The sequence below is a fragment of the Salmo salar genome, chromosome 05 (assembly GCF_965601325.2).
Source record: "Salmo salar chromosome 05, fSalSal1, whole genome shotgun sequence".
NCBI lineage: Eukaryota > Metazoa > Chordata > Actinopteri > Salmoniformes > Salmonidae > Salmo > Salmo salar.
In genome coordinates, this window is record NC_138295.1 from 76,741,316 (window position 1) to 76,813,404 (window position 72,089).

The 72,089-nt window shown below is 44.5% G+C and overlaps 2 protein-coding genes across 2 annotated transcripts; both read right to left on the minus strand.

Moving 5' to 3' along the window:
- Nucleotides 1–35,492: 35,492 nt before the first annotated feature.
- Nucleotides 35,493–37,592, minus strand: s10a5 (S100-A5). Its single transcript, NM_001141600.1, is given in 3 exon segments — nt 35,493–35,771; nt 36,289–36,433; nt 37,249–37,592. Coding segments are annotated over 2 exon segments (312 nt in total). The 5' UTR covers nt 36,427–36,433; nt 37,249–37,592; the 3' UTR covers nt 35,493–35,597.
- A 15,635-nt stretch (nt 37,593–53,227) lies between these two features.
- LOC106606009 (protein S100-A1) lies at nt 53,228–55,382 on the minus strand. The gene is made up of 3 exons (XM_045718911.2): nt 55,250–55,382; nt 54,169–54,330; nt 53,228–53,499 (listed from the first exon to the last, which is right to left on the minus strand). Exons 2-3 carry the CDS (start codon nt 54,307–54,309, stop codon nt 53,335–53,337), a joined length of 306 nt encoding a protein of 101 aa, XP_045574867.1. The 5' UTR covers nt 54,310–54,330; nt 55,250–55,382; the 3' UTR covers nt 53,228–53,334.
- Nucleotides 55,383–72,089: the final 16,707 nt, after the last annotated feature.

Consider the following 72,089-nt stretch of genomic DNA (forward strand, 5'->3'; position numbering starts at 1 on the left):
GATGAGGTAGTTGGGTGTGCTATTTACAAATTGGCTGTGCACAGGTACAGTGATCGGTAAGCTGCTCTGACAGCTGATGCTTAAAGTTAGAGAGGGAGATATTAGTCTCCAGCTTCAGTGATTTTTTCAATTCGTTCCAGTCATTGGCAGCAGAGAACTGGAAAGAAATGAGGCTAAAGAAAGTGTTGGCTTTGGGGATGACCAGTGAAATATACCTGCTGGAGCGCGGGCTACGGGTGGGTGTTGCTATGTTGACCAGTGAGCTGAGAAAAGGCGGGGCTTTACCTAGCAAAGACTTATAGATAACCTGGAGCCAGTGGGTTTGGCGACAAATATGTAGCGTGGGCCAGCCAACGACAGCATACAGGTCGCAGTGGTGGGTAGTATATGGGGCTTTGGTGACAAAACGGATGGCACTGTGACAGACTACATCCAGTTTGCTGAGTAGAGTGTTGGAGGCTATTTTGTAAATGACATCGCCAAAGTTGAGGATGGGTAGGATAGTCAGTTTTACGAGGGTATGTTTGGCAGCATGAGTGAAGGAGGCTTTGTTGCGAAATAGGATGCCGATTCTAGATTTAATTTTGGATTGGAGATGCTTAATGTGAGTCTGGAAGGAGAGTTTACAGTCTAACCAGACACCTAGGTATTTGTAGTTGTCCACATATTCTAAGTCAGAACCGAGTAGTGATGTTAGTCAGGCGGGCGGGTGCAGGTAGCAATCGGTTGAAGAACATGCATTTAGTTTTACTAGCATTTGAAAGCAGTTGTCCAAAGAAGTGTCCAAAGAAGGGCCAGATGTATACAGAATGGTGTCGTCTGCGTAGAGGTGGATCAGAGAATCACCAGCAGCAAGAGCGACATCATTGTTATATACAGAGAAAAGAGTCGGCCTGAGAATTGAACCCTGTGGCACCCCCATAGAGACTGCCAGAGGTCCGGACAACAGGCCCTCCAATTTGACAAACTGAACTCTATCAGAGAAGTAGTTGGTGAACCAGGCGAGACAGTCATTTGAGAAACCAAGGCAATTGAGTCTGCCGATAAAAATGCAGTGATTGACAGAGTCGAAAGCCTTGGCCAGGTCGATGAAGACGGCTGCACGGTACTGTCTTTTATCGATGGCGGTTATGATATCGTTTAGGACCTTGAGCGTGGCTGAGGTGCACCCATGACCAGCTCGGAAACCAGATTGCATAGTGGAGAAGGTACGGTGGGATTCGAAATGGTCGGTGATCTGTTTATTAACTTGACTTTTGAAGATTTTAGAAACGCAGGGCAGGATCGATGTAGGTCTGTAACAGTTTGGGTCTAGAGTGTCTCCCCCTTTGAAGAGGGGGATGACCGTGGCAGCTTTCCAATCTTTAGGGATCTCAGACGATACGAAAGAGAGGTTGAACAGGCTAGCAATAGGGGTTGCAACAATTTTGCCGGATCATTTTAGAAAGAGAGGGTCCAGATTGTCTAGCCCAGCTGATTTGTAGGGATCCAGATTTTGCAGCTCTTTCAGAACATCAGCTATCTGGATTTGGGTGAAGGAGAAGCGGGGGGGACTTTTGTAAGTTGCTGCAGGGGGTGCAGAGCTGTTGGCCGGGGTAGCGGTAGCCAGGTGGAAAGCATGGCCAGCCGTATAAAAATGCTTATTGAAATGATCGATTATAGTGGATTTATCGGTGGTGACAGAGTTTCCTATCCTCAGTGCAGTGGGCAGCTGGGAGGAGGTGCTCTTATTCTCCATGGACTTTACAGTGTCCCAGAACTTTTTTGAGTTTGTGTTGCGGGAAGCAAATTTCTGCTTGAAAAAGCTAACCTTGGCTTTTCTAACTGCCTGTGTATATTGGTTTCTAACTTCCCTGAGAAGTTGAATATCACAGGGGCTGTTCGATGCTAATGCAGAACGCCACAGGATGTTTTTGTGTTGGTTAAAGGCAGTCAGTTCTGGAGAGAACCAAGGGCTATATCGGTTCCTGGTTCTAAATTTCTTGAATGGGGCATGCTTTTTTAAGATGGTGAGGAAGGCATTTAAAAAAATAACCAGGCATCCTCTACTGACGGGATGAGGTCAATATCCTTCCGAGATACACGGGCCAGGTCGATTAGAAAGGCCTGCTCGCTGAAGTGTTTCAGGGAGCGTTTGACAGTGATGAGTGGAGGTCGTTTGACCGCTGACCCATTACGGATGCAGGCAATGGGGCAGTGATCGCTGAGATCTTGGTTGAAAACAGCAGAGGTGTATTTAGAGGGCAAGTTGTTTCGGATGATATCTATGAGGGTGCCCGTGTTTACGGCTTTGGGGTTGTACCTGGTAGGTTCATTGATAATTTGTGTGAGATTGAGGGCATCAAGCTTGTCACAGTTTAGGTCACCTAGCAGCACGAGCTCTGAAGATAGATGGGGGGCAATCAGTTCACATATGGTGTCCAGAGCACAGCTGGGGGCAGAGGGTGGTCTATAGCAAGCGGCAACGGTGAGAGACTTGTTTTTAGAGAGGTGGATTTTTAAAAGTAGAAATTGGATACAGCCCTGGATAGTAAGACAGAACTCTGCAGGCTATCTCTGCAGTAGATTGCAACACCGCCCCCTTTGGCCATTCTATCTTGTCTGAAAATGTTGTAGTTAGGGATGGAGATTTCAGAGTTTTTGGTGGTCTTCCTAAGCCAGGATTCAGACATGGCTAGGACATCCGGGTTGGCAGAGTGTGCTAAAGCAGTGAATAAAACAAACTTAGGGAGGAGGCTTCTAATGTTAACATGCATGAAACCAAGGCTATTACGGTTACAGAAGTCATCAAAAGAGAGCGCCTGGGGAATAGGAGTGGAGCTAGGCACTGCAGGGCCTGGATTAACCTCTACATCGCCAGAGGAACAGAGGAGGAGTAGGATAAGGGTACGGCTAAAAGCTATGAGAATTGGTTGTCTAGGACGTCCGGAACAGAGAGTAAAAGGAGCAGGTTTCTGGGGGCGATAAAATAGCGTCAAGGTATAATGTACAGACAAAGGTATGGTAGGATGTGAATACAGTGGAGGTAAACCTAGGCATTGAGTGATGATGAGAGAGATATTGTCTGTAGAAACATCATTGAAACCAGGTGATGTCATCGCAATCGTGGGTGGTGGAACTGAAAGGTTGGATAAGGTATAATGAGCAGGGCAAGAGGCTCTACAGTGAAATAAGCCAATAAACACTAACCAGAACAGCAATGGACAAGGCATATTGACATTAAGGAGAGGCATGCTTAGCCGAGTGATCATAAGGGTCCAGTGAGTAGTGAGGTTGGTTGGGGTCACAGCGATTCAGACAGCTAGCCGGGCCATGGGTAGCAAGCTGGCAGAAGATGGAGATCTGTTTTTAGCCATGTCGTGCGTTTCCGTCGGTAGATTAGTGGGGTTCCGTGTGGTAGAGGGGACCAATCCAATTGGCAAAATAGTTATAGTTATAGTGGCCCAAGAAAGTTGGCCAATAGACCTATTCAGATAGCAGCCGATATGCTCAAGACAGCTAACAATTAGTGGGCCGCAGTTAACAGATGGGCGTTCAGGTTACGTCACGATGGAGGGGCCAGTTGAACAATTCCCTCGGGCAGACAACGTCAGTAGTCCAGTCGTGAAGGCCCGGTGGGGCTCCGCATCGTCAGCAAAACGGGTCCAGCCTTCCCTGTAGCTCACTTGGTAGAGCATGGTGTTTGCAACGCCAGGGTTGTGGGTTCGATTCCCACGGGGGGCCAGCACAGAAAAAACAAAATGTATGAAATGAAATGTATGCATTCACTACTGTAAGTCGCTCTGGATAAGAGCGTCTGCTAAATGACTAAAATGTAAAAAATGTAATGTAATGGGTCCGGATAGGCTATTGCAGCCCAGTAGTGGCTGATGGAACTCTTTAGCTGGCTAGCTTCGGAATAATTGGTGTTAGCTCCGGGACCGACGTTAGCCAATAGTCACTCGGATCGCAGCTAGCTAGCTGCAAGATCCAGGTGTAAATGTCCAGATTTTGCGGTAGAAATCCGGGAATATGGAGAGAAAAAAAGTCCGGTATGCTCTGGTCTGAGTCACGTTGTACAAAACTGGTGATAGCTTTTCGAGCTAAAGGATAGCTGATGACCGCTAGCCGTGGTTAGCTGAATACTAACGTTAGCCAGTTCTGGCTAGCTTCTGTTGTGGATTTCAGATTTGAGGTGAATAATACTTAAAAAAAAAAAAGATTCGCACCACAAATTGGTGAGGCGGGTTGCAGGAGAATGTATTGAAGTAGAGTTTTTAGAAAGAAAAAAATAATATATATATATATACTGCTCAAAAAAATGAAGGGAACACTTAAACAACACATCCTAGATCTGAATGAAAGAAATAATCTTATTAAATACTTTTTTCTTTACATAGTTGAATGTGCTGACAACAAAATCACACCAAAAAAATCTATGGAAATCCAATTTATCAACCCATGGAGGTCTGGTTTTGGAGTCACACTCAAAATTAAAGTGGAAAACCACACTACAGGCGGATCCAACTTTGATGTAATGTCCTTAAAACAAGTCAAAATGAGGCTCAGTAGTGTGTGTGGCCTCCACGTGCCTGTATGACCTCCCTACAACGCCTGGGCATGCTCCTGATGAGGTGGTGGATGGTCTCCTGAGGGATCTCCTCCCAGACCTGGACTAAAGCATCCGCCAACTCCTGGACAGTCTGTGGTGCAACGTGGCGTTGGTGGATGGAGCGAGACATGATGTCCCAGATGTGCTCAATTGGATTCAGGTCTGGGGAACGGGCGGGCCAGTCCATAGCATCAATGCCTTCCTCTTGCAGGAACTGCTGACACACTCCAGCCACATGAGGTCTAGCATTGTATTGCATTAGGAGGAACCCAGGGCCAACCGCACCAGCATATGGTCTCACAAGGGGTCTGAGGATCTCATCTCGGTACCTAATGGCAGTCAGGCTACCTCTGTCGAGCACATGGAGGGCTGTGCGGCCCCCCAAAGAAATGCCACCCCACTCCATGACTGACCCACCGCCAAACCGGTCATGCTGGAGGATGATGCAGGCAGCAGAACGTTCTCCACGGCGTCTCCAGACTCTGTCATGTCTGTCACGTGCTCAGTGTGAACCTGCTTTCATCTGTGAAGAGCACAGGGCGCCAGTCGCAAATTTGCCAATCTTGGTGTTCTCTGGCAAATGCCAAACGTCCTGCACGGTGTTTGGCTGTAAGCACAACCCCCACCTGTGGACGTCGGGCCCTCATACCACCCTCATGGAGTCTGTTTCTGACCGTTTGAGCAGACACATGCACATTTGTGGCCTGCTGGAGGTCATTTTGCAGGGCTCTGGCAGTGCTTCTCCTGCTCCTCCTTGCACAAAGGTGGAGGTAGCGGTCCTGCTGCTGGGTTGTTGCCCTTCTACGGCCTCCTCCACATCTCCTGATGTACTGGCCTGTCTCCTGGTAGCGCCTCCATGATCTGGACACTACGCTGATAGACACAGCAAACCTTCTTGCCACAGCTCGCATTGATGTGCCATCCTGGATGAGCTGCACTACCTGAGCCACTTGTGTGGGTTGTAGACTCCGTCTCATGCTACCACTAGAGTGAAAGCACCGCCAGCATTCAAAAGTGACCAAAACATCAGCCAGGAAGCATAGGAACTGAGAAGTGGTCTTTGGTCCCCACCTGCAGAACCACTCCTTTATTGGGGGTGTCTTGCTAATTGCCTATAATTTCCACCTGTTGTCTATTCCATTTGCACAACAGCATGTGAAATTTATTGTCAATCAGTGTTGCTTCCTAAGTGGACAGTTTGATTTCACAGAAGTGTGATTGACTTGGAGTTACATTGTGTTGTTTAAGTGTTCCCTTTCTTTTTTTGAGCAGTGTATATATATATATATATATATATATATATATATATATATATATATATATAAATATATATATAAAAAAGATATATAAATATATATATGAAAAAGATATGCGAAGAAAATATGTAAATATATATACACGGGACACGACAAGACGAGGACAAAGGACGTCTGACTGTAACACCATCTTGGAAAAAATAAAAATGTGAATAAAATTTAAATAAATATTGGACAAGGAACACAAGCCAATGGTATCAAGACAGGGCAGGAACTGTATCTCCACAAACAACAGGGAGACTTGATGGTCAGGGAGTCAGGGCAGCCTATTTGAATGTGAACTACTAAACAATTGAATCATAGGGAAAGTAGCACACTGCTATAGACACACTCACACACACACACACGCACACACACACACGCACACAGACCATGGGATTCAGGGTGTGTGAGTCAGTGACTGTATAGCTGCATAGTCTTAATAGTGTGACAACTGCAGTGATTATAGTGTTTATTGTGGTAAAGTGACATTTCCGTAGACCTAGCACTGAAGGATTGTCCAACCTGGTATAACAGTAACCTGTAGGGCTGCCTTGCAGACTGACCTGTAGGGCTACCTTGTTGACTGACCTGTAGGGCTACCTTGTTGACTGACCTGTAGGGCTACCTTGCTGACTGACCTGTGGGGCTACCTTGCTGACTGACCTGTAGGGCTGCCTTGCAGACTGACCTGTAGGGCTACCTTGTTGACTGACCTGTAGGGCTACCTTGTTGACTGACCTGTAGGGCTACCTTGTTGACTGACCTGTAGGGCTACCTTGCTGACTGACCTGTGGGGCTACCTTGTTGACTGACCTGTAGGGCTACTGTGTTGACTGACCTGTAGGGATACCTTGTTGACTGACCTGTAGGGCTACCTTGCTGACTGACCCGTAGGGCTACCGTGTTGACTGACCTGTAGGGCTACCTTGTTGACTGACCTGTAGTGCTACCTTGCTGACTGACAGGTTCTCTAGACCCCTCTGGGAAATGGTGACATTTGCAAACATAAATACAGTCATTGACACAGCAGTAAACAATTGATTTCAGTTTATGTAAAAACAGACAGAGGCCTGTAGTAAAATATGAAAATATGAAAATATGATGTAGCAACTCCACAAAATGAAAGAAAATTAGGTCACTTTTTTTGTCTTTATGAGCGTGAAATGGGTGCTCATTAGATAATGGCGATGGGATATATACACTGCTCAACGAAATAAAGGGAACACTTAAACAACACAATGTAACTCCAAGTCAATCACACTTCTGTGAAATCAAACTGTCCACTTAGGAAGCAACACTGATTGACAATAAATTTCACATGCTGTTGTGCAAATGGAATAGACAACAGGTGGAAATTATAGGCAATTAGCAAGACACCCCCAATAAAGGAGTGGTTCTGCAGGTGGGGACCAAAGACCACTTCTCAGTTCCTATGCTTCCTGGCTGATGTTTTGGTCACTTTTGAATGCTGGCGGTGCTTTCACTCTAGTGGTAGCATGAGACGGAGTCTACAACCCACACAAGTGGCTCAGGTAGTGCAGCTCATCCAGCATGGCACATCAATGCGAGCTGTGGCAAGAAGGTTTGCAGAGACTGTCAGCATAGTGTCCAGATCATGGAGGCGCTACCAGGAGACAGGCCAGTACATCAGGAGACGTGGAGGAGGCCGTAGGAGGGCAACAACCCAGCAGCAGGACCGCTACCTCTGCCTTTGTGCAAGGAGGAGCAGGAGGAGCACTGCCAGAGCCCTGCAAAATGACCTCCAGCAGGCCACAAATGTGCATGTTTCTGCTCAAACGGTCAGAAACAGGCTCCATGAGGGTGGTATGAGGGGCCGCCGTCCACAGGTGGGGGTTGTGCTTACAGCCCAACACCGTGCAGGACGTTTGGCATTTGCCAGAGAACACCAAGATTGGCAAATTCGCCACTGGCGCCCTGTGCTCTTCACAGATGAAAGCAGGTTCACACTGAGCACATGTGACAGACGTGACAGAGTCTGGAGACGCTGTGGAGAACGTTCTGCTGCCTGCAACATCCTCCAGCATGACCGGTTTGGCGGTGGGTCAGTCATGGTGTGGGGTGGCATTTCTTTGGGGGGCCGCACAGCCCTCCATGTGCTCGACAGAGGTAGCCTGACTGCCATTAGGTACCGAGATGAGCTCCTCAGACCCCTTGTGAGACCATATGCTGGTGCGCTTGGCCCTGGGTATCTCCTAATGCAAGACAATGCTAGACCTCATGTGGCTGGAGTGTGTCAGCAGTTCCTGCAAGAGGAAGGCATTGATGCTATGGACTGGCCCGCCCGTTCCCCAGACCTGAATCCAATTGAGCACATCTGGGACATCATGTCTCGCTCCATCCACCAACTCCACAGACTGTCCAGGAGTTGGCGGATGCTTTAGTCCAGGTCTGGGAGGAGATCCCTCAGGAGACAATCCGCCACCTCATCAGTAGCATGCCCAGGCGTTGTAGGGAGGTCATACAGGCACGTGGAGGCCACACACACTACTGAGCCTCATTTTGACTTGTTTTAAGGACATTACATCAAAGGTGGATCAGCCTGTAGTGTGGTTTTCCACTTTAATTTTGAGTGTGACTCCAAATCCAGACCTCCATGGGTTGATAAATTGGATTTCCATTGATTATTTTTGTGTGATTTTGTTGTCAGCACATTCAACTATGTAAAGAAAAAAGTATTTAATAAGATTATTTCATTCATTCAGATCTAGGATGTGTTATTTTAGTGTTCCCTTTATTTTTTTCAGCAGTGTATATCTTGAATTTAATAGAACATTCAACCATCCTTTTGGAATAACCCTTACTGGCTTGGTTTACCAGTCTTAACTTCACATGTTATGGTATAGACAATGCAAGCTGCAGCATGTTTGTGTCATGTAGACCTAGTAGCTGTAAAGGTCTGTCTCTGTTCTGTTGATCTGACACCCTGACATGAAGACAGACTGGTGTGTTGAAACAAAGACACTGATCACAGGGGTTGTGTCACTTTCATACTGTGGCTTGGAGCTGGGCTTGGGTCGCTTGGATTTCACACACACACGCACTCCCACACATGCACACACCCACACACCAGGAGCAAGAACCACACCTAGTGATTCAAACCTAATAAACTTTATTGGCATGGTCATTTTTTAAATGAAGCGTGAAATTGGTGCTCATTAGATAACGGCGATGGGATGCATATATATCTTGAATTTAGTAGAATGTCCAACCATGGGACAATCACACAAAACAAATGAATGATTTCTCTACCAGTTCGGTGAGGTATGAGGTCCTGTAGCCTAGCTCTAAGGCCTGCAGGCAGCACTAGGAGCAGGTTAGATTAGCTCGGGTTACATAGCTCCTACAGCGGCTTGCTAGTTTTGCATGGCACTACAGAGGTCCCTCCCTAACAGCTCAACAGACTATCCTAGGCATATATTTGACAAGGAACACAGGCCAATGCTGTCAAGACAGGGCAGGGACTGTATCTCCACAAACAACAGGGAGACTTGATGGTCAGGGAGTCAGGGCAGCCTATTTGAATGTGAACTACTAAACAATTGAATCATAGGGAAAGTAGCACACTGCTATAGACACACACGCACACACACACACGCACACACACACACGCACACAGACCATGGGATTCAGGGTGTGTGAATCAGTGACTGTATAGCTGCATAGTCTTAATAGTGTGACAACTGCAGTGATTATAGTGTTTATTGTGGTAAAGTGACATTTCCGTAGACCTAGCACTGAAGGATTGTCCAACCTGGTATAACAGTAACCTGTAGGGCTGCCTTGCAGACTGACCTGTAGGGCTACCTTGCTGACTGACCTGTAGGGCTACCTTGTTGACTGACCTGTAGGGCTACCTTGTTGACTGACCTGTAGGGCTACCTTGTTGACTGACCTGTACGGCTACCTTGTTGACTGACCTGTAAGGCTACCTTGCTGACTGACCTGTAGGGCTACCTTGCTGACTGACCAGTAGGGCTACCTTGTTGACTGACCTGTAGGGCTAACTTGTTGACTGACCTTTAGGGCTACCTTGCTGACTGACCTGTATGGCTACCTTGTTGACTGACCTGTAGGGATACCTTGTTGACTGACCTGTAGGGATACTTTGTTGACTGACCTGTAGGGCTACCTTGTTGACTGACCTTTAGGGCTACCTTGCTGACTGACCTGTATGGCTACCTTGTTGATTGACCTGTAGGGATACCTTGTTGACTGACCTGTAGGGATACTTTGTTGACTGACCTGTAGGGCTACCTTGTTGACTGACCTGTAGGGCTACCTTGCTGACTGACCTGTAGGGCTACTGTGTTGACTAACCTGTAGGGCTGCCTTGCTGACTGACCTGTAGGGCTACCTTGCTGACTGACCTGTAGGGCTACCTTGTTGACTGACCTGTAGGGCTACCTTGCTGACTGACCTGTAGGGCTACTGTGTTGACTGACCTGTAGGGCTGCCTTGCTGACTGACCTGTAGGGCTACCTTGCTGACTGACCTGTAGGGCTACCTTGCTGACTGACCTGTAGGGCTACTGTGTTGACTGACCTGTAGGGATACCTTGTTGACTGACCTGTAGGGCTGCCTTGCTGACTGACCTGTAGGGCTGCCTTGCTGACTGACCTGTAGGGCTACCTTGTTGACTGACCTGTATGGCTACCTTGCTGACTGACCTGTGGGGCTACCTTGTTGACTGACCTGTAGGGCTACCTTGCTGACTGACCCGTATGGCTACCTTGTTGACTGACCTGTGGGGCTACCTTGCAGACTGACCTGTGGGGCTACCTTGCTGACTGACCTGTAGGGCTACCTTGCTGACTGACCTGTAGGGCTACCTGTTGACTGACCTGTAGGGCTACCTTGCTGACTGACCTGTAGGGCTACCTTGCTGACTGACCTGTGGGGCTACCTTGTTGACTGACCTGTAGGGCTACCTTGCTGACTGACCTGTGGGGCTACCTTGCTGACTGACCTGTGGGGCTACCTTGCTGACTGACCTGTGGGGCTACCTTCCTGACTGACCTGTACGGCTACCATGCTGACTGACCTGTGGGGCTACCTTGCTGACTGACCTGTACGGCTACCTTGCTGACTGACCTGTAGGGCTACCTTGTTGACTGACCTGTAGTGCTACCTTGCTGACTGACAGGTTCTCTAGACCCCTCTGGGAAATGGTGACATTTGCAAACATAAATACAGTCATTGACACAGCAGTAAACAATTGATTTCAGTTTATGCAAAAAGAGACAGAGGCCTGTAGTAAAATATGATAGAGAATTGTAGCAACTCCACAAAATGAAAGAAAATTTGGTCACTTTTTTTGTCTTCATGAGCGTGAAATGGGTGCTCATTAGATAATGGCGATGGGATATATATATCTTGAATTTAATAGAACATTCAACCATCCTTTTGGAATAACCCTTACTGGCTTGGTTTACCAGTCTTAACTTCACATGTTATGGTATAGACAATGCAAGCTGCAGCATGTTTGTGTCATGTAGACCTAGTAGCTGTAAAGGTCTGTCTCTGTTCTGTTGATCTGACACCCTGACATGAAGACAGACTGGTGTGTTGAAACAAAGACACTGATCACAGGGGTTGTGTCACTTTCATACTGTGGCTTGGAGCTGGGCTTGGGTCGCTTGGATTTCACACACACACGCACTCCCACACATGCACACACCCACACACCAGGAGCAAGAACCACACCTAGTGATTCAAACCTAATAAACTTTATTGGCATGGTCATTTTTTAAATGAAGCGTGAAATGGGTGCTCATTAGATAACGGCGATGGGATGCATATATATCTTGAATTTAGTAGAATGTCCAACCATGGGACAATCACACAAAACAAATAAATGATTTCTCTACCAGTTCGGTGAGGTATGAGGTCCTGTAGCCTAGCTCTAAGGCCTGCAGGCAGCACTAGGAGCAGGTTAGATTAGCTCGGGTTACATAGCTCCTACAGCGGCTTGCTAGTTTTGCATGGCACTACAGAGGTCCCTCCCTAACAGCTCAACAGACTATCCTAGGCATATATTTGACAAGGAACACAGGCCAATGCTGTCAAGACAGGGCAGGGACTGTATCTCCACAAACAACAGGGAGACTTGATGGTCAGGGAGTCAGGGCAGCCTATTTGAATGTGAACTACTAAACAATTGAATCATAGGGAAAGTAGCACACTGCTATAGACACACACGCACACACACACACGCACACACACACACGCACACAGACCATGGGATTCAGGGTGTGTGAATCAGTGACTGTATAGCTGCATAGTCTTAATAGTGTGACAACTGCAGTGATTATAGTGTTTATTGTGGTAAAGTGACATTTCCGTAGACCTAGCACTGAAGGATTGTCCAACCTGGTATAACAGTAACCTGTAGGGCTGCCTTGCAGACTGACCTGTAGGGCTACCTTGCTGACTGACCTGTAGGGCTACCTTGTTGACTGACCTGTAGGGCTACCTTGTTGACTGACCTGTAGGGCTACCTTGTTGACTGACCTGTAGGGCTACCTTGTTGACTGACCTGTAGGGCTACCTTGTTGACTGACCTGTAGGGCTACCTTGTTGACTGACCTGTATGGCTACCTTGCTGACTGACCAGTAGGGCTACCTTGTTGACTGACCTTTAGGGCTACCTTGCTGACTGACCTGTATGGCTACCTTGTTGACTGACCTGTAGGGCTACCTTGCTGACTGACCTGTAGGGCTACCTTGTTGACTGACCTGTAGGGCTACTGTGTTGACTGACCTGTAGGGCTGCCTTGCTGACTGACCTGTAGGGCTACCTTGCTGACTGACCTGTAGGGCTACTGTGTTGACTGACCTGTAGGGCTACCTTGTTGACTGACCTGTAGGGCTACTGTGTTGACTAACCTGTAGGGCTGCCTTGCTGACTGACCTGTAGGGCTACCTTGCTGACTGACCTGTAGGGCTACTGTGTTGACTGACCTGTAGGGCTGCCTTGCTGACTGACCTGTAGGGCTACCTTGCTGACTGACCTGTAGGGCTACCTTGCTGACTGACCTGTAGGGCTACTGTGTTGACTGACCTGTAGGGATACCTTGTTGACTGACCTGTAGGGCTGCCTTGCTGACTGACCTGTAGGGCTACCTTGTTGACTGACCTGTATGGCTACCTTGCTGACTGACCTGTGGGGCTACCTTGTTGACTGCCCTGTAGGGCTACCTTGCTGACTGACCCGTATGGCTACCTTGTTGACTGACCTGTGGGGCTACCTTGCAGACTGACCTGTGGGGCTACCTTGCTGACTGACCTGTAGGGCTACCTTGCTGACTGACCTGTAGGGCTACCTTGTTGACTGACCTGTAGGGCTACCTTGCTGACTGACCTGTAGGGCTACCTTGCTGACTGACCTGTGGGGCTACCTTGTTGACTGACCTGTAGGGCTACCTTGCTGACTGACCTGTGGGGCTACCTTGCTGACTGACCTGTGGGGCTACCTTGTTGACTGACCTGTGGGGCTACCTTGTTGACTGACCTGTAGGGCTACCTTGCTGACTGACCTGTAGGGCTACCTTGCTGACTGACCTGTGGGGCTACCTTGTTGACTGACCTGTAGGGCTACCTTGCTGACTGACCTGTGGGGCTACCTTGCTGACTGACCTGTGGGGCTACCTTCCTGACTGACCTGTACGGCTACCTTGCTGACTGACCTGTAGGGCTACCTTGTTGACTGACCTGTAGTGCTACCTTGCTGACTGACAGGTTCTCTAGACCCCTCTGGGAAATGGTGACATTTGCAAACATAAATACAGTCATTGACACAGCAGTAAACAATTGATTTCAGTTTATGCAAAAAGAGACAGAGGCCTGTAGTAAAATATGATAGAGAATTGTAGCAACTCCACAAAATGAAAGAAAATTTGGTCACTTTTTTTGTCTTCATGAGCGTGAAATGGGTGCTCATTAGATAATGGCGATGGGATATATATATCTTGAATTTAATAGAACATTCAACCATCCTTTTGGAATAACCCTTACTGGCTTGGTTTACCAGTCTTAACTTCACATGTTATGGTATAGACAATGCAAGCTGCAGCATGTTTGTGTCATGTAGACCTAGTAGCTGTAAAGGTCTGTCTCTGTTCTGTTGATCTGACACCCTGACATGAAGACAGACTGGTGTGTTGAAACAAAGACACTGATCACAGGGGTTGTGTCACTTTCATACTGTGGCTTGGAGCTGGGCTTGGGTCGCTTGGATTTCACACACACACGCACTCCCACACATGCACACACCCACACACCAGGAGCAAGAACCACACCTAGTGATTCAAACCTAATAAACTTTATTGGCATGGTCATTTTTTAAATTAAGCGTGAAATGGGTGCTCATTAGATAACGGCGATGGGATGCATATATATCTTGAATTTAGTAGAATGTCCAACCATGGGACAATCACACAAAACAAATTAATGATTTCTCTACCAGTTCGGTGAGGTATGAGGTCCTGTAGCCTAGCTCTAAGGCCTGCAGGCAGCACTAGGAGCAGGTTAGATTAGCTCGGGTTACATAGCTCCTACAGCGGCTTGCTAGTTTTGCATGGCACTACAGAGGTCCCTCCCTAACAGCTCAACAGACTATCCTAGGCATATATTTGACAAGGAACACAGGCCAATGCTGTCAAGACAGGGCAGGGACTGTATCTCCACAAACAACAGGGAGACTTGATGGTCAGGGAGTCAGGGCAGCCTATTTGAATGTGAACTACTAAACAATTGAATCATAGGGAAAGTAGCACACTGCTATAGACACACACGCACACACACACACGCACACACACACACGCACACAGACCATGGGATTCAGGGTGTGTGAATCAGTGACTGTATAGCTGCATGGTCTTAATAGTGTGACAACTGCAGTGATTATAGTGTTTATTGTGGTAAAGTGACATTTCCGTAGACCAAGCACTGAAGGATTGTCCAACCTGGTATAACAGTAACCTGTAGGGCTGCCTTGCAGACTGACCTGTAGGGCTACCTTGTTGACTGACCTGTAGGGCTACCTTGTTGACTGACCTGTAGGGCTACCTTGTTGACTGACCTGTACGGCTACCTTGTTGACTGACCTGTAGGGCTACCTTGTTGACTGACCTGTAGGGCTACCTTGTTGACTGACCTGTACGGCTACCTTGCTGACTGACCTGTAGGGCTACCTTGCTGACTGACCAGTAGGGCTACCTTGTTGACTGACCTGTAGGGCTACCTTGTTGACTGACCTTTAGGGCTACCTTGCTGACTGACCTGTATGGCTACCTTGTTGACTGACCTGTATGGATACCTTGTTGACTGACCTGTAGGGATACCTTGTTGACTGACCTGTAGGGCTACCTTGTTGACTGACCTTTAGGGCTACCTTGCTGACTGACCTGTATGGCTACCTTGTTGACTGACCTGTAGGGCTACCTTGCTGACTGACCTGTAGGGCTACTGTGTTGACTAACCTGTAGGGCTGCCTTGCTGACTGACCTGTAGGGCTACCTTGCTGACTGACCTGTAGGGCTACTGTGTTGACTGACCTGTAGGGCTGCCTTGCTGACTGACCTGTAGGGCTGCCTTGCTGACTGACCTGTAGGGCTACCTTGTTGACTGACCTGTATGGCTACCTTGCTGACTGACCTGTGGGGCTACCTTGTTGACTGACCTGTAGGGCTACCTTGCTGACTGACCCATATGGCTACCTTGTTGACTGACCTGTTGGGCTACCTTGCAGACTGACCTGTGGGGCTACCTTGCTGACTGACCTGTAGGGCTACCTTGCTGACTGACCTGTAGGGCTACCTTGCTGACTGACCTGTAGGGCTACTGTGTTGACTGACCTGTAGGGCTGCCTTGCTGACTGACCTGTAGGGCTACCTTGCTGACTGACCTGTAGGGCTACCTTGCTGACTGACCTGTAGGGCTACTGTGTTGACTGACCTGTAGGGCTGCCTTGCTGACTGACCTGTAGGGCTACCTTGCTGACTGACCTGTAGGGCTACCTTGCTGACTGACCTGTAGGGCTACTGTGTTGACTGACCTGTAGGGCTACCTTGTTGACTGACCTGTAGGGCTGCCTTGCTGACTGACCTGTGGGGCTACCTTGCTGACTGACCTGTAGGGCTACCTTGCTGACTGACCTGTAGGGCTACCTTGCTGACTGACCCGTAGGGCTACCTTGCTGACTGACCCATATGGCTACCTTGTTGACTGACCTGTGGGGCTACCTTGCAGACTGACCTGTGGGGCTACCTTGCTGACTGACCTGTAGGGCTACCTTGCTGACTGACCTGTAGGGCTACCTTGTTGACTGACCTGTAGGGCTACCTTGCTGACTGACCTGTAGGGCTACCTTGCTGACTGACCTGTGGGGCTACCTTGTTGACTGACCTGTAGGGCTACCTTGCTGACTGACCTGTGGGGCTACCTTGCTGACTGACCTGTGGGGCTACCTTCCTGACTGACCTGTACGGCTACCTTGCTGACTGACCTGTAGGGCTACCTTGCTGACTGACCTGTAGTGCTACCTTGCTGACTGACAGGTTCTCTAGACCCCTCTGGGAAATGGTGACATTTGCAAACATAAATACAGTCATTGACACAGCAGTAAACAATTGATTTCAGTTTATGCAAAAAGAGACAGAGGCCTGTAGTAAAATATGATAGAGAATTGTAGCAACTCCACAAAATGAAAGAAAATTTGGTCACTTTTTTTGTCTTCATGAGCGTGAAATGGGTGCTCATTAGATAATGGCGATGGGATATATATATCTTGAATTTAATAGAACATTCAACCATCCTTTTGGAATAACCCTTACTGGCTTGGTTTACCAGTCTTAACTTCACATGTTATGGTATAGACAATGCAAGCTGCAGCATGTTTGTGTCATGTAGACCTAGTAGCTGTAAAGGTCTGTCTCTGTTCTGTTGATCTGACACCCTGACATGAAGACAGACTGGTGTGTTGAAACAAAGACACTGATCACAGGGGTTGTGTCACTTTCATACTGTGGCTTGGAGCTGGGCTTGGGTCGCTTGGATTTCACACACACACGCACTCCCACACATGCACACACCCACACACCAGGAGCAAGAACCACACCTAGTGATTCAAACCTAATAAACTTTATTGGCATGGTCATTTTTTAAATTAAGCGTGAAATGGGTGCTCATTAGATAACGGCGATGGGATGCATATATATCTTGAATTTAGTAGAATGTCCAACCATGGGACAATCACACAAAACAAATGAATGATTTCTCTACCAGTTCGGTGAGGTATGAGGTCCTGTAGCCTAGCTCTAAGGCCTGCAGGCAGCACTAGGAGCAGGTTAGATTAGCTCGGGTTACATAGCTCCTACAGCGGCTTGCTAGTTTTGCATGGCACTACAGAGGTCCCTCCCTAACAGCTCAACAGACTATCCTAGGCATATATTTGACAAGGAACACAGGCCAATGCTGTCAAGACAGGGCAGGGACTGTATCTCCACAAACAACAGGGAGACTTGATGGTCAGGGAGTCAGGGCAGCCTATTTGAATGTGAACTACTAAACAATTGAATCATAGGGAAAGTAGCACACTGCTATAGACACACACGCACACACACACACGCACACACACACACGCACACAGACCATGGGATTCAGGGTGTGTGAATCAGTGACTGTATAGCTGCATGGTCTTAATAGTGTGACAACTGCAGTGATTATAGTGTTTATTGTGGTAAAGTGACATTTCCGTAGACCTAGCACTGAAGGATTGTCCAACCTGGTATAACAGTAACCTGTAGGGCTGCCTTGCAGACTGACCTGTAGGGCTACCTTGCTGACTGACCTGTAGGGCTACCTTGTTGACTGACCTGTAGGGCTACCTTGTTGACTGACCTGTAGGGCTACCTTGTTGACTGACCTGTACGGCTACCTTGTTGACTGACCTGTAGGGCTACCTTGTTGACTGACCTGTACGGCTACCTTGCTGACTGACCTGTAGGGCTACCTTGCTGACTGACCAGTAGGGCTACCTTGTTGACTGACCTGTAGGGCTACCTTGTTGACTGACCTTTAGGGCTACCTTGCTGACTGACCTGTATGGCTACCTTGTTGACTGACCTGTATGGATACCTTGTTGACTGACCTGTAGGGATACCTTGTTGACTGACCTGTAGGGCTACCTTGTTGACTGACCTTTAGGGCTACCTTGCTGACTGACCTGTATGGCACCTTGTTGACTGACCTGTAGGGCTACCTTGTTGACTGACCTGTAGGGATACTTTGTTGACTGACCTGTAGGGCTACCTTGTTGACTGACCTTTAGGGCTACCTTGCTGACTGACCTGTATGGCACCTTGTTGACTGACCTGTAGGGCTACCTTGCTGACTGACCTGTAGGGCTACTGTGTTGACTAACCTGTAGGGCTGCCTTGCTGACTGACCTGTAGGGATACCTTGCTGACTGACCTGTAGGGCTACTGTGTTGACTGACCTGTAGGGCTGCCTTGCTGACTGACCTGTAGGGCTGCCTTGCTGACTGACCTGTAGGGCTACCTTGTTGACTGACCTGTATGGCTACCTTGCTGACTGACCTGTGGGGCTACCTTGTTGACTGACCTGTAGGGCTACCTTGCTGACTGACCCATATGGCTACCTTGTTGACTGACCTGTTGGGCTACCTTGCAGACTGACCTGTGGGGCTACCTTGCTGACTGACCTGTAGGGCTACCTTGCTGACTGACCTGTAGGGCTACCTTGTTGACTGACCTGTAGGGCTACCTTGTTGACTGACCTGTAGGGCTACCTTGCTGACTGACCTGTAGGGCTACCTTGCTGACTGACCTGTGGGGCTACCTTGTTGACTGACCTGTAGGGCTACCATGCTGACTGACCTGTGGGGCTACCTTGCTGACTGACCTGTGGGGCTACCTTGCTGACTGACCTGTACGGCTACCTTGCTGACTGACCTGTAGGGCTACCTTGTTGACTGACCTGTAGTGCTACCTTGCTGACTGACAGGTTCTCTAGACCCCTCTGGGAAATGGTGACATTTGCAAACATAAATACAGTCATTGACACAGCAGTAAACAATTGATTTCAGTTTATGCAAAAAGAGACAGAGGCCTGTAGTAAAATATGATAGAGAATTGTAGCAACTCCACAAAATGAAAGAAAATTTGGTCACTTTTTTTGTCTTCATGAGCGTGAAATGGGTGCTCATTAGATAATGGCGATGGGATATATACACTGCTCAACAAAATAAAGGGAACACTTAAACAACACAATGTAACTCCAAGTCAATCACACTTCTGTGAAATCAAACTGTCCACTTAGGAAGCAACACTGATTGACAATAAATTTCACATGCTGTTGTGCAAATGGAATAGACAACAGGTGGAAATTATAGGCAATAAGCAAGACACCCCCAATAAAGGCGTGGTTCTGCAGGTGGTGACCACAGACCACTTCTCAGTTCCTATGCTTCCTGGCTGATGTTTTGGTCACTTTTGAATGCTGGCGGTGCTTTCACTCTAGTGGTAGCATGAGACGGAGTCTACAACCCACACAAGTGGCTCAGGTAGTGCAGCTCATCCAGCATGGCACATCAATGCGAGCTGTGGCAAGAAGGTTTGCTGAGACTGTCAGCATAGTGTCCAGATCATGGAGGCGCTACCAGGAGACAGGCCAGTACATCAGGAGACGTGGAGGAGGCCGTAGGAGGGCAACAACCCAGCAGCAGGACCGCTACCTCTGCCTTTGTGCAAGGAGGAGCAGGAGGAGCACTGCCAGAGCCCTGCAAAATGACCTCCAGCAGGCCACAAATGTGCATGTTTCTGCTCAAACGGTCAGAAACAGGCTCCATGAGGGTGGTATGAGGGGCCGCCGTCCACAGGTGGGGGTTGTGCTTACAGCCCAACACCGTGCAGGACGTTTGGCATTTGCCAGAGAACACCAAGATTGGCAAATTCGCCACTGGCGCCCTGTGCTCTTCACAGATGAAAGCAGGTTCACACTGAGCACATGTGACAGACGTGACAGAGTCTGGAGACGCTGTGGAGAACGTTCTGCTGCCTGCAACATCCTCCAGCATGACCGGTTTGGCGGTGGGTCAGTCATGGTGTGGGGTGGCATTTCTTTGGGGGGCCGCACAGCCCTCCATGTGCTCGACAGAGGTAGCCTGACTGCCATTAGGTACCGAGATGAGCTCCTCAGACCCCTTGTGAGACCATATGCTGGTGCGCTTGGCCCTGGGTATCTCCTAATGCAAGACAATGCTAGACCTCATGTGGCTGGAGTGTGTCAGCAGTTCCTGCAAGAGGAAGGCATTGATGCTATGGACTGGCCCGCCCGTTCCCCAGACCTGAATCCAATTGAGCACATCTGGGACATCATGTCTCGCTCCATCCACCAACGCCACGTTGCACCACAGACTGTCCAGGAGTTGGCGGATGCTTTAGTCCAGGTCTGGGAGGAGATCCCTCAGGAGACAATCCGCCACCTCATCAGTAGCATGCCCAGGCGTTGTAGGGAGGTCATACAGGCACGTGGAGGCCACACACACTACTGAGCCTCATTTTGACTTGTTTTAAGGACATTACATCAAAGGTGGATCAGCCTGTAGTGTGGTTTTCCACTTTAATTTTGAGTGTGACTCCAAATCCAGACCTCCATGGGTTGATAAATTGGATTTCCATTGATTATTTTTGTGTGATTTTGTTGTCAGCACATTCAACTATGTAAAGAAAAAAGTATTTAATAAGATTATTTCATTCATTCAGATCTAGGATGTGTTATTTTAGTGTTCCCTTTATTTTTTTCAGCAGTGTATATCTTGAATTTAATAGAACATTCAACCATCCTTTTGGAATAACCCTTACTGGCTTGGTTTACCAGTCTTAACTTCACATGTTATGGTATAGACAATGCAAGCTGCAGCATGTTTGTGTCATGTAGACCTAGTAGCTGTAAAGGTCTGTCTCTGTTCTGTTGATCTGACACCCTGACATGAAGACAGACTGGTGTGTTGAAACAAAGACACTGATCACAGGGGTTGTGTCACTTTCATACTGTGGCTTGGAGCTGGGCTTGGGTCGCTTGGATTTCACACACACACGCACTCCCACACATGCACACACCCACACACCAGGAGCAAGAACCACACCTAGTGATTCAAACCTAATAAACTTTATTGGCATGGTCATTTTTTAAATGAAGCGTGAAATTGGTGCTCATTAGATAACGGCGATGGGATGCATATATATCTTGAATTTAGTAGAATGTCCAACCATGGGACAATCACACAAAACAAATGAATGATTTCTCTACCAGTTCGGTGAGGTATGAGGTCCTGTAGCCTAGCTCTAAGGCCTGCAGGCAGCACTAGGAGCAGGTTAGATTAGCTCGGGTTACATAGCTCCTACAGCGGCTTGCTAGTTTTGCATGGCACTACAGAGGTCCCTCCCTAACAGCTCAACAGACTATCCTAGGCATATATTTGACAAGGAACACAGGCCAATGCTGTCAAGACAGGGCAGGGACTGTATCTCCACAAACAACAGGGAGACTTGATGGTCAGGGAGTCAGGGCAGCCTATTTGAATGTGAACTACTAAACAATTGAATCATAGGGAAAGTAGCACACTGCTATAGACACACACGCACACACACACACGCACACACACACACGCACACAGACCATGGGATTCAGGGTGTGTGAATCAGTGACTGTATAGCTGCATAGTCTTAATAGTGTGACAACTGCAGTGATTATAGTGTTTATTGTGGTAAAGTGACATTTCCGTAGACCTAGCACTGAAGGATTGTCCAACCTGGTATAACAGTAACCTGTAGGGCTGCCTTGCAGACTGACCTGTAGGGCTACCTTGCTGACTGACCTGTAGGGCTACCTTGTTGACTGACCTGTAGGGCTACCTTGTTGACTGACCTGTAGGGCTACCTTGTTGACTGACCTGTACGGCTACCTTGTTGACTGACCTGTAAGGCTACCTTGCTGACTGACCTGTAGGGCTACCTTGCTGACTGACCAGTAGGGCTACCTTGTTGACTGACCTGTAGGGCTAACTTGTTGACTGACCTTTAGGGCTACCTTGCTGACTGACCTGTATGGCTACCTTGTTGACTGACCTGTAGGGATACCTTGTTGACTGACCTGTAGGGATACTTTGTTGACTGACCTGTAGGGCTACCTTGTTGACTGACCTTTAGGGCTACCTTGCTGACTGACCTGTATGGCTACCTTGTTGATTGACCTGTAGGGATACCTTGTTGACTGACCTGTAGGGATACTTTGTTGACTGACCTGTAGGGCTACCTTGTTGACTGACCTGTAGGGCTACCTTGCTGACTGACCTGTAGGGCTACTGTGTTGACTAACCTGTAGGGCTGCCTTGCTGACTGACCTGTAGGGCTACCTTGCTGACTGACCTGTAGGGCTACCTTGTTGACTGACCTGTAGGGCTACCTTGCTGACTGACCTGTAGGGCTACTGTGTTGACTGACCTGTAGGGCTGCCTTGCTGACTGACCTGTAGGGCTACCTTGCTGACTGACCTGTAGGGCTACCTTGCTGACTGACCTGTAGGGCTACTGTGTTGACTGACCTGTAGGGATACCTTGTTGACTGACCTGTAGGGCTGCCTTGCTGACTGACCTGTAGGGCTGCCTTGCTGACTGACCTGTAGGGCTACCTTGTTGACTGACCTGTATGGCTACCTTGCTGACTGACCTGTGGGGCTACCTTGTTGACTGACCTGTAGGGCTACCTTGCTGACTGACCCGTATGGCTACCTTGTTGACTGACCTGTGGGGCTACCTTGCAGACTGACCTGTGGGGCTACCTTGCTGACTGACCTGTAGGGCTACCTTGCTGACTGACCTGTAGGGCTACCTGTTGACTGACCTGTAGGGCTACCTTGCTGACTGACCTGTAGGGCTACCTTGCTGACTGACCTGTGGGGCTACCTTGTTGACTGACCTGTAGGGCTACCTTGCTGACTGACCTGTGGGGCTACCTTGCTGACTGACCTGTGGGGCTACCTTGCTGACTGACCTGTGGGGCTACCTTCCTGACTGACCTGTACGGCCACCATGCTGACTGACCTGTGGGGCTACCTTGCTGACTGACCTGTACGGCTACCTTGCTGACTGACCTGTAGGGCTACCTTGTTGACTGACCTGTAGTGCTACCTTGCTGACTGACAGGTTCTCTAGACCCCTCTGGGAAATGGTGACATTTGCAAACATAAATACAGTCATTGACACAGCAGTAAACAATTGATTTCAGTTTATGCAAAAAGAGACAGAGGCCTGTAGTAAAATATGATAGAGAATTGTAGCAACTCCACAAAATGAAAGAAAATTTGGTCACTTTTTTTGTCTTCATGAGCGTGAAATGGGTGCTCATTAGATAATGGCGATGGGATATATATATCTTGAATTTAATAGAACATTCAACCATCCTTTTGGAATAACCCTTACTGGCTTGGTTTACCAGTCTTAACTTCACATGTTATGGTATAGACAATGCAAGCTGCAGCATGTTTGTGTCATGTAGACCTAGTAGCTGTAAAGGTCTGTCTCTGTTCTGTTGATCTGACACCCTGACATGAAGACAGACTGGTGTGTTGAAACAAAGACACTGATCACAGGGGTTGTGTCACTTTCATACTGTGGCTTGGAGCTGGGCTTGGGTCGCTTGGATTTCACACACACACGCACTCCCACACATGCACACACCCACACACCAGGAGCAAGAACCACACCTAGTGATTCAAACCTAATAAACTTTATTGGCATGGTCATTTTTTAAATGAAGCGTGAAATGGGTGCTCATTAGATAACGGCGATGGGATGCATATATATCTTGAATTTAGTAGAATGTCCAACCATGGGACAATCACACAAAACAAATAAATGATTTCTCTACCAGTTCGGTGAGGTATGAGGTCCTGTAGCCTAGCTCTAAGGCCTGCAGGCAGCACTAGGAGCAGGTTAGATTAGCTCGGGTTACATAGCTCCTACAGCGGCTTGCTAGTTTTGCATGGCACTACAGAGGTCCCTCCCTAACAGCTCAACAGACTATCCTAGGCATATATTTGACAAGGAACACAGGCCAATGCTGTCAAGACAGGGCAGGGACTGTATCTCCACAAACAACAGGGAGACTTGATGGTCAGGGAGTCAGGGCAGCCTATTTGAATGTGAACTACTAAACAATTGAATCATAGGGAAAGTAGCACACTGCTATAGACACACACGCACACACACACACGCACACACACACACGCACACAGACCATGGGATTCAGGGTGTGTGAATCAGTGACTGTATAGCTGCATAGTCTTAATAGTGTGACAACTGCAGTGATTATAGTGTTTATTGTGGTAAAGTGACATTTCCGTAGACCTAGCACTGAAGGATTGTCCAACCTGGTATAACAGTAACCTGTAGGGCTGCCTTGCAGACTGACCTGTAGGGCTACCTTGCTGACTGACCTGTAGGGCTACCTTGTTGACTGACCTGTAGGGCTACCTTGTTGACTGACCTGTAGGGCTACCTTGTTGACTGACCTGTAGGGCTACCTTGTTGACTGACCTGTAGGGCTACCTTGTTGACTGACCTGTAGGGCTACCTTGTTGACTGACCTGTATGGCTACCTTGCTGACTGACCAGTAGGGCTACCTTGTTGACTGACCTTTAGGGCTACCTTGCTGACTGACCTGTATGGCTACCTTGTTGACTGACCTGTAGGGCTACCTTGCTGACTGACCTGTAGGGCTACCTTGTTGACTGACCTGTAGGGCTACTGTGTTGACTGACCTGTAGGGCTGCCTTGCTGACTGACCTGTAGGGCTACCTTGCTGACTGACCTGTAGGGCTACTGTGTTGACTGACCTGTAGGGCTACCTTGTTGACTGACCTGTAGGGCTACTGTGTTGACTAACCTGTAGGGCTGCCTTGCTGACTGACCTGTAGGGCTACCTTGCTGACTGACCTGTAGGGCTACTGTGTTGACTGACCTGTAGGGCTGCCTTGCTGACTGACCTGTAGGGCTACCTTGCTGACTGACCTGTAGGGCTACCTTGCTGACTGACCTGTAGGGCTACTGTGTTGACTGACCTGTAGGGATACCTTGTTGACTGACCTGTAGGGCTGCCTTGCTGACTGACCTGTAGGGCTACCTTGTTGACTGACCTGTATGGCTACCTTGCTGACTGACCTGTGGGGCTACCTTGTTGACTGCCCTGTAGGGCTACCTTGCTGACTGACCCGTATGGCTACCTTGTTGACTGACCTGTGGGGCTACCTTGCAGACTGACCTGTGGGGCTACCTTGCTGACTGACCTGTAGGGCTACCTTGCTGACTGACCTGTAGGGCTACCTTGTTGACTGACCTGTAGGGCTACCTTGCTGACTGACCTGTAGGGCTACCTTGCTGACTGACCTGTGGGGCTACCTTGTTGACTGACCTGTAGGGATACCTTGTTGACTGACCTGTAGGGATACTTTGTTGACTGACCTGTAGGGCTACCTTGTTGACTGACCTTTAGGGCTACCTTGCTGACTGACCTGTATGGCTACCTTGTTGACTGACCTGTAGGGCTACCTTGCTGACTGACCTGTAGGGCTACTGTGTTGACTAACCTGTAGGGCTGCCTTGCTGACTGACCTGTAGGGCTACCTTGCTGACTGACCTGTAGGGCTACTGTGTTGACTGACCTGTAGGGCTGCCTTGCTGACTGACCTGTAGGGCTACCTTGCTGACTGACCTGTAGGGCTACCTTGCTGACTGACCTGTAGGGCTACTGTGTTGACTGACCTGTAGGGATACCTTGTTGACTGACCTGTAGGGCTGCCTTGCTGACTGACCTGTAGGGCTGCCTTGCTGACTGACCTGTAGGGCTACCTTGTTGACTGACCTGTATGGCTACCTTGCTGACTGACCTGTGGGGCTACCTTGTTGACTGACCTGTAGGGCTACCTTGCTGACTGACCTGTAGGGCTACCTTGTTGACTCTCGCGTCTTGTGACGGCCGGCCGCCCAACAACCTGCCCACTTGACCTTATCCCCTCCTCTCTTCTCCAGACCATTTCCGGAGACCTTCTCCCCTACCTCACCTCGCTCATCAACGCATCCTTGACCGCTGGCTACGTCCCTTCCGTCTTCAAGAGAGCGAGAGTTGCACCCCTTCTGAAAAAACCTACACTCGATCCCTCCGATGTCAACAACTACAGGCCAGTATCCCTTCTTTCCTTTCTCTCCAAAACTCTTGAACGCGCCGTGCTTGGCCAGCTCTCTTGCTATCTCTCTCAGAATGACCTTCTTGATCCTAATCAGTCAGGTTTCAAGACTGGGCATTCAACTGAGACTGCTCTTCTCTGTGTCACGGAGGCTCTCCGCACTGCTAAAGCTAACTCTCTCTCCTCTGCTCTCATCCTTCTAGACCTATCTGCTGCCTTTGATACCGTGAACCATCAGATCCTCCTCTCCACCCTCTCCGAGCTGGGCATCTCCGGCACCGCGCACGCTTGGATTGCGTCCTACCTGACAGGTCGCTCCTACCAGGTGGCGTGGCGAGAATCTGTCTCCGCACCACGTGCTCTCACCACTGGTGTCCCCCAGGGCTCTGTTCTTGGCCCACTCCTATTCTCGCTATACACCAAGTCACTTGGCTCTGTCATATCCTCACATGGTCTCTCATATCATTGCTATGCAGATGACACACAATTAATCTTCTCCTTTCCCCCTTCTGACAACCAGGTGGCGAATCGCATCTCTGCATGTCTGGCAGACATATCAGTGTGGATGACGGATCACCACCTCAAGCTGAACCTCGGCAAGACGGAGCTGCTCTTCCTCCCGGGGAAGGACTGCCCGTTCCATGATCTCGCCATCACGGTTGACAACTCCCTTGTGTCCTCCTCCCAGAGTGCTAAGAGCCTTGGCGTGACCCTGGACAACACCCTGTCGTTCTCCACCAACATCAAGGCGGTGACCCGATCCTGTAGGTTCATGCTCTACAACATTCGCAGAGTACGACCCTGCCTCACACAGGAAGCGGCGCAGGTCCTAATCCAGGCACTTGTCATCTCCCGTCTGGATTACTGCAACTCGCTGTTGGCTGGGCTCCCTGCCTGTGCCATTAAACCCCTACAACTCATCCAGAACGCCGCAGCCCGTCTGGTGTTCAACCTTCCCAAGTTCTCTCACGTCACCCCGCTCCTCCGCTCTCTCCACTGGCTTCCAGTCGAAGCTCGCATCCGCTACAAGACCATGGTGCTTGCCTACGGAGCTGTGAGGGGAACGGCACCTCCGTACCTTCAGGCTCTGATCAGGCCCTACACCCAAACAAGGGCACTCCGTTCATCCACCTCTGGCCTGCTCGCCTCCCTACCTCTGAGGAAGCACAGTTCCCGCTCAGCCCAGTCAAAACTGTTCGCTGCTCTGGCACCCCAATGGTGGAACAAGCTCCCTCACGACGCCAGGACAGCGGAGTCAATCACCACCTTCCGGAAAAACCTGAAACCCCACCTCTTCAAGGAATACCTGGGATAGGATAAAGTAATCCTTCTAACCCCCCCCCTCAAAAGATTTAGATGCACTATTGTAAAGTGGCTGTTCCACTGGATATTATAGGTGAATGCACCAATTTGTAAGTCGCTCTGGATAAGAGCGTCTGCTAAATGACTAAAATGTAATGTAAATGTTGACTGACCTGTATGGCTACCTTGCTGACTGACCTGTGGGGCTACCTTGTTGACTGACCTGTAGGGCTACCTTGCTGACTGACCCGTATGGCTACCTTGTTGACTGACCTGTGGGGCTACCTTGCAGACTGACCTGTGGGGCTACCTTGCTGACTGACCTGTAGGGCTACCTTGCTGACTGACCTGTAGGGCTACCTTGTTGACTGACCTGTAGGGCTACCTTGTTGACTGACCTGTAGGGCTACCTTGCTGACTGACCTGTAGGGCTACCTTGTTGACTGACCTGTAGGGCTACCTTGTTGACTGACCTGTAGGGCTACCTTGCTGACTGACCTGTAGGGCTACCTTGCTGACTGACCTGTGGGGCTACCTTGTTGACTGACCTGTAGGGCTACCTTGCTGACTGACCTGTGGGGCTACCTTGCTGACTGACCTGTGGGGCTACCTTGCTGACTGACCTGTACGGCTACCTTGCTGACTGACCTGTAGGGCTACCTTGTTGACTGACCTGTAGTGCTACCTTGCTGACTGACAGGTTCTCTAGACCCCTCTGGGAAATGGTGACATTTGCAAACATAAATACAGTCATTGACACAGCAGTAAACAATTGATTTCAGTTTATGCAAAAAGAGACAGAGGCCTGTAGTAAAATATGATAGAGAATTGTAGCAACTCCACAAAATGAAAGAAAATTTGGTCACTTTTTTTGTCTTCATGAGCGTGAAATGGGTGCTCATTAGATAATGGCGATGGGATATATATATCTTGAATTTAATAGAACATTCAACCATCCTTTTGGAATAACCCTTACTGGCTTGGTTTACCAGTCTTAACTTCACATGTTATGGTATAGACAATGCAAGCTGCAGCATGTTTGTGTCATGTAGACCTAGTAGCTGTAAAGGTCTGTCTCTGTTCTGTTGATCTGACACCCTGACATGAAGACAGACTGGTGTGTTGAAACAAAGACACTGATCACAGGGGTTGTGTCACTTTCATACTGTGGCTTGGAGCTGGGCTTGGGTCGCTTGGATTTCACACACACACGCACTCCCACACATGCACACACCCACACACCAGGAGCAAGAACCACACCTAGTGATTCAAACCTAATAAACTTTATTGGCATGGTCATTTTTTAAATGAAGCGTGAAATTGGTGCTCATTAGATAACGGCGATGGGATGCATATATATCTTGAATTTAGTAGAATGTCCAACCATGGGACAATCACACAAAACAAATAAATGATTTCTCTACCAGTTCGGTGAGGTATGAGGTCCTGTAGCCTAGCTCTAAGGCCTGCAGGCAGCACTAGGAGCAGGTTAGATTAGCTCGGGTTACATAGCTCCTACAGCGGCTTGCTAGTTTTGCATGGCACTACAGAGGTCCCTCCCTAACAGCTCAACAGACTATCCTAGGCATATATTTGACAAGGAACACAGGCCAATGCTGTCAAGACAGGGCAGGGACTGTATCTCCACAAACAACAGGGAGACTTTATGGTCAGGGAGTCAGGGCAGCCTATTTGAATGTGAACTACTAAACAATTGAATCATAGGGAAAGTAGCACACTGCTATAGACACACTCACACACACACACGCACACACACACACGCACACAGACCATGGGATTCAGGGTGTGTGAGTCAGTGACTGTATAGCTGCATAGTCTTAATAGTGTGACAACTGCAGTGATTAGGCTTGGGTCTTGGGTCACTTGGAGTTCACACACCCTGCAAACAAGAACCACACCTAGTGATTCAAACCTAACAAACTTTATTGGCATGGTCATGTTGACAGTGCGGTCAAAGCCATTAGCAATGAATAGATAGTGGTACAAATACATAGTGCTTTATAGACGGTCATTAACATATGAGTGATGGTGAAGTAAAAGTAGTGGTTACTGTACTTCAACTCATAACTACACATTGATTTACATTACTATATGAAACAATGGTTCACACCTTAGAGATACAGATCCATTCCCATTTAGATACAGGTGTTTATCACACTGTCGTACACACACACACACACACACACACACACACACACACACACACACACACACACACACACACACACACACACACACACACACACACACACACACACACACACACACACACACACACGAGCACACACAGGCGCACACACACACACACACACACACACACACACACACACACACACACACACACACATACAAGCATGCAAGTACGGACTCACACAGGTACACACACAGATAAAGAGATATTCACGTGCAAGGTGTTTGGCCATTTGGACCCCTGATAATTTGTGCCAATTAGAGGCCTACAAGAGCTGATCACTGACAGGACCTTCCCTTTAACCTAGGAAGTCTCTGAGATACAGGTCATTCTACTGCTCCTGTCCACTGGTATTGACCTGCAGCAGTGTTCTTACATCCTGGTCCTGGAGAGCTAAAGGTGTTGGGTTTTCTACCATTCTAACACTCACACACCTGGTTCAATGAATGTACCAATAACCAATGATTAGCAGAATCAGGAGTGTAAGTGCTTGGCAGGAAATAAATCCGACACACACTGTAGCTGCCAAGGACCAGTGGTGAAGAACACTGGTCTATAAGTAACATTACAGTTGGGAGTTGAGATATACTTGCTATAGCACCTGGGTGCTGCACACTTCTGATACAATACCACCATCTGTCTATGAGTAGATCTATTACAGTGCATGATTTTACAAAAAGTGAGAAATAAAAAAAAGTAGTACTTGACATAACTACTAAGATAAGATAACGCTGATAATTCATGAGGGAGGGGTGTTCTCTCATTTGATCCTAGAGGTTGAGGGAGGTGTCCTCTCATTTGATCCTAGAGTTGAGGGAGGTGTTCCCTCATTTGATCCTAGAGTTGAGGGAGGTGTTCCCTCATTTGATCCTAGAGGTTGAGAGAGGTGTTCTCTCATTTGATCCTAGAGGCTGAGGGAGGTGTTCTCCCATTTGATCCTAGAGGCTGAGGGAGGTGTTCTCCCATTTGATCCTAGAGGCTGAGGGAGATGTTCTCTCATTTGATCCTAGAGGCTGAGGGAGGTGTTCTCCCATTTGATCCTAGAGGCTGAGGGAGATGTTCTCTCATTTGATCCTAGAGGCTGAGGGAGGTGTTCTCCTATTTGATCCTAGAGGCTGAGGGAGATGTTCTCTCATTTGATCCTAGAGGCTGAGGGAGGTGTTCTCCCATTTGATCCTAGAGGCTGAGGGAGGTGTTCTCTCATTTGATCCTAGAGGCTGAGGGAGGTGTTCTCTCATTTGATCCTAGAGGCTGAGAGAGGTGTTCTCCCATTTGATCCTAGAGGCTGAGAGAGATGTTCTCCCATTTGATCCTAGAGGCTGAGAGAGGTGTTCTCCCATTTGATCCTAGAGGCTGAGAGAGGTGTTCACTCATTTGATCCTAGAGGCTGAGGGAGGTGTTCTCCCATTTGATCCTAGAGACTGAGGGAGGTGTTCTCTCATTTGATCCTAGAGGCAGAGGGAGGTGTTCTCTCATTTGATCCTAGAGGCTGAGAGAGGTGGCCTCCATTTGATCTTAGAGGCTGAGAGAGGTGTTCTCCCATTTGATCCTAGAGGCTGAGGGAGGTGTTCTCTCATTTGATCCTAGAGGCTGAGAGAGGTGTTCTCTCATTTGAGCCTAGAGGCTGAGGGAGGTGTTCTCTCATTTGATCCTAGAGGCTGAGAGAGGTGTTCTCCCATTTGATCCTAGAGGCTGAGAGAGATGTTCTCCCATTTGATCCTAGAGGCTGAGAGAGGTGTTTTCTCATTTGATCCTAAAGACTGAGGGAGGTGTTCTCCCATTTGATCCTAAAGACTGAGAGAGGTGTTTTCTCATTTGATCCTAAAGACTGAGGGAGGTGTTCTCCCATTTGATCCTAAAGACTGAGAGAGGTGTTCTCCCATTTGATCCTAGAGGCTGAGGGAGGTGTTCTCCCATTTGATCCTAAAGACTGAGAGAGGTGTTCTCCCATTCGATCCTAGAGGCTGAGGGGGGTGTTCTCCCATTTGATCCTAGAGGCTGAGGGAGGTGTTCTCCCATTTTATCCTAGAGACTGAGGGAGGTGTTCTCCCATTTGATCCTAGAGGCTGAGGGAGGTGTTCTCCCATTTGATCCTAGAGGCTGAGGGAGATGTTCTCCCATTTGATCCTAGAGGCTGAGGGAGGTGTTCTCCTATTTGATCCTCGAGGCTGAGGGAGGTGTTCGCCCATTTGATCCTAAAGGCTGAGGGAAGTGTGCTCCCATTTGATCCTAGAGGCTGAGAGAGGTGTTCTCCCATTTGATCCTAGAGGCTGAGAGAGGTGTTCTCCCATTTGATCCTAGAGGCTGAGGGAGGTGTTCGCCCATTTGATCCTAGAGGCTGAGGGAGGTGTTCTCCTATTTGATCCTAGAGGCTGAGTGAGGTGTTCTCCCATTTGATCCTAGAGGCTGAGGGAGGTGTTCTCCCATTTGATCCTAGAGGCTGAGGGAGGTGTTCTCCCATTTGATCCTAGAGGCTGAGGGAGGTGTTCTCCCATTTGATCCTAGAGGCTGAGGGAGGTGTTCTCCCATTTGATCCTAGAGGCTGAGGGAGGTGTTCTCCCATTTGATCCTAGAGGCTGAGGGAGGTGTTCTCCCATTTGATCCTAGAGGCTGAGGGAGGTGTTCTCCCATTTGATCCTAGAGGCTGAGGGATGTGTACTCCCATTTGATCCTAGAGGCTGAGGGAGGTGTTTTTGGACAAAGAATGTAATCCAGATAGTGAGCCAGAAGGCAGCAGTAATAAGGTCCTGTCACGGCTGTTGTCGGTGAATGAGGACCAAAACGCAGCAGGTACGTGAATGCTCATCTTGATTTTTAATTATCTTCAAAATGAACGTACAAAATAACAAAACACGAACGATCAACAAAAACAGTCTGGTAAGGCACAAGGCAAAACACAGAACAATCACCCACAAATAACACATACAAACACACCCTAATATATGGGACTCTCAATCAAAGGCAGATAGACAACACCTGCCTTCAACTGAGAGTCCCAACCCCAATCAACCAAACATAGAAACACACACACTAGACTAACCCTAGAATTAACTAAACATAAACCAAAACCCGGAAATACTAAATCAAACACCCTTTACACAAACACAACACCCCGAACCACATAAAACAAATACCCCCTGCCACGCCCTGACCAAACTACAAAACAATTAACCTTATATACTGGCCAGGACGTGACAGGTCCATAGAATCACCCTGTTCTGATCAGAACATTCTGTTCAGGAGTTGTTATATGAGCTGTATATGAGCTACGGTGCTTACCCAGAAAATGTATTGTAGACTGTAGATCAAGTAGTAGAACAAGGGTGCACACTTCTAAAAAGGAATAGAACTTAGTTATTCAATAAATAAATAAATAAATAAAAATTAAAAAAATACTTTTCAAAAACATTTGTTTTACCTGTGCACCCATATTCTACTATTCATATTACCTGATCAGAACATTAAAAGGGCTCCATTTAGTCCAATATGTAAGTAAAGAGGGGAAGAATATGAGTAAAGAGGGGAAGAAAATATGTAAACCAGGCCTACACCTGAAGCGGATTCTCACCATAGAATGAGTAGAACAGAGTAACAGACTGAAAGCGGGACAGATGGATACTGCGAGATTCTGGCAATTAAGATTTTGGAAGTATTGTTATATGAGCTGTATATGAGCTATGGTGCTTACCCAGAAAATGTATTGTTATATGAGCTGTATATAAGCTATGGTGCTTACCCAGAAAAAGTATTGTAGACTGTAGATCAAGTAGTAGAACAAGGGTGCATACCTCTAAAAAGGCATTGAACTTAGATATTTAATTCAATAAATGTAAAAAAAAAAAAAGAAAGAAAAGCACAAAAATGCAGTGGTGTAAAGTACTTTAAGTAAAAATACATTAAAGCACTACTTTAGTAGTGTCACGTCCTGGCCAGTATAAGGATTAATTGTTATTGTAGTTTGGTCAGGACGTGGCAGAGGGTATTTGGTTTATGTGGTTCGGGGTGGTGTTTTTTCTAAAAGGGCATTTGATTTATGTATTCCGGGGTTTTTGGGCACTGTTCCTTGTTTATGTAATTCTATGTTTAGTCTAGGTAATCTGTTTCTATGTTGAGTTAATTGGGGTGGACTTCCAATTGAAGGCAGCTGTGTGGTGTTGACTTTGATTGGAAGTCCTATATTAGTTGGGTATGTTTGTCTGTGTATTTGTGGGAGATTGTTTCTTGTTTTGCCGAGTGAGCCTTTCAAGACTGTTTCGTTGTTTGTTTTGTTTTGGTGTGTTCATTCTGAGTTAATAAATGTCAAGATGCGCGTACACATACCTGCTGCGTTTTGGTCCTCCATTACCAACGACGACCGTGACAAGTAGTCTTTGGGGTATCTGTAATTTACTTAACTATTTATATTTTTGCCAAGTTTTACTTTTACTTCACTACATTCCTAAAGAAAATAATTTACTTTTTATTCCATACATTTTCCTTGACACCCAAAAGGACTCGTTACATTTTGACAGGAAAATGTTCCAATTCACACACTTATCAAGAGAACATCCCTGGTCATCCCTACTGCCTCTGATCTGGCGGACTCACTAAACACAAATGCTTCATTTTTTTGTTGTCTGAGTGTTGGAGTGTACCCCTGGTTATCTGCCAATAAATAGAAAATTGGGCCATCTGGTTTGTTTAATAATATGAGCAATTTGAAATGGTTTATACTTTTACTGTTACTTTTGATACTCAAGTACATTTTAGCAATTCCATTTACTTTTGATTCTGAAGTGTATTTAAAACAATACTTTTAGACTTTTACTCAAGTAGTATTTTACTGGGTGACTTTCACTTTTACTTGAGTCATTTTCTATTAAGGTATCTTTACTTTTAATCAGATATGACAACTGAGTACTTTTCCACCACTGAAAAAAATGCTTTAAAAAACATTTTTTAACCTGTGCACCCTTATTCTACTATTCGAACTACCTGAACATTGAAAGAGCTCCATTTAGTCCAATAGTTACAGATCTAGGATCAGTTTACCTTCCCTAATTCTAACCTTAAGAGGAGACAACACACTGATCGGTGTGGAGGGGCTTCATGGGAGGGTGAAACCAGTCTATATTTGTGTCAGCTGTGGGCTCTAGTCTATTGTGAGAAACATGGTATGAGCATAAGGTGAATGGATTCAGACCATAAAGCATTAGGTCATAATCAGGCTTCTACCTTTATTCTCAACTTTATACCTGTCCTCTAATCTAACACTGTGACGCTAACACAGGGAGACACACGGAGTCCTCAGGACATGGGCTGGATGAGAGGGGGAGTAAAGAGGGGAAGAAAATATGTAAACCAAGCCTACACCTGAAGCGGGTTCTCACCATAGAATGAGTAGAACAGAGTAACAGACTGAAAGCGGGATGGATGGATACTGCGAGATTCTGGCAATTAAGATTTTGGATGTTTTTTCTACTTACCCAGAGTCTGATGAACTTGTGCATATCATTTTTATGTCTCTGTGTGCAGTATGAAGGAAGTTAAAGGTAGTGTTGTGTGCCAATTCTAACTAGTGCAGAGACCGCACGTATAAACACATCTGACTCTGGATAAGTAGAAAAACAACATTGTCAGAGCTCTGCAGTATCCCTTTAATGGGTGTACCAGTTGTAATGTCTGAGAATTGGTGCTCATCACATCATCTCGAGGAATTCTGAATCTATAGTTCCAACTCATTCGCAAAAATGAAACACACAACACCAACTAGTAAGCAAGTCAAATTTCATTTTAAAAAACAGGGGAAATGTTGAGAAGACATCTTAAAAGCACCATACAGTAAGAGTATAATTTTCTCTCTTTTATCATAGAAAGCAGTGTGTGTGTCTCGATACTGGCCACACCTGCCAACAGGTTATTTTTTGCCCCTCATTCAGGCTTGTCAGGCTTGCCCTTGTTGCCCTTGCCCTTGTTTCTGGCTCTGTAGTAGCCCCTGGCCAGAGTAGCCAAGAACATGGAGAACTCTCTGAAGTTGATCTCCCCATCATGGTTCTTATCCAGGTTGGTCATCGCTTCCTGGAGCACTGCTGGTTCCACCTTTCCCTGAGACACACGAACGCAGGCACACACACACACACACACGAAGGTATGTAGGCTTTCTAGGTATCTTGTAGACATCATTATGCAGTGGTATGTGTATGTTAATAAAACGTTACTACTATGTTGTGGTATGGATATGTAAAACATGTGGATATGCTGTGTGTTTGTGTGATAATAGAATAATATGCCATTTAGCAGACACTTTTATCCAAAGCGACTTACAGTTATGCGTGCATCGATTTCTCGTATGGATGGTCCCAGGAATCAAACCCACTATCCTGGTGTTACTAACGCCATGCTCTACCAACTGAGCCATACAGGACAACACTGAGTCTGTGTGTGTGTGTGTGTGTGTGTGTGTGTGTGTGTGTGTGTGTGTGTGTGTGTGTGTGTGTGTGTGTGTGTGTGTGTGTGTGTGTGTGTGTGTGTGTGTGTGTGTGTGTGTGTGTGTGTGTGTGTGTGTGTGTGTGTGTGTGTGTGTGTGTGTGTGTGTGTGTGTGTGTGTGTGTGTGTGTCTTACGTGGAACTCTGGGCTGGCCAGCTCTTTCTTCATCAGCTCTGCGAGCTCTGTACCGCTAAGCTGGCGATTCTTATCCTTTGTAGCATACTCCTCAAACACCTCCACCATGGATACAATGGCCTTCTCCAGACGAGACATACTGTACCTGGGGGAGAGAGAGGAGGCAGGTGGACGGAGACAGAGTAGGGAAGAGGGGATGAGAGAGAGGGAGGCAGGAGTGTGGGGTAGGAAGAGAAAAAAAGAGAAAAGGGGGAAGAGAGGAAGAGAGGGGGGAGGAAAGCAGGTGGAGGGGAAGTTTTGAGTGAGGAAATCACAGGGAGGAAGATTATTGGATTAGAGAGTAAAGCAGGGGAAGGAGGAGAAGAGAAGATAGGATGAATACTCATGTCACTCATCCTGTCTGTCTGGTTATTACCACGGAACATATGATTCACAACAAGAGAGAGGAAGAGAAGGCTCAGCTACACTAAAGATGAAAACATGTGTAATGTTATAAGACCCAGGGAATGGAATGTGTTCAGGTCTAGACCGCGTTGTTCTACAGTCTGTTTACAGCTGGTATTTCCTGACTAAATTAATGCAACGTATAAAATAATCACATTGAAACATTGATTTAGCAAACAGTTGCAAATGTATAGTTATTGGCACTTTATAATGCAATGGCTGATTCATCTGTTCTTCATTCACCCCCCCCCACACACACACACACACACATCGCTATGTTCCGTATTCAGTCCATTCATTCAACATGTCCCGCCCATCTATACAATTCTCATCTCTCTCATTCCCTGATTCCAACTTCTCTCCTTTTTCATTCCCTCATTCCTAACCGTATATAATAGAACAGTTCTATCTCTATGTTCCTAACTCTCTCCTTTCTCCCTGCTCCTTCCCTCTATGTTCCTCTATCTGTGAGTTGCAGCAGCCCCACTCCCCCTTCCTCCCTCCCTCTCTACTCACCTCAGAGCAGAAGATAGGATCTATGATATGTGTAGCTGACAGGCTGGGTCCTGGTGTGAGACTGATGTGAGACAGAGAGAAGAGAAGCTTCCTCTTAAAGTGAAAAACACCCCCTCAAGCAGAGCAGACACATGATCAGCCCACAAGCAGCCATTGATGCCCTGAAAATGATGTCAGCTCCACCCAACCTGCTCCATCAGACTTGATCTCAAATGGTCATGTGCCAACGCTATCATTTGCATGAATTCATGTTTTAAAGGTCAAGATTATGTTCTATCTTGTTTTGAGGGTGTGAAAGAGAGAAGCTTATTCCTTAATTGTATTTGGCAGGTATTTGCTTGTTTAATAGGCCAGGCCCCAGCTGTGGTAACCCTCTATGTTATAACACTCCAACATGTTGTAGCCCTCCATGTTGCCTTTCACAAACCTGGGATTGGTTTGTACTCTACAAACTGTGTGGAAAGTGGAGCTGTGGAGATTCCAGACTGCTCTAAAAATGGGTAATATGAGTCACAGCTCTGAGGCATGCCCTTATTTGTGTGTGTGTGTTTGTTAGAGCGTGCCCCTGTTTAAATCACCACAGAGAGCACGCCTCTTATTTATCCAGCCCAACTGTTGCGTAACCTAACCACCATTTTCCATCGCTCTGCTACAAAACCCTGGGCTGCATTTTCATTCCAAAAAGTTGTCCCCTCCTCTCTGTCCTGTTTCACTCCCCTGCCTGCTCTAGTACTATTACTATTAGTATGCCAGCTCAAGTAGTACTACTATTAGTATGCCCGCTCTAGTACTATTACTATTAGTATGCATGCTCTAGTAGTACTACTATTAGTATGCATGCTCTATTAATACTACTATTAGTGTGCCTGCTCTAGTACTATTACTATTAGTATGCCTGCTCTAGTAGTACCACTATTAGTATGCCCGCTCTATTACTATTAGTATGCATGCTCTAGTAGTACTACTATTAGTATGCCTGCTCTAGTAGTACTACTATTAGTATGCCTGCTCTAGTAGTACCACTATTAGTATGCCTGCTCTAGTAGTACCACTATTAGTATGCCCGCTCCAGTACTATTAATATTAGGATGCATGCTCTAGTAGTTCTACTATTAGTATGCATGCTCTAGTAGTACTATGATTAGTAATACTGCTCTAGTAGTACTACTATTAGTATGCCTGCTCTAGTACTATTACTATTAGTATGCCTGCTCTAGCAGTACTACTATTGCTATGCCTGCTCTAGTAGTACTACTATTAGTATGCATGCTCTAGTAGTACTACTATTAGTATGCCCGCTCTAGTAGTACCACTATTAGTATGCCCGCTCTAGTACTATTACTATTAGTATGCATGCTCTAGTAGTACTACTATTAGTATGCATGCTCTAGTAGTACTACTATTAGTATGCATGCTCTGGTAGTACCACTATTAGTATGCCCGCTCTAGTAGTACTACTATTAGTATGCCTGCTCTAGTAGTACTACTATTAGTATGCATGCTCTAGTAGTACTACTATTAGTATGCATGCTCTAGTAGTACTACTATTAGTATGCATGCTCTAGTAGTACTACTATTAGTATGCCTGCTCTAGTAGTACCACTATTAGTATGCCCGCTCTAGTAGTACCACTATTAGTATGCCCGCTCTAGTACTATTACTATTAGTATGCATGCTCTAGTAGTACTATTACTATTAGTATGCATGCTCTAGTAGTACTACTATTAGTATGCATGCTCTAGTAGTACTACTATTCTTATGCATGCTCTAGTAGTACTACTATTCTTATGCATGCTCTAGTAGTACTACTATTAGTATGCATGCTCTAGTAGTACTACTATTAGTATGCCCGCTCTGGTAGTACCACTATTAGTATGCCCGCTCTGGTAGTACCACTATTAGTATGCCTGCTCTAGTAGTACTACTATTAGTATGCCTGCTCTAGTAGTACTACTATTAGTATGCATGCTCTAGTAGTACTACTATTAGTATGCATGCTCTAGTAGTACTACTATTAGTATGCATGCTCTGGTAGTACCACTATTAGTATGCCCGCTCTAGTAGTACTACTATTAGTATGCCTGCTCTAGTAGTACTACTATTAGTATGCATGCTCTAGTAGTACTACTATTAGTATGCATGCTCTAGTAGTACTACTATTAGTATGCATGCTCTAGTAGTACTACTATTAGTATGCCTGCTCTAGTAGTACCACTATTAGTATGCCCGCTCTAGTAGTACCACTATTAGTATGCCCGCTCTAGTACTATTAGTATGCATGCTCTAGTAGTACTATTACTATTAGTATGCATGCTCTAGTAGTACTACTATTAGTATGCATGCTCTAGTAGTACTACTATTCTTATGCATGCTCTAGTAGTACTACTATTCTTATGCATGCTCTAGTAGTACTACTATTAGTATGCATGCTCTAGTAGTACTACTATTAGTATGCCCGCTCTATTACTATTAGTATGCATGCTCTAGTAGTACTACTATTAGTATGCCTGCTCTAGTAGTACTACTATTAGTATGCCTGCTCTAGTAGTACCACTATTAGTATGCCTGCTCTAGTAGTACCACTATTAGTATGCCCGCTCCAGTACTATTAATATTAGGATGCATGCTCTAGTAGTTCTACTATTAGTATGCATGCTCTAGTAGTACTATGATTAGTAATACTGCTCTAGTAGTACTACTATTAGTATGCCTGCTCTAGTACTATTACTATTAGTATGCCTGCTCTAGCAGTACTACTATTGCTATGCCTGCTCTAGTAGTACTACTATTAGTATGCATGCTCTAGTAGTACTACTATTAGTATGCCCGCTCTAGTAGTACCACTATTAGTATGCCCGCTCTAGTACTATTACTATTAGTATGCATGCTCTAGTAGTACTACTATTAGTATGCATGCTCTAGTAGTACTACTATTAGTATGCATGCTCTGGTAGTACCACTATTAGTATGCCCGCTCTAGTAGTACTACTATTAGTATGCCTGCTCTAGTAGTACTACTATTAGTATGCATGCTCTAGTAGTACTACTATTAGTATGCATGCTCTAGTAGTACTACTATTAGTATGCATGCTCTAGTAGTACTACTATTAGTATGCCTGCTCTAGTAGTACCACTATTAGTATGCCCGCTCTAGTAGTACCACTATTAGTATGCCCGCTCTAGTACTATTACTATTAGTATGCATGCTCTAGTAGTACTACTATTCTTATGCATGCTCTAGTAGTACTACTATTCTTATGCATGCTCTAGTAGTACTACTATTAGTATGCATGCTCTAGTAGTACTACTATTAGTATGCCCGCTCTGGTAGTACCACTATTAGTATGCCCGCTCTGGTAGTACCACTATTAGTATGCCTGCTCTAGTAGTACTACTATTAGTATGCCTGCTCTAGTAGTACTACTATTAGTATGCATGCTCTAGTAGTACTACTATTAGTATGCATGCTCTAGTAGTACTACTATTAGTATGCATGCTCTGGTAGTACCACTATTAGTATGCCCGCTCTAGTAGTACTACTATTAGTATGCCTGCTCTAGTAGTACTACTATTAGTATGCATGCTCTAGTAGTACTACTATTAGTATGCATGCTCTAGTAGTACTACTATTAGTATGCATGCTCTAGTAGTACTACTATTAGTATGCCTGCTCTAGTAGTACCACTATTAGTATGCCCGCTCTAGTAGTACCACTATTAGTATGCCCGCTCTAGTACTATTACTATTAGTATGCATGCTCTAGTAGTACTATTACTATTAGTATGCATGCTCTAGTAGTACTACTATTAGTATGCATGCTCTAGTAGTACTACTATTCTTATGCATGCTCTAGTAGTACTACTATTCTTATGCATGCTCTAGTAGTACTACTATTAGTATGCATGCTCTAGTAGTACTACTATTAGTATGCCCGCTCTGGTAGTACCACTATTAGTATGCCCGCTCTGGTAGTACCACTATTAAGATGCCTGCTCAAGTAGTACTACTATTAGTATGCCTGCTCTAGTAGTACTACTATTAGTATGTCTGCTCTAGTAGTACCACTATTAGTATGCCTGCTCTAGTAGTACCACTATTAGTATGCCCGCTCCAGTACTATTAATATTAGGATGCATGCTCTAGTAGTACTGCTATTAGTATGTATGCTCTAGTAGTACTATGATTAGTAATACTGCTCTAGTAGTACTACTATTAGTATGCCTGCTCTAGTACTATTACTATGCCTGCTCTAGTAGTACCACTATTAGTATACCCGCTCTAGTACTATTACTATTAGTATGCATGCTCTAGTAATACTACTATTAGTATGCCTGCTCTAGTACTATTACTATTAGTATGCCTGCTCTAGCAGTACTACTATTACTATGCCTGCTCTAGTAGTACTACTATTAGTATGCATGCTCTAGTAGTACTACTATTAGTATGCCCGCTCTAGTAGTACCACTATTAGTATGCCCGCTCTAGTACTATTACTATTAGTATGCATGCTCTAGTAGTACTACTATTAGTATGCATGCTCTAGTAGTACTACTACTCGTATGCATGCTCTAGTAGTACTACTATTAGTATGCCTGCTCTGGTAGTACCACTATTAGTATGCCTGCTCTAGTAGTACTACTATTAGTATGCATGCTCTAGTAGTACTACTATTAGTATGCATGCTCTAGTAGTACTACTATTAGTATGCCTGCTCTAGTAGTACCACTATTAGTATGCCCGCTCTAGTAGTACCACTATTAGTATGCCCGCTCTAGTACTATTACTATTAGTATGCATGCTCTAGTAGTACTAATATTAGTATGCATGCTCTAGTAGTACTACTAGTAGTATGCATGCTCTAGTAGTACTACTATTCTTATGCATGCTCTAGTAGTACTACTATTCTTATGCATGCTCTAGTAGTACTACTATTAGTATGCATGCTCTACTAGTACTACTATTAGTATGCCCGCTCTGGTAGTACCACTATTAGTATGCCCACTCTGGTAGTACCACTATTAGTATGCCTGCTCTAGTAGTACTACTATTAGTATGCCTGCTCTAGTAGTACTACTATTAGTATGTCTGCTCTAGTAGTACCACTATTAGTATGCCTGCTCTAGTAGTACCACTATTAGTATGCCCGCTCCAGTACTATTAATATTAGGATGCATGCTCTAGTAGTACTACTATTAGTATGTATGCTCTAATAGTACTATGATTAGTAATACTGCTCTAGTAGTACTACTATTAGTATGCCTGCTCTAGTACTATTACTATGCCTGCTCTAGTAGTACCACTATTAGTATACCCGCTCTAGTACTATTACTATTAGTATGCATGCTCTAGTAGTACTACTATTAGTATGCCTGCTCTAGTACTATTACTATTAGTATGCCTGCTCTAGCAGTACTACTATTACTATGCCTGCTCTAGTAGTACTACTATTAGTATGCATGCTCTAGTAGTACTACTATTAGTATGCCCGCTCTAGTAGTACCACTATTAGTATGCCCGCTCTAGTACTATTACTATTAGTATGCATGCTCTAGTAGTACTACTACTCGTATGCATGCTCTAGTAGTACTACTATTAGTATGCCTGCTCTGGTAGTACCACTATTAGTATGCCTGCTCTAGTAGTACTACTATTAGTATGCCTGCTCTAGTAGTACTACTATTAGTATGCATGCTCTAGTAGTACTACTATTAGTATGCCTGCTCTAGTAGTACCACTATTAGTATACCCGCTCTAGTACTATTACTATTAGTATGCATGCTCTAGTAGTACTAGTATTAGTATGCATGCTCTAGTAGTACTACTATTAGTATGCCTGCTCTAGCAGTACTACTATTGCTATGCCTGCTCTAGTAGTACTACTATTAGTATGCATGCTCTAGTAGTACTACTATTAGTATGCCCGCTCTAGTAGTACCACTATTAGTATGCCCGCTCTAGTACTATTACTATTAGTATGCATGCTCTAGTAGTACTACTATTAGTATGCATGCTCTAGTAGTACTACTATTAGTATGCATGCTCTGGTAGTACCACTATTAGTATGCCCGCTCTAGTAGTACTACTATTAGTATGCCTGCTCTAGTAGTACTACTATTAGTATGCATGCTCTAGTAGTACTACTATTAGTATGCATGCTCTAGTAGTACTACTATTAGTATGCATGCTCTAGTAGTACTACTATTAGTATGCCTGCTCTAGTAGTACCACTATTAGTATGCCCGCTCTAGTAGTACCACTATTAGTATGCCCGCTCTAGTACTATTACTATTAGTATGCATGCTCTAGTAGTACTATTACTATTAGTATGCATGCTCTAGTAGTACTACTATTAGTATGCATGCTCTAGTAGTACTACTATTCTTATGCATGCTCTAGTAGTACTACTATTCTTATGCATGCTCTAGTAGTACTACTATTAGTATGCATGCTCTAGTAGTACTACTATTAGTATGCCCGCTCTGGTAGTACCACTATTAGTATGCCCGCTCTGGTAGTACCACTATTAAGATGCCTGCTCAAGTAGTACTACTATTAGTATGCCTGCTCTAGTAGTACTACTATTAGTATGTCTGCTCTAGTAGTACCACTATTAGTATGCCTGCTCTAGTAGTACCACTATTAGTATGCCCGCTCCAGTACTATTAATATTAGGATGCATGCTCTAGTAGTACTGCTATTAGTATGTATGCTCTAGTAGTACTATGATTAGTAATACTGCTCTAGTAGTACTACTATTAGTATGCCTGCTCTAGTACTATTACTATGCCTGCTCTAGTAGTACCACTATTAGTATACCCGCTCTAGTACTATTACTATTAGTATGCATGCTCTAGTAATACTACTATTAGTATGCCTGCTCTAGTACTATTACTATTAGTATGCCTGCTCTAGCAGTACTACTATTACTATGCCTGCTCTAGTAGTACTACTATTAGTATGCATGCTCTAGTAGTACTACTATTAGTATGCCCGCTCTAGTAGTACCACTATTAGTATGCCCGCTCTAGTACTATTACTATTAGTATGCATGCTCTAGTAGTACTACTATTAGTATGCATGCTCTAGTAGTACTACTACTCGTATGCATGCTCTAGTAGTACTACTATTAGTATGCCTGCTCTGGTAGTACCACTATTAGTATGCCTGCTCTAGTAGTACTACTATTAGTATGCATGCTCTAGTAGTACTACTATTAGTATGCATGCTCTAGTAGTACTACTATTAGTATGCCTGCTCTAGTAGTACCACTATTAGTATGCCCGCTCTAGTAGTACCACTATTAGTATGCCCGCTCTAGTACTATTACTATTAGTATGCATGCTCTAGTAGTACTACTATTAGTATGCATGCTCTAGTAGTACTACTATTAGTATGCATGCTCTAGTAGTACTACTATTCTTATGCATGCTCTAGTAGTACTACTATTCTTATGCATGCTCTAGTAGTACTACTATTAGTATGCATGCTCTAGTAGTACTACTATTAGTATGCCCGCTCTGGTAGTACCACTATTAGTATGCCCACTCTGGTAGTACCACTATTAGTATGCCTGCTCTAGTAGTACTACTATTAGTATGCCTGCTCTAGTAGTACTACTATTAGTATGTCTGCTCTAGTAGTACCACTATTAGTATGCCTGCTCTAGTAGTACCACTATTAGTATGCCCGCTCCAGTACTATTAATATTAGGATGCATGCTCTAGTAGTACTACTATTAGTATGTATGCTCTAATAGTACTATGATTAGTAATACTGCTCTAGTAGTACTACTATTAGTATGCCTGCTCTAGTACTATTACTATGCCTGCTCTAGTAGTACCACTATTAGTATACCCGCTCTAGTACTATTACTATTAGTATGCATGCTCTAGTAGTACTACTATTAGTATGCCTGCTCTAGTACTATTACTATTAGTATGCCTGCTCTAGCAGTACTACTATTACTATGCCTGCTCTAGTAGTACTACTATTAGTATGCATGCTCTAGTAGTACTACTATTAGTATGCCCGCTCTAGTAGTACCACTATTAGTATGCCCGCTCTAGTACTATTACTATTAGTATGCATGCTCTAGTAGTACTACTACTCGTATGCATGCTCTAGTAGTACTACTATTAGTATGCCTGCTCTGGTAGTACCACTATTAGTATGCCTGCTCTAGTAGTACTACTATTAGTATGCCTGCTCTAGTAGTACTACTATTAGTATGCATGCTCTAGTAGTACTACTATTAGTATGCCTGCTCTAGTAGTACCACTATTAGTATACCCGCTCTAGTACTATTACTATTAGTATGCATGCTCTAGTAGTACTAGTATTAGTATGCATGCTCTAGTAGTACTACTATTAGTATGCCCGCTCTAGTACTATTACTATTAGTATGCCTGCTCTAGTAGTACTACTATTCGTATGCCTGCTCTAGTAGTACTACTATTCGTATGCCTGCTCTAGTAGTACTACTATTAGTATGCCTGCTCTAGTAGTACCACTATTAGTATGCCCGCTCTAGTAGTACTACTGTTAGTATGCCCGCTCTAGTAGTACTACTATTAGTATGCCTGCTCTAGTAGTACTACCATTAGTGTGCCTGCTCTAGTAGTACTACCTTTAGTATGCCTGCTCTAGTAGTACTACTATTAGTATGCCCGCTCTAGTAGTGCCACTATTAGTATGCCTGCTCTAGTTGTACTACTATTAGTATGCATGCTCTAGTAGTACCGCTATTAGTATGCCTGCTCTAGTAGTACCGCTATTAGTATGCCTGATCTAGTAGTACGGCTATGAGTATGCATGCTCTAGTACTATCACTATTAGTATGCCTGCTCTAGTTGTACTACTATTAGTATGCATGCTCTAGTTGTACTACTATTAGTATGCATGCTCTAGTAGTACTACTATTAGTATGCCTGCTCTAGTACTATTACTATTAGTATGCATGCTCTAGCAGTACTACTATTGGTATACCAGCTCTAGTACTACTACTAGTACTACTACTAGTGCAGCTTAACTAGGTCTTTCCTTGCAGAGCATCTCTATTATGGCTAGACCTCGCCCCATCTTTACAACCATTGAATCTATATGTTTTGACCATGACAGTTTACAATCTAAGGTAACACCAAGTAATTTAGTCTCCTCATCTTGTTCAGCAGCCACAATCCATTACCAGATTCAGCTGAGGTCTAGCACTTAAGGAATGATTTGTACCAAATACAATGCTCTTAGTTTTAGAGATGTTCAGGAACAGTTTATTACTGGCCACCCATTCCAAAACAGACTGCAACTCTTTAAGGGTTTCAGTGACTTTATTAGCTGTGATTGCTGATGCGTATTACATTTAGTCATTTAGCAGACACTCTTATCCAGAGCAACTTACAGTAGTGAATGCATACATTTCATACATGGCCCCCTATGGGAATCGAACCCACAACCCTGGCATTGCAAACACAATGCTCTACCAACTGAGCTACAGGGAAGGCGTATGTGGTTGAATCATCAGCATACATGGACACACATGCTTTGTTTAATGCCAGGTCATTGGTAAAAATAGAAAGAGTAAAGGGGCTAGAGAGCTGCCCTGCGGTACACCACACTTTACATGTTTGACATTAGAGAAGCTTCCATTAAAGAAAACCCTTTGAGTTCTATTAGATAGATATATCAGAATCCACATTATGGCAGAGGTTGAAACGCCATAGCATTTAAGTTTTTTCAACAACAGGTTATGGTCAATAATATCAAAGGCTGCACTGAAATCTAACAGTACAGCTCCCACAATCTTATTATCGATTTATTTCAACCAATCATCAGTCATTTGTGTCAGTGCAGTACATGTTGAGTCCCCTTCTCTATAAGCATGCTGAAAGTCTGTTGTTAATTTGTTTACAGAGAGATAGCATTGTATTTGGTCAAACACTATTTTTTCCAACAGTTTGCTAAGAGCTGGCAGCAAGCTTATAGGTCTGCGGTTAGAACCAGTAAAGGCCGCTTTACCACTCTTGGGTAGTGGAATTACTTTGGCTTCCATCCAGGCCTGAGGACAAAGATTTTCCTCCAGGCTCAGATTAAAAATATGACAGATAGGAGTGGCTATAGAGTCAGCTGCCAACCTCAGTAGCTTTCCATCTAAGTTGTCAATGCCAGGAGGTTTGTCATTATTGATCGATAACAAGAATTTTTCCACCTTTCCCACATTAACTTTACAAAATTCAAACTTGCACTGCTTTTCTTTAATTATTCGTTTTTTTATGCATGAATATAATTGCTCACTGTTCGTTGTTGGCATTTCCTGCCTAAGCCCACTTTGCCAATGAAATAATCATTAAAATAATTGGCAACATCAAATGGTTTTGTGATGAATAAGCCATCTGATTCGATGAAAGATGGAGTTGAATTTGTGTCTTTCTGCCCATCATTTCAAGTACTCCAAAGTTTTTTTCCCATCATTCTTTATATCATTGATCTTGGCTTCATGAAAATCCTAAAATACACAGAAACATTATTTTTAATACCAAATACCCAAATACATTAGTATTTGAACCCAGGTCTGCTCTCTACAAACTGTGGTCTACAGGTTTTTACTTAAATTTAGAAAATATGTTGTTTAATTTATTTGCATTGCTGGCTGCACAATTGACCCTTGTGGTATGAATAAAGTACAGTACTTAATGTACAGTTACAAAATATGGATATGTTTGCGCCTAACAACACAGAGGGCTCTATGTTAACAAACCTAACTCAATGGTAAATCTTAGCGCTGGCAGTAGCACTACAGATCTGGGCTGTCAGAAATATTTTTGCCATTTTCACAGCAAGAATTATGAGAGCAATAGCTGGCTGTGGCATGAAAGGGCTGGGTTATTTGGTGAATAAATAAGTTGGAGGTGTGACGGGGGCTTAGTCACTGACTGGCAAATCAACACGTTTCATGGCTTAATGCAGCATGCGGTTTCCTCAAGTTCTGTAGGCTATTGAAGGTCGCTGCATTGTCATCAACTCCAATTAATACTACAGTTTCTTAAATAACTTAGGCTTCAGGTACGAGTAATAACAACACTGTTGTAATTGGCTTCAACAAGTAGGCTTACATGTCTTTACGCATCACAATTCTCCTCAAATAAAAAAATACTACAGGCTCTCGTAAAGCCTATGGCTACCGTTGATCAGCCTACAAAAGACAAGAAAATTAGGTCCTTTTCAAATAGCATCCTTCCTTCCTCCCTTCTTTGAAATAATCTTTGATAACAAGTTGTTAGATTCAAGTTAACACAAATAGGTGTAAGCAGGGATCCACCCATATGATGGATACAGCTGTATACACATATAGCTTATACACCTGAACCAACCACGTCAGATGTTATTACTCCGTCTCAAGAAGCCTGGACACAAGAAGGAAGGACACAATCTATTTTGTCAAGGGCCTTTTCTCAATTGGTTTTCCTAATTCCTCCGTCCTCTCCTCGGATCCTTTTGAAAAAGGTCAAAGGTAAATCGAGGAGAAGGAACATGGATGGAAACAGTCGATTCAAAGGGGGTGTGGCCGATATCAAAACTATTCCGTGGTAGGATCCCCTTGTGTTTCCTCACAAAAGGAGGCTATCGAGGAGGGGATGACCATCTTCTGCTTGCTTACTAATTAATTGACATACTCCTCGACTACTTATCGGTTTCCGGGACACAGAGGAGAGGACAGAGGAGAGAGGACAGCCTTTTGCCCAAATAAGAAAACCCCTTTGAATGGAAGGGAAGCAGTGATTGCTGAAGCTTTCTCACCCTCTAGTGGACAATATACAGTACTGAATGCCGTCACATCCACAAAAGAGGATGGGAATTTTTCCAACTACTCTTCATTGTCCTCATTACAGGCCTTTTTGGAAGATGGTTTATCAGAACAGGCCCGCTGTGATTACAATCCTGCAGGATGAATGAATAATGATAATACGGTCAAATACAGTTGTTATAGCCAGGGCTCTGGGGTTGTATATATAAAGCATCTCAGATGAATAGCGCTGATCTAGGATCAGGTCCCACTGTCCATGTCATTTAATTCATTGTGATCTAAAAAGGCAAAACTGATCCTTAAATCACCACTCCTAACCTAAGACGATTGAAACACAGGGCCCACTATGTGGGACTTTGAGCCAGTGATAACAACACTGCTATACCTATGAAACAGACAAGGCTTTTTTGAACAGTTTAGATTTACAGCTGAACCTAGACATGACAGAGGCAATGCTAATAATATGATTTAATAGGATGTCAGTTCAGGTATATCAATCAACCTGGACACATGGACAAGCAAACAACATTTAAGTAGAGAAGGAAGTGCACCCCAAACCCAATGGGGCCAGTCCTAAATTAAGTAATGTAGCTTATTGACATACATGGGGATGGTCCATATTAGAGAGAAATATTGTAGGAATATTTAACTATTGTCCAATCATTTGAAAAGGCTGTGAAATGAGATGTAATAATATACATCCTGGAAACTTCATGTTGGTTTTTTCTTGCTGGTAAATGAATCACATTGCAGTTGCAGCACAGTACAATAGAGAAAAGGTCTACTACATGACTGTCAGTGACAAGAACAAAAATAAGTTTCATTTTTCATTTTAGTCATTTAGCAGACGCTCTTATCCAGAGCGACTTACAGTAGTGAATGAATACATTTCATACGTTTTTTTTTTTCTTCCATACTGGCCCCCTGTGGGAATCGAACCCACAACCCTGGCGTTGCAAACACCATTGCAAACACCATGCTCTACCAATTGAGCCACAGGGAGGCCCACCTTCATGGTGTTATATTCAATCGTGCTTAGGTAGCTAGCTACATTCTTCTATTAGCTCTGTAAAACAATGCTAGTTGAATCAGATAAGCACACTCAGAAATGGGACTATCGTATGCGATGACCGGGAACACCTTTTCAAACTTTCTCTTCTTGGTTAGTAATTAAGTAATAGCGTTATTCGTTAGTCACCGATATGCCCCCCTTGGACGGAGCAGGGGGGTACACCATCAACCTACAGCACAATCATCCACTGATTACCATCCGGAACAAACACATTACAATTCTACTTATGACAGGGTTGTTTGTATTCATTAGGGCACACCGAAGCAAAATGCTTTGCAACAGAAAATGAAAACGAGCGCTTCTTATTGGACAATTTCAGATAATCCCTCCCTATTTCAGTCAATTTTTTCTGTTTGGTGCCTAATAAACATGACACAGGACTAGGAGATAGATAAACCTCGTACTTTATGATTGGTCCAGTGAAGATGGGTTGGAGCTCGGCCATATCATCGTCTCTGTCATAATCCAAGAACGTGACGGTCTGCTGCCGTGTGGCCATGCTCCTCTGCACCGTTGGAGCCCATGTGTTGTTAGTTTTAGTGTAGTTGTTGTTGTTACCTACATGAAAGGGATGCAACCAAAAGATCTTGGTGAAGGGATTGTTTAAAATAAATTGTTAGTTGAAAATCTGATTTCGAAGAAAGCAATAGGAGCGACATATTTTGTTAGCTAGTCTCAGACAGCACTCACCTTTTCTTTTGTTGCTTTGTTATAGCTGACCAATCTCCTGGCAGCTTCATCAAATGACAGTTTGGTGGGGAACTTGTTGAACGTGAGGTAACAGACTTGGTTTATTAGCAAAAATATATGACAAAGGATTCTCCAAACAGAGATCAATGTTGATACGTTTTGTAAACAACAAATATTCATCCATCTATGTACAGACTACTGATGTTAGCAACTGGCATGGGTTGTCCACAGTTTGACTGACACCTGTATGTGGAGCGTCTGCAGGCCTCGTACCTCCCTCGTGGTGGGTCATTTTGAACTAGGTGCCAAGCCGCAGACATTCCTCTGGGCTGGTCTGGAAGAAGAGAACGGACAGCTTCCTCAAGCTGCACCACTCACAGCTAATCAGCTCTGCAGACTCACCTTCTCCAGAGTGTCCACCTCAGGACTTGGGTCACAAAGCACTAGAACGTCACATACTGTTAGGTTGGCTAAATTCCAGTAACTTTTGTAAACTTCCAAGGTTCTCCTGAAAACACAGTTGGAAGATTCCAGAAAACAGGAGGGAATAAGCAGGAGTACTTACAATGACCAGCATGATCACCATTCTGCATAGAGTCCCTATTCTCACACTACTACAGTCCAGGATGATGCGGTCCAACTTGTAGGGAAAGATCCTGTGTTTTTTTCCTGAGTGTTGAGTCATCAGGTATTTGGTCTCCAAACTGTACTTGACTTGCCAGCACCACCTGATTCCTCCTCAACTGGTCATTTAGATTCAGCTGCCTAATTCCTTTTCCAGCTAGATGTCAGGAACAGTATGTTTCTCAAAGGTAAACTTTACGATCCTGAACACACAAAAAGTAAGAGGGGGCTTAGTCACAACGGCCGGCAAAAACAACTTAAGAACCCTATCTTGGTGAATACAAAATCACCCAGTAATGTCATTTTCTGCCAAGCAAAACGACCCACGAGGTTAACTTGAGAGAGCCGATCAAGTTGAGTTCTCAAAGACATTGTGACAGACTCAATAAAACCAGAGTCCATGTCCTTTATAAGTCCCTATCCTAAGGTGGTGTGTATCACAGCTCAGGATAAGACCCAGATACAGACAGTTTGAAATAACTTGTTTATTTACAAAACAGGGTGCAGGCAAACGACAGGTCCAGGGCAGGCAGAGGTCAGTAATCCAGAGCAGAGTCCAAGAGGTACAGAACGGCAGGCAGGCTCAGAATATTCAAAACTGGGAAAACAGGGACTAGAGCGAAAACAGGAGTACAGGAAAACCGTTGGTAGGCATGACTAGATAAGACGAACTGGCAACAGACAAACAGAAAACACAGGTATAAATGCACCGGGGTTAACGGGGAAGATGGGCGACACCTGGCGGGGGGTGGAGACAAGCACAAAGACAGGTGAAACAGATCAGGGTGTGACAGTGTGGGTTTTTCCTTAAATTTGTATTTTCTAAGGCAAATCTAGCGGGCATCCTTTGTGGGTGTCTTTTATAACCCTGTTTTAGTTGCTTTGCCAACTTTCATGGGTGTCTTTCAGTACCCGTTTGAAACCCATTCTCTTTTGGTTTGGGTGTTTACGTGCCTCCTTTCCGAATGTTGTTGTTTTACAGCGTTAAAATTGATTAAATTTAGATGTTGTGTCTCTGGCCTACACACAATACCCCATAAAATGACAAAGTGGAATGATTATTTATAGAAATGTTGACAAATTAATGAAAAATGAAAAGCTGAAATGTCTTGAGTCAGTAAGTATTTAACCCCTTTGTTATGGCAAGCCTAAATAAGTTCAGGAGTAAAAATGTGCTTAACAAATCATAATAAGTTTCATGTAATCTATGTGCAATAATAGTGTTTAACATGATTTTTGAATGACTACCTCATCTCCACACCTACAATTATCTGTAAGGATGGGGGAATGATGGGGCATTGTCTGATTGTCATATTTTGCTGATGATTGTTAAATTGCAAAAAAAATGCCAATAATGATATTGTAAAAAAAATAAATACAATTATCTATAAGGTCCCTCAGTCGAGCAATGAATTTCAAACACACATTAAACTACAAAGAGGTTTTCCAATGCCTTGCAAAGAATGTCACCGAGTGGTAGATGGGTAAAAATAAAAAGCAGACATTGAATAGCCCTTTGAGCATGGTGAAGTTATTAATTACACTTTGGATGGTGTATCAATACACCCAGTCACTATAAAGATAAAGGTGTCTTCCTAACTCAGTTGCTGGAGAGGAAGAAACTGCTCAGGGATTTCACCATGAGGCCAATGGTGACTTTAAAACAGTTAAAGAGTTTAATGGCTGTGATAGGAGAAAACTGAGGATGGATGGATCGTGACTGGCACTGTCTATTCTGTCTTACACGTATGGGACAAATTACAGGCCAAATACAACAAATGTGACAAACAGAGATACAGTTTGGGACAGCCGTTGTTTATTCACAACAGTAAGACTTATTTATAAAAATGACATATATAAAAACAGCCATCTCTGCTTCTCTTTCTCCTTGTCCTGTCCTCCTTCACTTCTTGGCAGCAACCTTCTGGGTGTGGAGCTGGTAGATCTGTTCACAGGCGATGGAGAGGCCCACCACCAGAGAGACAAACTCCTCAAAGCTCACCTTCCCATCACCATTCTGGTCCAGATCCTTCATGATCTTGTCTATGGCGGCTGGGTCCTTCTGAGACTGAGAGGGAAGGAGAGATGGAGGAGATGAAGAGAGTAAGTGATTGAGTGAGTGTGAGTGAGTGAGTGAATGAATGAGAGAGAGAGTGTGAGAGAGAGAGAGTGAGAGAGAGAGAGAGAGTGTGAGAGAGAGAGAGTGTGAAAGAGTGAGTGAGTGAGTGAGTGAGTGAGTGAGTGAGTGAGTGAGTGAGTGAGTGAGTGAGTGAGTGAGTGAGTGAGTGAGTGAGTGAGTGAGTGAGTGAGTGAGTGAGTGAGTGAGTGAGTGAGTGAGTGAGTGAGTGAGAGAGAGAGAAATCCCAAGTGGCGCAGCTGTCTAAGGCACTGCATCTCAGTGCTAGAGGCGTCACTACAGACACCCTGGTTTGATTCCAGGCTGTAGGGCGGCGCACAATTGGCTCAGCGTCGTCCAGGTTTGGCCGGTGTAGGCTATCATTGCAAATAAGAATTTGTTCTTAACTAACTTGCCTAGTTAAATAAAGGTTAAATGTAAAAAATAAAATTAAAAAAAGAGAGATGGAAGGAGGGAAGAGGAGGTTAGATTAACTTTGGGTGCTTTTTATTCTAATAAAGTGACAGAGGGTAAGACAAGAAATACAGGGAAAGTGTAGAGGGACAGTGAGATAAAAACAGAGGGATAGAAAAGAGAGATAGAGATGGATGTCTGTGTTACCTTCAGGAAGCTGTCCAGTTCTGTCTGCATCAGCTCTTTCAGCTCCTTCTTGCTCAGTGTGTTGCAGTCACCATCCTTGTCGGCATAGCGATGGAACACCGTGATCAGGGACTCCATGGATCTCTCCAACTGAGACGGCATGGCTGCAGAGAGAAGGATACACTGAGGAGGGGAGACAGGGAGCGGGGAGATGGGAGGGGAGATGGGAGGGGAGAGAGGGAGGGAGGGAGGGAGGGGGAGAGGGGAGGGGAGATAGAGGGAGGAGGTGTAAGTTACAGTAGCAGATACATACTCAGTACAGTGAGTGTCTTGATATCACTAATTGACTAATAGCAAACTATCCCTTTGCAGAAAACGAATTAACAATGCACATTTAGGGAGGATGGGAGTTGGCTTTCTTTGTCTCTGTAAGCACAGTCTTTGGCTGGTGTTATTTCCTGGCATTTAAACTGTGATCTTCCACTCCTTTACACATTCCTTCTACCTCAGACCCCTCCTCTTTTTTTTGGTGCCTCCCCCTTTCTTTGGGAACATCCAACATCTCTAGCTGTGTAGACTTTCCTTTAACCTCTGTCATAGCTTGACCATGTGACACATCATACTAAGTGTGAAAGTGTGGGGATTTGGGGATGGAGAGGGGTGTGACAGGAGAGGAAAGGGTTTTGCAACAGTTCAGTGTAAAGAAATCAGGCTGATGATAATTGGTGAGTAATAATGCCTATAAAATGACTTGAACCGGCTGAGAGATAGATCTAGGTCTAATAAAGTTCTAAAACAAAAACATTGCTTCAATGTTCAAAGGTTTTCCTATAGATATACTACATTATGTCTTAATCAGTAAATAGTATGTCCCGTCATCCTGCATAACAAACCATAGAATAACTGATTTTTGAATCAAATCAAGCGAAGACTAATGAACATTATAGCCTACAGGTTTTCTGGACGAGACAGATCAGTAGCTAGTCACACTTGGAACAGTTATTACAGTTGTGTGAGACCTGTTTATTACACTAGATAACCTACTCCATTAAACCAAAGAGCCTAATAGTAATAGTAGAATAAGTGAAAAACGGTTACTTACCAAACAGAGGAGAGACGCTAACAGAACAGGGTGGGGAAGTAGCGTACCGCGCAAGAGCTGTGAGAAAGTTTGTTCAGGAATTTATAAAGAACAGGCAACGCCCGTCTGATTATGAGTGTGTGTAGCCTATAGGGAGGGAGGGAGGGAGGGAGGGAGGGAGGGAGGGAGGGAGGGAGGGAGGGAGGGAGGGAGGGAGGGAGGGAGGGAGGGAGGGAGGGAGGAGGTTAGAGTTTAGACTTGATGTCTTTAAGTCCTCATCTTTGAATTCAACATGATAAAATAGACATTGATCACCTGGAATGTTTTCATATTGCATTAACACACAGATCTCATTCACACAAATCTATACCAATGATGCTGAACACAGACGGAGAGAGGGGTGACAAGAGTACACACTAGCATGTTTGGAAAAATAGTTATATGGATGAAGAGGGTGGGATGATGTTTCTGGAATTAAATACCATTTTATTCAGTTACATCTTTATAGTCCCCAGAGAGAGAACACATTTAGATCAGCTGGAGAGTCACTACTGCTGTTCCCTTTATGGTTCACCTCTCCCCCTCTGTCCACCACCTCTATCGTATTGTTACAGTATTATCTTAGCCTCTACCTCAGCCCACAGTAGTCTACCACTCCCTGTGTGTTTTGGAACAGAGTCAAGCAGATCAGTATCTATTCTATAACACAGTTGGCTTGGCAACACCATACAGAGAACAGTATAGGAGCCACTGTGGAAGAGGCTGGCATGACAATAACCATTAACCATGACAACCATCAATATCCACCTGGCTGGATTATATTCCAGTCAGCATTGACTAAATGATCGATGATGACATTGGCTGGGTTCAAATCACCAGGAGATCAGTGACAGTGTGTATGTGTGTTTTGTGTGTGTGGGCACGTGTGTGTGTGTGTGTGTGTGTGTGTGTGTGTGTGTGTGTGTGTGTGTGTGTGTTTGTGTGTGTGTGTGGGTTAGATAGGGTGTGTCCCTGTTGTCAAGGTAACAGAGTGCATTCATATGGGTTGTGTTAGTCTGTGCTTGCTGTATCTTGTGGTGGTCCTTGCTCTGCATTCCTTTAGCATGACTCTCTCTTGCAGGCTGAAACATGCAGAAAAACTGGAAAAGTCACATCAGCTACTCTGGACTCAACTCCTAATGTTGGTCTAGCATTGGCTTTGAGACGGTCATGAATGCGTCCATTTAACTGGCACAAACAGATATAGATAAAAAGCAACACAATCGCATAAAGATTGTTCAATCTCCAAAATGAAGATTGGTAAATTACAATACGCTATGCACACTTATCAGGAGTTGGCTGTATATTGGTGTTTGGCATCATCAGTTTGATACAGTACACAGTAGTCCTCCTGACCAGAAGAAAAAGTAAAAGGCAAAGCATGTGTTCTTCTGACACACGTGATGGATATTCTGAGCTGCTGTCCTTTTTCTCCCCAGCATCAGAACAGCACAGCCAGTCTCATATAGTCATGAGAATCAACTCTCCCTCTTCTGGGTCTTGTGCTGCGTTCATATTAGCACATGTTAGCAACAACCGTCTCGCTATAGGGACACTGATCCCGTAGAGGTTAAAAAAACAAGACACATGTACCATGTCAGATATAGAGTTCAAATGTACTCAATTTTGAGTTTGCATCCCAATATTACACTTTATATACATCACAGAAGACTGAAATATAACAACACCGTTTGCCATAGAAACTCCAGATTTTCTGTGTTTTAATTTGTATTTATTTATTATTAATTCTGAATTATGTCTTACATACTTATTAATTATGAATTGTGTTACATACAGGAGTATGTAACACAATTCATAATTAATAATAAATAAATATACATTCAAACGCAGAAAAGCTGGTGTTTCTATGGCAAACGGCCGGATCACCTCTCTCCCCATACACCTCTCAGCGTGGCTGGGCTGGAGAAGCACATTCACCTCAGTCCATCTACAAACACATAGTCTATTAGCTATACAATTGTAATGTTATACCTCTGAAAGGGGGAAATAGGAGAAATGATTCACACTGACAAGTAGCATTAGCTGCTGTTCAGTCAGCTGTAGTGATGAATTGCATAAAATCATAACATATTTTCATAGGTATCTCTTTTCTCAAATGACATAGCGTTCACATTTGTATTCCTAGGCATTACTAATCAAGCTCCGAACAAACAGACATCAATGGAGCACAAGGATGATCGTGTTTTCACATTCACATGAATTATTAGAATATTACTTATGATTCTTTATTAATATCAGTGATGTAGTGGTAAAAAAAGGTGGGTAATGTAGTTATGGCCATGTGCAGGCTTCAGGGTCTCGCCACACCTGAATGCAAAGATGAACTCTTCTCCTTCACAATGTGGACAACTGAGGGGAGCCATCTTGGGCCAAGCTGAATATATTCTGTGTTGTCAAAGGAAGACAGACTTGTAAGTAAAAGTCAAAGCAAACTTCTTTTTTTCCGTTGCTGAATTCAATTATTAAATCTGTCCATTTTATTTTTATGGACAAATTGTTACTTTTAAAGTGACACATTAAAAGCCTTACCTATGTCGCCCAGCTGTTTGCAGTTCCTAGCCAAGCACTGGCACAATTTTTCAACAGACATTGAAAACTAGATTGGGCATCTCAAGAGATTTCATCCTACAAAATGCCAACTAAATAAAGAAATAGCACATGCGTAGCCTACTCTATAAGTGCAGTGTGTTATGAAGATCAGAGCATCTTTTGGGTAAAAATGTACATTTTAGCATTCTGCTTCCCAAAATATACATCATCAAAATTCTAGAACATTACAAACCCGTATCTACAAAGCATCAGAGCAGGAGTCAAAGTAGCCACCCTTTGCCTTGCTGACAGCTTTGCACACTCTTGTCATTGAGTTAAACTATCTTAGTACATGGTGGCTCTATAACAAGTATATGCCAGAAGTGTGTGAACATGTCTCCCTCAAGCATCTCTAGGGGGAACTTTACCCATAGCAGCACTGAAGCGGCAGGGCTTACCTCGACTAGTCTCTCTTTCTGTTTTGAGTAGCTCAGTAAAAACCAAAAAATAACATTTCTGACACTCAATATTTTCAATGGGTTTTAATTACAAATTCCAATTTAACAAAAATACAAACAGACCAAAACAAAAATGACCTCAATCAAAAATCTGGGTTTGTAGGCAACCAATTCAAACAAGTGCTGAGTATGTGGAGATGATGTATGGCAGGGCTATTCAACTGGAGAACCACGGACAGACAGACACTGTCTGAAATGATTTTAAGTAAAGGTTTGTGTATCACGAGTTAATATTACAGGCAACAAAGGGATATGTGTTATCTTGGTTAACCCAGGGAATTGTTCAGCTGCTCGATTACTAGAACGAGGAGGAGAACCACAGAGCACAGCCTTTCCTTTATGCTATTTGCCTCATGACTCCTGCAGGCTTTGTTGACTATGGACTTGCTTGTTTACCCGACTGTGGGACAGACTATGTTTGTTCCCACTCTCAGGACTGACTCCCTATTAGTTACACAGAGTCTTGGCCTCCCATCCTATTCTAACCACCTCTCACCAGCTTTGTATTCATGTTACCTGATGAAATTGCTGTACAATATGATCTGATGCACATTCAAATGTCTTAAATCAACACTGCAGAGCTCTCCCTGTCCTCTGCCGTGCCCTGATTGTATTACTGATGATATTTCGAAATGTACACCCTGGCCCATCTGCTGTTGCTAGCCCCAATTCTGCCTTGTGCTCTGATATCTGCTTCACTGATTTCTGCTTTCGTAGAAGCCTTGGTTTTCTGCAAGTTAACACTAGAAGCTTATTACCTAAAATTGATCAATTGAAAGTGTGGGTTCACAGCTCCAATCCAGATGTGTTGGTCATTACTGAGACGTGGCTAAGAAAGAGTGTTTTGAACACTGATGTTAACCTTTCTGGTTATAACCACTTTCGGCAAGACAGATCTTCCAAAGGTGGTGGAGTGACAATTTTTAACAAGGAACACCTTCAGTGCTCGGTTGTCTCCACCAAGTCTGTCCCCCAAAAAATAGATTTGCTGGTTTTAAGCATTAAACTTTCAAATAGCTCGTTGTTGACTGTTGCTGGGTATTATCGTTCACCATCAGCACCGGCCTATAGCCTAAATGCCCTAAGCTCTCTCCTGGCCCCTTACACCAAGTCTGAATTTGTCCTGCTAGGTGACCTAAACTGGGACATGCTTAACCCTTGTGTTGTCTTAACATTCTGTATACTCCCCTTGTCCTAAGACTAAAAAATGACCCGCCTTCGCTAAACCCCTAAAATGAAGCAGCTTAATTGAATTTTAAACCCCCCTAAATTTTATTTTGCATGAAGAAACAACCTATCATTCCTCACAAACTTTGTGAATATCTGGGTTTTCCCTCTTCACAATGCAGAAAGACTGCATTTAATCAGTGGATACCACACATTTTTATTACAACACACCTGTCATAGTTGTTTTCTTTACTAAAGTAGAGGTTTATTATTATTATTGCTTAAGGTACTGCATAGGTGTAAACATACATTTTTTAGCAAGAGATAGCAATTGTATAGCCTAAGAAAGTAGCAGAAATGTGCAGAAAGTAGTTTTGAATGCATTTTATTGAAGGGAAACAATAACAGTCTTGAACTTTTTTGGCAACAGTAATATATTCTTATATACTGTACAATGAGGAATTCAACGGTAAAATACAAGTCTTCTCCCATTTTTTAACCATTGCCCCCTCCCACAAGGTGTATAAACGACAACAATTAATACGAATAAAATAAGATAATAGATACAAAGCAAAAACGTGAAGAAAATAAGTAAATCAACTCTAATTAGCACATGTAGGACAGTATGCAAGTGTGTGTGCATGGACTTTGCAGATGTATTTCCCACATGTGCAGCACATAGTATTTGTTTTACCGTTCTTCTTTGGGGGGCAGAATTGGAATCTCCCTCCTCTTGCCTGCCCCAGCTGCAGCCTCAGGTGGATCAGGACTAGATTCAGCCCCCTGAACAGCTTTCACAAGCTCTGCAGAGGCTGCTGTACGGGGGAGGTGCTCTCTTCTTTGAATTTATGGGGTTACAAGTGCCTTTCCCAGCTGCTCCAGGAACACCCTCCTCTTGTTTCCGCTTATCAGGCATCCAGGTAGGCTTGATCTTGTTCCATATCACGAAGGCATTGTTTGAGGACACATCAATGATGTTATGCAAGATGACCAGGGGCCAGCGGGCAGTCATCCTCCTGCAGCTGTAAGTTCCAATCACCTTGTCCAGGTTGTCCACGCCTCCTTTGTTGTGGTTGTAGTCCAGGATGATGGCTGGCTTCCTGTCCTCGCGATCACTGATCTCAGCTGTTTTGCGCAGTGTGCTCAGGAGGACCACATTCTTGTTCCTCTTTGGGAGGTAAGAAACTAGAGTGGTGGAGGGGGTGAAGGAAAACTTTGATGAGAAGGTCTCTCTCCCCCTTGTTGCGAGGAGTGCAGGGGGGAGCTCAGGCTTGTTCTTTCTGACTGTGCCAACCATGGTGATCTTCCTCTTCAGGAGCTGCTGGCTGAGTTCATAAGAGGTGAAGAAATTGTCACACGTGACATTGTGCCCTCTCAGTCCATCTGTCACAACCCGCATCCCCTGGTTCTTCTCCGGGACCTCCACTGGTCAGCTTCCCTGTATAGACTTGAATCTTCCAAGCGTAGTTGGATTGTGCGTCACAGGCCACCCATATCTTAATGCCACATTTTGCTGGCTTGCTGGGCATATACTGCCGGAAAGGACAGCGACCTTTTGACTAAAGATCAGTATCAGTAATTAGTAAAAAACAATCACATAAATCAATGATATTACAGCAATACATAATAAAATGAACAGTGAAAATCACTTACATTACAGATATGAAAATACAAATTTACCTCTGAATGGAACCAGTTGCTCATCCACTGCTACTTCAGGCCCAGGGTTGTAGAGGTACAGTATGGCAGACACTCCACCCACATCTCCCAGACCTCTCTTATGGCCGCCAGTTTGTCTCTCACATGTCTTGCAGGTCTTATTAACTCACGGTTATCAAATTGTAGCATTCTTGAGAAAGTGTGAAAGACTTTCAGTGGCATTGTAGCACGGACAATCTCCCTTCCACTCTCTGCATCCCAGAGACTACATGTAGCCTCGCCTCGGGACCTCTACACACCCGCTAGGAATAGCAGCCCTATGTAGGCACGCAGGTCAATCACATCCATCCTTTTCCAGATGTCTCCATATTTACGGAAACCCTCCAAATTTGTCATCTCCAGTATGATTTTTTCGATGGCTGGTGTGATGAACATGTAGAATGTTGAGGCGATGTCCTGGGCATGGGCAACTGCATATCTTGTGGACCCTGGGGTCATCCCTATGACATTTTGTGCTGCCATCCTGCCCTGGTTGTCATATGGAGGCCCACGGACCAGATCCAGCCCGTTTAACAATTTAGAATGGCCCTTTGATCAATTCTGAACAATAATTTTTTTAAATCTGCACAAAATTGCAGCTAAAATCTGATGAGCCCTCGTTCAATATACTCCAATAGGTTGATATTTTTTCCTGTTTTCTCTATGGGTGCAGTAAATCAAATCAAATCAAATTGATTTATATAGCCCTTCGTACATCAGCTGATATCTCAAAGTGCTGTACAGAAACCCAGCCTAAAACCCCAAACAGCAAGCAATGCATGTGAAAGAAGCACGGTGGCTAGGAAAAACTCCCTAGGAAAAACTCCCTAGAAAGGCCAAAAACCTAGGAAGAAACCTAGAGAGGAACCAGGCTATGAGGGGTGGCCAGTCCTCTTCTGGCTGTGCCGGGTGGATATTATAACAGAACATGGTCAAGATGTTAAAATGTTCATAAATGACCAGCATGGTCAAATAATAATAATCATAGTAGTTGTCGAGGGTGCAACAAGCACGTCCGGTGAACAGGTCAGGGTTCCATAGCCGCAGGCAGAACAGTTGAAACTGGAGCAGCAGCACGGCCAGGTGGACTGCAAGGAGTCATCATGCCAGGTAGTCCTGAGGCATGGTCCTAGGGCTCAGGTCCTCCGAGAGAGAGAAAGAAAGAAAGAAAGAGAGAAAGAGAGAATTAGAGAGAGCATATTTAAATTCACACAGGACACTAGCAGTAGTAGGCCTGCATGCTCCGCGTGGGGCCTGGCTAACGCAGAGCTGTTGCAGCAGTCGCCGGTTGGGTTGAGGTTGACATCTTGCTCTGTGGAGGCTGGCAATGTTTTATTGACATCATGCACATAAGTGGGGCCCGTGCACGGCTGGGGGACCAGGTAGACTGCTGCAGGTGCTAGATGCAGCAGTCACAGGGTCTTTATCCCTTTGGGCTGCTGTGGTTGCAGTCTTTTTTGCTTTGATCTAAAAAATCAGATCTTATTTTCTGAGACAACATTTGGATTTTGATTGACCTTGACAAATGAAGGTTGCTACTGCTAGTGCTAGCCTACAGGAAATGAATCGTCAACGTTCAGTCCCATTCATTCAACCTCTTGACAAGGACCATTTTATTTTTCTGTTCTTTGACAAAAATGTCTCTCTTTCAGCTTGGGGGATTTCTTCTTCATCTGAAGATGATGCACGGTGCTCTGGGTTGTATACTTCCCCATCTTATTTTTCAGATACCTCCTCCTCTTCTAAATTATTGTTCTCTTGTTCCTCCTGGACATCTGAAGAAATCTGATCTACGACCTGTTGGGCACTGAAACGTGCCCTCATGGCTTCAGCAAAGAGAGAACTGGGGGGACTGTCATCTGCAGCACCTTTATAGCCTCTGACTGCATTCCCCATTAGTAAACAATGCTTTCAAGAAATGTTTATTTTGTCTGGAATTGTGTTTATTTTGTCTGAAATTGTTGTTATTTTGTCTGTGAACTTGAGTCATGTGTGGGGTCATGGAGGGGAGATGCTGCACATCCACAAGGAAGTTTTAGTTTTGTCTGAGTTCAATCAGTAGCACACATAATCTCAATTTCTCATTGTGTGTGTGTGTGTGTGTGTGTGTGTGTGTGTGTGTGTGTGTGTGTGTGTGTGTGTGTGTGTGTGTGTGTGTGTGTGTGTGTGTGTGTGTGTGTGTGTGTGTGTGTGTGTGTGTAAATGATTTTATAACTGCCGGGTCCAAAATGACCCTAAGACAATCTTTGTACCCTGGTGGTGTACAGCTTTCATGGAAATATGAACTAAGGAGATGTTTCACTCTTTCTAATGTTGGGGTCACTCTAGGAACAGTAATCAAATTTCAAGTTGAAAATAATTCATTTAGGGGGTTTTCTCTGCTGTTAAACATGGTGGCGAGTCATTTTTGACCCTTAAAACAACACAAAGGTTAAATCACCTGACCAAATTGCTAAAGCAATGGGACTCCCTAAATCTTTCTCAGATTATTACCAATCCCACAAGGTATGACTCCAAAAACCGAGAAAAGGCTACTCTACTTGATGTTATCCTCACAAATAATCCTGATAGGTATCATTCTGGTGTTTTCTGTAATGACCTTAGTGATCATTGTTTTAAAGCCTTGTTCGTAATGGCTGCTCAGTGAAACAACCTGTCCTGATTTGTCATAGACGCTTGACTTCCTTCATGACCTGGCCTCGATATAGAATCAGCTTGGTATAGAATCAGCTTCATCCCCTCTGTCGAAGATGCTTGGACCTTCTTTTTTGATATGTTTAGTGGTATTGTAAATGAGAATTAAAAACAGGTTCAGCCCCTGGTTCGACCGCGATCTGGCAGAGGTACTCCACCTCAAGAATTCCATTTGGCGAAAGGCTCGGCACACGCATACTCAGGCTGACTGGCTCTCGTTCAGGCAAATGTAAAATAAGTGCACTCAGGCTATCTGGAAGGCCAAAGTTAGTTACTTTAAGGAGCAGTTCTCTCTCTGTAAGTCTAACCCCAAGAAGTTCTGGAAAACAGTTAAAGACCTGGAGACTAAACTCTCTTCCTCACAGCTGCCCATGTCCCTTAATGTTGATGATGTGTTTGTTACTGACAAGAAGCACATGGCTGAGCTCTTTAATCACCACTTCATTAAGTCAGGATTCCTATTTGACTCAGCCATGCCTCCTTGTCCGTCCAACATCTCTTCATCTCCCACCCCTTCTAACGCAACTAGCATGCTGAATATATACCAATGATGCTGAATCTATAGCAATGATTCTGCATCTATACCAATGATGCTGAATATATACCAATGATGCTGAATCTATACCAATGATGCTGAATATATACCAATGATGTTGAATATATTCCAAAGATGCTGAATCTATATCAATGATGCTGAATATATACCAATGATGCTGAATATATACCAAAGATGCTGAATCTATACCAATGATGCTAAACAGACGGAGAGAGGGGTGACAAGAGTACACACTAGCATGTTTGGAAGAATAGTTTTATGGATGAAAAGGATGGGAGGAAGTTTCGTGAATTAAATACCATTTTATTCAGTTACATCTTTATAGTCCCCAGAGAGAGAACACATTTAGATCAGCTGGAGATTCACTACTGCTGTTCCCTTTATGGCTCACCTCTCCCCCTCTGTCCACCACCTCTATCGTATTGTTACAGTATGGTCTTAGCCTCTGTGTCACGTATACTGCCCCTCTGGTGTTCGAGGTCGCCAGTCCGCTCATCATTACACACACCTGTCACCATCGTTAAGCGCACCAACACCTCATGACACTCACCTGGACTCCATCACCTCCCTGATTACCTTCCCTATATCTGTCCCTCCCATTGGTTCTTCCCCAGGTGTTATTGTTTCTGTTTCAGTGTTTCATGTCTGTACGCTACTCTTGTTTTGTTCCTTGTACTTGCTTCCCGACTCCCAGTGTCCACACGTTACACTCTGCCTCAGCACACAGTGGCCTACCACTCCCTGTACTTGCTTCCCGACTCCCAGCGTCCACACGTTACACTCTGCCTCAGCACACAGTGGCCTACCACTCCCTGTACTTGCTTCCCGACTCCCAGTGTCCACACGTTACACTCTGCCTCAGCACACAGTGGCCTACCACTCCCTGTGTGTTATGGAAGAGTCAAGCAGATCAGTATCTACTATATTCTGTAATAGTCAGCTTGGCAACACCATACAGAGAACAGGGAGAGAGATGAGAGCATGACTCTCTCTTGCAGGTTGAAACATGCAGAAAAACTGGAAAAGTCACATCAGCCACTCCGGACTCAACTCCTAATGTTGGTCTAGCATTGGCTTTGAGACGGTCATGAATGGGCCCATTTAACTGGCACAAACAGATATAGATAAAAAGCAACACAATCGCATAAAGATTGTTCAATCTCCAAAATGAAGATTGGTAAATTACAATGCACTATGCACACCACAGGAGGCTGCTGATGGGCGGACGGCTCATAATAATGTCAGGAATGGTGCCAATGGCATTAAACACATGGTAACCATGTGTTTGATACGATTTCACCGATTCCGCTCCAGCCGTTATCACGAGCCCGTCCTCCCCCAATTAAAGTGCCACCAAACTCCTTTGATGCACACTTATCAGGAGTTGGCTGTATATTGGTGTTTGGCATCATCAGTTGAATACAGTACACAGTAGTCCTCCTGACCAGAAGAAAAAGTAATAGGCAAAGCATGTGTTCTTCTGACACATATGTGATGGATATTCCAAGCTGATGTTCTATTGCTCCCCAGCATTTAGTTGGCCATCATGGTAAATAAGAATTTGTTCTTAACTGACTTGCCTAGTTAAATAAAGGTTAAATAAAAAAAGTATATATAACAGAACAGCCAGTCACTGATAGTCAATAGACTCTCCCTCTTCTGGGTCTGTGTTAGTACAGTAGTACAAGTATCCTTTCCTGCAGCCAAATGATCAAAAGCGCCCTCTAGTGGTCTCATGGGCGGAACGTTATTAATAATTTTCATAATTTCATAATTGATATTAAATAAATACAAATTAAAACACAGAAAGTCTGGTGTTACTATGTTAAACGGTGTTGTTATATTTCAGTCTTCTATGATGTATAAAAAGTGTAATATAAGGATGCAAACTCAAAATTGAATACCTTTTAACTCTATGTCTGACACAAGCCCATAACCATGTGTGTTAGGTGTGTACTTTTGTTTCAAAGTAGATTTGTTTAAGACTACCAAGAAACACTCTTGACCCTGATGTATCCCACTGCAGTAATGGGTTGCCCCTTAACTCTTTCTATATCCAGATATTATTGACCTCTTCTTCTACCTTTCTTTCATTCTGCAAAATACACATTGACTAGCCTACTGTATGTGATTGTATTACAACACTCAAGTGTTAAAGAACAAGAAACATATGTATTTCAATTCTTACTAAAGTAACTCTAAATTATCAGTAAACTCATTAGTAGAGGCATCAAGCATGACAAATTGCATATCAACTTCAAAGTAATTTCAGTGCCTGGGGACATCCTGTGGATTGTGTAAGAATGTTCATCCCTGCTCCTCTTGGAGTATGTCGAGGCCTGAGGTTCCTCCCCACCCTCCCTGCTCCTCCTACGAACTGGGACAGCTGGGATGGGAGGTCCTGACAGTTCTCTCTGGATCTCTCCATATGTCTGTGGTAGGAGTGGTGAGTCTGCTGGTTTTCTCTGGATCTCTCCATGTGCCTGTGGTAGGAGTGGTGGGTCTGCTAGTTTTCTATGGATCTCTCCATGTGCCTGTGGTAGGAGTGGTGGGTCTGCTGGTTTTCTATGGATCTCTCCATGTGTCTGTGGTAGGAGGGGTGGGTCTGCTAGTTTTCTATGGATATCTCCATGTGCCTGTGGTAGGAGTGGTGGGTCTGCTAGTTTTCTATGGATCTCTCCATGTGCCTGTGGTAGGACTGGTGGGTCTGCTGGTTTTCTATGGATCTCTCAATGTGTCTGTGGTAGGAGTGGTGGGTCTGCTGGTTTTCTCTGGATCTCTCCATGTGTCTGTGGTAGGACTGGTGGGTCTGCTAGTTTTCTATGGATCTCTCCATGTGCCTGTGGTAGGAGTGGTGGGTCTGCTGGTTTTCTCTGGATCTCTCCATGTGTCTGTGGTAGGACTGGTGGGTCTGCTAGTTTTCTATCGATCTCTCCATGTATCTGTGGTAGGAGGGGTGGGTCTGCTGGTTTTCTATGGATCTCTCCATGTGTCTGTGGTAGGAGTGGTGGGTCTGCTGGTTTTCTCTGGATCTCTCCATGTGTCTGTGGTAGGAGTGGTGGGTCTGCTAGTTTTCTATGGATCTCTCCATGTGCCTGTGGTAGGAGTGGTGGGTCTGCTGGTTTTCTCTGGATCTCTCCATGTGTCTGTGGTAGGAGGGGTGGGTCTGCTGGTTTTCTCTGGATCTCTCCATGTGCCTGTGGCAGGAGCTGGGCCTCTGGAGGCTGTCTCTCTCACCAGAGAAACCAGGTGGCCAGATTACCTCTCTCCTCCTACACCTCTTATCCCTCACCCCCCTTCCCAAGTTAATTTACTACATTTATATACAGTTAGAAAGCTTTCAAATGCTATTTGGAGAACAGCAAATACAAGCAAAATGACCCCAGCCATTATCACCTTGGCTGCTGTAGGTTCATTCAGCTCAGTCCATCTACAAACACATAGCCTATTAGCTATACAATTGATTTAGTCAGAGCCAGAAGTAGCCTATATGTCTATACTACCCTGTCATTTTTGTCATATAAAAAAAATATTTTGCTAATGTCTCCAGTCATATAAAGTGTAGTAGAATTGCATGAAATGTGTTTATAAACACAAAAAGAAAGGAGAAGAAACGAATCTGACATAGCCTATAGCTCAGGGGCGGAAATCCCGGGGGGGACGGGGGGGACACGACCCCCCCATCCTGGGAAAAATATGATTTGTCCCCCCCAATATATCACTGAAACATAACCATGTAATTTAAATAATATTAATAATACGCAATGAAAGCAATTGTGCTGATTATAGACACTTAATAGCGCGTTTTTAAGTTTCAAAAGATTGCCACCCCCCACCCTTTGCCTCACAATGGTTTGATCCACTGACAGTTCCTTAGTTTGCAAGGTAACAGAGGGGTCGTGTCTACTGTCTGAAAGGCACTCAATGAACGTAACTGACGTGAGGTTAATCTAGTCAATCGCGCACACACACTAGCTGAATATGCAGAGCTGGTCGCGCAAATATTAACTATTAAGCTAGCTAGTACCTATTCCATTTATGTGGCGTCGTCAAAGATGGAATCTTTGCTATTGTCAATTTATTCCAAGATCAGCATGCAGATGATGTAAGTTAGTGCTTCAAAGTCCCTGTGATAAGGTTAGCGATAAACTGAAGTCCAAACTGAACAGAACTACACTCTCTTCTACCATTGTCTTAAATATATTTAATGGTCTCGTTGCAAAAGCTAAATTGTCGCAAGGGAACTTTTATTTATTTATTTTATTTCACCTTTATTTAACCCGGGTAGTAAAGATTATAGCAAACACCACTGAAACTGAATTGGTGCTCGCTAGCTTTGCAAATTCAGCTATTGTTGGAAGCCAGCCAATATGAAACAAACTATTAAAATTACAAAAGGTTGCAGCATATGTTGTGTAAATGGTGAACTCATACAGCTGTCAACTCTTGTCATTTTAATCCGTTTCACATTTGCTAGCTACCTTTTAGATCGAAGCCCAAATAGAATAATAGAAGATAAGATGATAGAAGCCCATCTCCTACTGTAAATAACCTACACACTGTGTGTGTGTGTGTGTGTGTGTGTGTAGCCAGCCAGCCAGTCAGGTAGAAAAATGGCAGAAAAATAAGACGGACATCAGAGTATTTTTCAGTACACCAAAACGCATAGTAAGAACCCTAGTAGCCTAATATCTCAAAGACTAGTTGATAAAATGTTCATAAGTAAGTAATGAAATTCTAGGCAGGCAACAGATGGCACACAGACAGCAGAGTTGGGGACAGATATGCAGGGACAGACTGCCAGAGACAGGGAGTCTCAGGTAAGTTTGTTGAGTCTTTGTTTGGCAACATTATGAAAGGTTCTCAATTTTTTTGACTTGTAAAATAGGAACATAATTGGAAAATGCCATGGATACCCCCCACTCTCAACTTAAACTGGTGACTGAACTAAGATTTGTTAAAGGCAATGGTATTGCTGTTGTGATTAGTTGTGTAGTTTTGGGTACCGGTAGTTAGGAGTACGGCAAACACCTTATTTCTTTGGTTCCTCAATATACATTTACCATATTACAATGTAGGCTATGTGTTACAGCACTACTTTTGGTGTCCCCCTCAGGAATTGCTCTTGAGAAAATTTCATGTAATTGTCCCCTCCAAAGTTGATATCAGATTTTCGCCCCTGCTATAGCTTGGCCTACTCTACGCCAATACAGGGTCAGCCATGCATTGAACACTGCAGTCTTTTAACGCAAACAGTGATTGAGTTAAATTATTAGCCTAAATTATGACTATCTAATCTACTCATCACATTAGGAATAGTAGGAATTCTAAGGTGATTTTACATAAGTCTGCAAATATGATGACAGATAGATGCATGGAATGCTTTATTATTAAGGTGTATTTTTATGGTGAACATTAGCTTCCCAAAACTTGAAACACGCGCTGCCTATGAGAGAGGGGAGAAGGACAAAGAAGGAGAGACAGAGAGACCTGATTTAACTCAAACTAAACTGTCCATCGTACAAAGAGGGAGAGAGAGAGACCTGATTTAACTCAAACTAAACTGTTTATCGTACAAAGAGGGAGAGACCTGATTTAACTCAAACTAAACTGTCCATCGTACAGCAGAGTGGGTGTCCAACTCTAAACCCCCATAACTGAATAGATAAGAGCATATCATGAGCGCACCGCTTACATAACAGAGCTGAGAGCTCTCCATACAGAATGGGGACCATATATAAACAGAGCTGAGAGCTCTCCATGCAGAATGGGGACCATATATAAACAGAGATGAGAGCTCTCCATGCAGAATGGGGACCATATATAAACAGAGCTGAGAGATCTCCATGCAGAATGGGGACCATATATATACAGAGCTGAGAGCTCTCCATGCAGAATGGGGACCATATATAAACAGAGCTGAGAGATCTCCATGCAGAATGGGGACCATATATAAACAGAGCTGAGAGCTCTCCATGCAGAATGGGGACCATATATAAACAGAGATGAGAGCTCTCCATGCAGAATGGGGACCAATAATAAACAGAGCTGAGAGCTCTCCATACAGACTGGGGACCATATATAAATAGAGCTGAGAGATCTCCATGCAGAATGGGGACCATATATTAACAGAGCTGAGAGCTCTCCATGCAGAATGGGGACCATATATAAATAGAGCTGAGAGATCTCCATGCAGAATGGGGACCATATATAAAGAGAGCTGAGTGCTCTCCATACAGACTGGGGACCATGTATAGACAGAGAAAAGAGCTCTCCATACAGAATGAGGACCATATATAAACAGAGCTGAGAGATCTCCATGCAGAATGGGGACCATATATAAACAGAGCTGAGAGCTCTCCATGCAGAATGGGGACCATATATAAACAGAGCTGAGAGCTCTCCATGCAGAATGGGGACCATATATTAACAGAGCTGAGAGATCTCCATGCAGAATGGGGACCATATATAAACAGAGCTGAGAGCTCTCCATGCAGAATGGGGACAATATATAAACAGAGCAGAGAGCTCTCCATGCAGAATGGGGACCATATATAAACAGAGCTGTGAGCTCTCCATACAGACTGGGGACAATATATAAACAGAGCTGAGAGCTCTCCATGCAGAATGGGGACCATATATAAACAGAGCTGAGAGCTCTACATGCGGAATGGGGACCATATATAAACAGAGCTGAGAGCTCTCCATGCAGAATGGGGACCATATATAAACAGAGCTGAGAGCTCTCCATGCAGAATGGGGACCATATATAAACAGAGCTAAGAGATCTCCATGCAGAATGGGGGCCATATATAAATAGAGCTGAGAGATCTCCATGCAGAATGGGGAACATATATAAACAGAGCTGAGAGCTCTCCATGCAGAATGGGGACCATATATAAACAGAGCTGAGAGCTCTCCATGCAGAATGGGGACCATATATAAAGAGAGCTGAGAGCTCTCCATACAGACTGGGGACCATATATAAACAGAGCTGAGAGCTCTCCATGCAGAATGGGGACCATATATAAACAGAGCTGAGAGATCTCCATGCAGAATGGGGGCCATATATAAATAGAGCTGAGAGATCTCCATGCAGAATGGGGACCATATATAAACAGAGCTGAGAGCTCTCCATGCAGAATGGGGACCATATATAAACAGAGCTGAGAGCTCTACATGCAGAATGGGGACCATATATAAACAGAGCTGTGAGCTCTCCATACAGAATGGGGACCATATATAGACAGAGCTGAGAGCTCTCCATGCAGAATGGGGACCATATATAGACAGAGCTGAGAGCTCTCCATGCAGAATGAGGACCATATATAAACAGAGCTGAGAGCTCTCCATACAGAATGGGGACCATATATAAATAGAGCTGAGAGCTCTCCATACAGACTGGGGACCATATATAAATAGAGCTGAGAGATCTCCATGCAGAATGGGGACCATATATAAACAGAGATGAGAGCTCTCCATGCAGAATGGGGACCAATAATAAACAGAGCTGAGAGCTCTCCATACAGACTGGGGACCATATATAAATAGAGCTGAGAGATCTCCATGCAGAATGGGGACCATATATTAACAGAGCTGAGAGCTCTCCATGCAGAATGGGGACCATATATAAATAGAG

Bases quoted from the DNA above. Each gene is read 5' to 3' on its own strand.
- LOC106606009 (XM_045718911.2), bottom strand. From the start codon at position 54,309: ATGCCGTCTCAGTTGGAGAGATCCATGGAGTCCCTGATCACGGTGTTC. The intron at 53,500-54,168 runs GTAACACAGACA...CTTCCCTCTCAG, and splicing joins AACTGGACAGCTTCCTGAAG to TCTCAGAAGGACCCAGCCGC.